The sequence below is a fragment of the Mytilus galloprovincialis genome, chromosome 2, assembly GCF_965363235.1.
Source record: "Mytilus galloprovincialis chromosome 2, xbMytGall1.hap1.1, whole genome shotgun sequence".
NCBI lineage: Eukaryota > Metazoa > Mollusca > Bivalvia > Mytilida > Mytilidae > Mytilus > Mytilus galloprovincialis.
In genome coordinates, this window is record NC_134839.1 from 86,042,863 (window position 1) to 86,110,733 (window position 67,871).

General features: G+C 32.1%; 2 protein-coding genes and 1 long non-coding RNA gene across 6 annotated transcripts in view; 2 read left to right on the forward strand and 1 right to left on the reverse strand.

Annotated features, from left to right (window-relative positions):
- Window positions 1–3,433, forward strand: part of LOC143062446 (uncharacterized) — a 19,542-nt gene extending 16,109 nt beyond the window's left edge. Inside the window, exon 3 of the long non-coding RNA XR_012974756.1 lies at window positions 3,358–3,433. This is a non-coding gene — a long non-coding RNA (uncharacterized LOC143062446). The remainder of the gene's footprint in view (window positions 1–3,357) is intronic.
- A 26,836-nt stretch (window positions 3,434–30,269) lies between these two features.
- On the forward strand, window positions 30,270–39,762 carry LOC143064692 (uncharacterized). Of its 3 annotated transcripts, XM_076237718.1 has the most exons (10): window positions 30,275–30,445; window positions 31,777–32,096; window positions 33,905–34,076; window positions 34,565–34,696; window positions 35,430–35,702; window positions 36,014–36,157; window positions 36,629–36,763; window positions 37,686–37,733; window positions 38,403–38,475; window positions 39,327–39,762. In XM_076237718.1, exons 1-10 carry the CDS (start codon window positions 30,358–30,360, stop codon window positions 39,646–39,648), a joined length of 1,707 nt encoding a protein of 568 aa, XP_076093833.1. In that variant the 5' UTR covers window positions 30,275–30,357; the 3' UTR covers window positions 39,649–39,762. The 3 variants fall into 3 exon arrangements, with proteins under 3 accessions (XP_076093834.1, XP_076093835.1, XP_076093833.1); XM_076237719.1 differs by lacking the exon at window positions 36,629–36,763 and having other exon boundaries at window positions 30,270–30,445; XM_076237720.1 differs by lacking the exons at window positions 31,777–32,096; window positions 33,905–34,076 and having other exon boundaries at window positions 30,274–30,445.
- Window positions 39,763–41,309: 1,547 nt separating this feature from the next.
- Window positions 41,310–56,506, reverse strand: LOC143064694 (uncharacterized). 2 transcript variants are annotated; one of them, XM_076237722.1, is made up of 10 exons: window positions 56,331–56,506; window positions 54,159–54,353; window positions 53,458–53,567; window positions 52,620–52,767; window positions 51,351–51,494; window positions 50,380–50,532; window positions 46,497–46,616; window positions 46,157–46,228; window positions 44,412–44,484; window positions 41,310–43,410 (listed from the first exon to the last, which is right to left on the reverse strand). In XM_076237722.1, the coding sequence occupies exons 1-10, from the start codon at window positions 56,479–56,481 to the stop codon at window positions 43,020–43,022; spliced, it is 1,557 nt and encodes a 518-aa protein (XP_076093837.1). In that variant the 5' UTR covers window positions 56,482–56,506; the 3' UTR covers window positions 41,310–43,019. The 2 variants fall into 2 exon arrangements, with proteins under 2 accessions (XP_076093837.1, XP_076093838.1); XM_076237723.1 differs by lacking the exon at window positions 56,331–56,506 and adding an exon at window positions 55,538–55,697.
- Window positions 56,507–67,871: the final 11,365 nt, after the last annotated feature.

Sequence of the window (67,871 nt, forward strand, 5' to 3'; positions counted from 1 at the left end):
TTCAACTTGTTTTGACGAGACACCAAATTATATAAAAACCAAACGATCAAATAACAATATTGAAAATATGATATGTTTTATAGGCAAGCATCGATGCTGTGTTTTCAAATATTTCTTTTGAATTTTTTATATGTAGTTTACGACTGATGGTTATGCATTTATCATTTGATTTTCTTCCAAGTTCTACTCTGGGTTTACATTGAATCGAGAAAAAGTTCCCCCCCCCCCCCCCCCATGAATAACACACATATTGTTCATACTTTTCATTCCAATTTATTAAATTAGATTTTGAAACAATATTTTCACACACAAAAATAGCTAACAAGATATGAACTTTTCTGCTTAATAACAGAACACGTCTTGTCTACCTTTGTGCTACGCGGTCAAGCCATTTTTAACAAGAATCGAAACATTCGTCCAATCTCCAAGAATCAGTATCTGCAACCAGTTTAACTTTCACAACCATCTATACATTAACGGTTCATGCTTCTCGGACTTATGTTTTTTTCTGTATTGTGTGATATACACTGTTGCTGGTCTATTGGTCGTTTTTCGTTTTTTTGCGTTGTCAGAGTGTTTTCGACTTATGAGCACTAATTAGCAAAAACCACATTTTATAAAATACTAATAGCGTTTTCCAGAGTTTCCATGAGAGTCGAGATGTTCAATACTTATGCAATTGCATACTCGATACAATTGACTAACTTAAATTGGTCTACCCAAACTGTACTCCTTTCTCCTCACCATACAAGACAACTGGTATATTTTCTTACTAAATAAATTCACAATTAGAAAAAAAGTAAACAAAAATACCAAACTACGAGGAAAATTATAAACGCAAAGTCCATAAGCAAATGGCATCAGAAAAAGCTCAAACACATCAAACGAATAGATAACCACTGTCATATTACTGACTTGGCCAATAACTCTACTCTGATTAAGCCACTAATTCGAGACAGTATTAAATATGAACTAAAAGCAAATGAATGACCTTAATTAATGTAATAAGAAGAAGAGCGAAAAATACAAAAGTGATATTCAAACTCATAAGTCGGGAATAAACTGCGATGCCATGGCAAAAAAGACTGAGCAACAGGAACACTGCAAAAAATAGTGGTGATTACAGGTCCACGGAAAGTTTAAGCAGATCCTGCTCTACATGTGGTATCCGTCGTGTTGCTAATTAGATAACAAATCCCGTTATAAATTTATTTTTCACAATGGATCAACATAAAGCAGAAGCAATCTCGAGATCTCCTCAAATTCTTGTTCTGATATTTTCCATTAATCCTTCAGCTTATCACTTGTCTTTGCTTAGAATGAGTGGGTCAAAAAAATTATACTTTCGTGTGCATTTCACTCTGCCATTTGGCAATCACGATCGTCTAAATCACTACACTGTTCTCTTATAACCAGCAAACAAAATCTTGCCATGGATAAATAGTTTTAGCCCATATGTATTAATAAACTAATAAACACAAATCCATTTAATAAACAAATCCTTTCCACAAAAATGAAATGTTTCTGTCTCATTAAAAACATTGTTTCACTAATATGTTTTAAACGCTCGGTAGCTGGCATACTGGACATAACTGTATACTGATATTAACCAAAGGCACATGGGGTGTTACTTAGCGGAGTCGTGTGGTCCTGATTCTGTGGAATAAAGATTGACGACGTCTGTCTGTAGGGAGGATTTTACTGATTTTGATTAAAAAAAACATCCTGGATATGTAAAAGTTCATATTTCTGGTGGGGTAAATTGATGTTCTCGATTAGTGTTCTGATAATAATTGTTCCTATCGCCACAATTGAAATCCAAAAGATAGACCCATAGGTTGTAATTCCCCCATTTGAATCTCCCATTGCAATTTCAAAAACAAAAAATATCAGACTAAAGGTTCTGTGTACTTTCTTTGATTCCACTGCTGCCACATGTTGTAGTGTACGCTTTGTCAGATAAGACAGAATACGAACAACATATTGATAAGACAAATGGTTTATTGAGAACTCAGTCACAATTTATATCACATGGCTTTACTTCTATAAAGGCAATTATTCCTGCCAAAAATGTATAATGAACTAAAAGAACTGAATATACTTATCTAATGAAGCATGCCTTTTTACTGGAATTTTCACAAAGTGTCCATATGACGGCTGATGGTATTTAGACTGTCGTTTTATGGTACCGTTCTCTTTTAAATATATGTTCTGATAGGATCCATAGACGGATTATTCGGCAGATCACAGGTCTCTGTTTGGACAGAGGTCTACATATTTGGTGAATTTAAAAGCAATTACATTTCCAAAAATTTACAATCGAATCGAAGTGCAATTTTTGTATATAGAAATAAATATTTGAATAGTTTGTTCTAGTTATTAAATATACATAAGGAAATACAAAGTATGGAACATGACAGTTCTTTTTCATTCGTTTGATGCGTTTTGGGCTCTTGATTTAGCCATTTGATAAAGGACTTTCCGTTTTGAATTTTCCTTGGAGTGGTATTTGAGTTCTATTACACTGAACAGTGCACCAAACGTCCATACAATGCAATATCTAAAGCATGTGTAACTGGATAAAAATATTCTGCACATTCCTGCTTCTGAAATGAATTAATCTTCTCTTTAGCACATTAGTTTTTGCTAAACAAAATTGATCGAGGTGGTTTCCAAAATTAAAAACACCTCTTTTTTCATATTATTTCACCGTAATTTGCATTATAGAAGGTTGTCGGTGACAAAATCATTTAGGACAGTTTTTAACGATTCAGCAATATAATAATAAAACCATTTAAATATTGGTGCTTGAATCTTGCAAATAACTATAAAATAGAACGTACAATTTTTAAAATACTTCAGAGAGAGGAACTATTGATTTACACCTTTATAATTTTTTTAAAACAATAAAAAAGATAATAATTGCGTTGCATGGACGGATTCCACATCTCCTTTGTTTTTCTATTTAAAAATGCTGAGTACACCAACAGTTCGTATAAATATCATGTGAAAGGTTTTTAATTATTGTCAGGTATGAACCTTCCGTTAGTAATGTATTAGAAATGTTAAGCTAACCCTGACTGACATCTTTATATATCCACATCAAAGTCTGTAAATTATTTCAATTCCTTATGTTTTTTTCAGTATAAAATGAATGTACTAATGTATATATGAAGATGTGGTATGAATGCCAATGAGACAACTCTCCATCCAAGTAACAATTTATAAAAGTCTTCAACACGGAGCTTTGGCTCACACCGAACAGCAAGCTATAAAGGGCCCAAAAAATTACTAGTGTAAAACCATTCAAACGGGAAAACAAACGGTCTAATCTAATGATACATTTGTTTTTCACAGGTATAATCATAACATCAGTACTTACGGTGATCATCAGTGCAGTCATTATTGTATACATCTGTGTTACAAGACGAAGGTAAGAATATAGAGAACACATTCACAACAGAAACAGGCGAGTCTTTTTTGTCCTGACAAACATGCTATTTTCGATTCAAAGGAAACCTCACCATTAGTAATCGTAAATGTCAAACCATCAAAAGATATCGTGGAAACAGTTAAACATCAGAAGCATTTAGGTTTCACATTTTCGTTAAATGGAAACTGGACATTTAGGTAAAGTCTGTATTAAAATAGGTAAACGTATTGAGGAAACTTAAATTTACTTTTAGAAAACAAAACACTTGGAATATGGATGCTAAGTATGGGATACGTGTTCTGATATGATTTTTATCAATCAGAGAACAAAGTAATAGCTTGCAATGATAGTAACATCGATAATAACAAATTCAAGCGTAGAATCCTTGTATTTCGAAATTGGCGGGGAAACTTAAGCAGACATCAAAAATTAATTATTTTAAATCGATAAATTTAAAAAATGCATAATAAGTCTTGTTTCCAATATTTAAAAGACTGTCGACCTTCAGATATATCTGATGACAGTTGATATAAAATGAGAAATAATTATTATTATGTAACCCCAAAATGTGAACTACTAATAAACGAAAAGCATTCGTACCATCTTCTGTCAGAACATGGAATAATTTAAATCTTACTAGATGAAACTTTGAAACTAACCAACAAAACATTAAGGTTAAGGGTTTTATTAAATGTGAAATACTGCACACAAGCCTAAGACACCAATACAGTTCCATTAATGCTGCTCTAAATAAAAAAGATACATGTATTGAATGATACTAAATGTTCGTGTGGTTCTTCTGTTGAAGATATTGAAGTTATTATTTGGAAAAGATGCATTGCCTGTGTACGTCATTTTATTTGGCGAAATGTTTACCAAGGTTATGGTTATTTTCCTGGTATTGTTTTAAATTTAACCCCTTGTTTTATTAACTTTGTATTTACATTGTGTCATAGATCAAATTCATTTTATCAATGTATGTTCACTGATTTGTGTTCATATGTCTTTAGATTGACATTTTAATTGATAATTTATAGCGTGTCTTTCTATATTATCATGTTACACTATTGTTTAAGGTAGGGTGAAGGTTGGCTCTTATTAAAATGTGTTAACCCGCTGCATTTGTTAGTACCCATCCTTAGTCAAGAATCTGAAGTTTAGTGGGTGTCGTTCGTTGGTGTGCTTCGTGAATGTTTTTCGTTTCTTTTTTATATATAGATTAGACCGTTGGTTTCCCTGTTTGAATGGTTTTACACTAGATATTTAGTAGGCCATTTATAGCTTTCATTTGTACTTGAGCCAAAGCTCTGTACTTTGACCTATAATGGTTTACTTTTACAAATTAATTGTGACTTGGATGGAGAGTTGACTCATACCACATCTTCGTATAGTTCGTATATGTCTTTTTTGTCTTTTCTATCTCATTTATGTTTGGTTGTTTTCTTCTGCTATTCTAATTTGTGACTGCTTGCTTTGCTTTCTATAACTAAAGCGTTATTATTTATGTGTTTGCTGTCATAATCGTTATTTTATATATAAAAAGAGGAGACAATATAAGTTTTAATAACATAATGTAATAACATGAGCAACACAGGAAAAAATAACTTTTTGTTTTGATGATTTTATTTTTCACATTTTTCATGCTGGGGGCTTTTTAAGATGACGATACGATTATGGTTTTGCTCACATTGAAGAAAAAATTACCAATATAACCAATTGTTTTATTCATGTCAATAAGGCTGTGGTGGATAATTGTCTCAATGGCAATCATGTCACTTTTGTCTTATATAATGATCGAGTTTCCCAATTTTTGTGTCGTAGAATTTGTTACATTTTATCTCTCAAATGTTACAATATGATTATCATAATTGCAACTTGATAGGGCTGATATGGTGTCATTTTGGTTTAACGTAAAGTTTGGAAATTTCGATGGAAATTGGCATGTTTAAGACATTTCACTTATTTTTTTGGGAATTAAATGACCGAATACACACACAAAAATACGTTTTCTCGTATACATTGCAAAGTGATACAGACCCTAATGACAGATTTACCACCAAAAAATATCAACTTCATTATCAGTTATGAAAGAAATAGATCGTTAAACAATCCATACCACAAAAGACCTAGTGACAAGGAATAAAGCACGCAAAGGTTGTAGGAAACTGGGAAACGTCTCTTATTCATAGATGCTAAAACAGATTAAAAAAAATAAATCCTTTACGTGAACTTTGAATCCAACAAAATATGTAAAATATAATCTTTTGAATTTCACAGCTTTTTTCTGTAAAATGCCCTTTCGTGTCCTTGCATCCTGTCATCTATTTTTAAAAGTAGTATTTTTTTTATCAGACTTATCACTGATGTACAGTTTTTAGCATGTAATACTTTGCTGCGCTTAGTACATACCATCATATTTCAATCTTAAGGTTAAATTATGATATATTGCTGACAAAAAAAAAATCAAATCTCTGTTTGATTTAGTCAAAAATGGACCCAATAATAAATATATGAAAACTTCACGTTATAGGTTGCTTGTGTACTATCATTTGTCGGATCTGCTAATCCTTCCGGAGCACCTGAGATCACCCTAAGTGTTTGATGGGGTTCGTGTTGCTCAGTCTTTTGTTTTCTATGTTGTTTCTTTTATACTATTATTTGCTTGTTTTGTCATTTTTAGACATGACGTTGTCAGTTTATGAGTTTGACTGTTCCTCTGGTATCTTCACCTCTCTTCTTTTGCATTCGTTCGAAGCGCTTTTCTGAATAAACCTTCATCAGAAACGCTCAATGCCAAATATTTTAAAGCCAGGGATGTATGAGAACTAAAACAGGTGAAGAGCTAAACGACCAAAAAGTACATAAAAATAGCCTCACCCATCTAAGGTGAACTTTGCCTGATGGATTTGAAATCTTAGTTTCTAAATAATTTAGTAGGGGCATTATAAAGAAAATCACGATTTTTTTTAAAATATGTAAATTTAGTCATGATTTGTTGCCATGGTAACTTGTTCAATGTCAATTTTTTTTCTAAATACCTTGTACCTTAGTCAAGTTTTCATTAATTCAAGAATATGTATGATGACTTTTAAATTTGCAGTGGCCAAAAAAGGGCCTTAATGCCTCTACTTCTTTCAAATATCATTAGTCACTAGTCAAAACTCATTATATTAGCAAACTGTTTTATTCACTAAAGGAGAATTGTGAAAGATTTTTCTTTTAAAAGCTTTCACTCATGTTAACACATACTACTTAAGAGAAAAGGAGGAATGTTCTGATCTGTTCTCTACTTCAGCATTAATATTTGTTGAAATCGTTTTGTATATTTTTTTGTTCACAATATGTCTTATTAGGTTATTGTATTACTAAATCAAATATAACCATAATTAGATAAGCTATTTTTCACGAGACGCATCGATCAATTTCAAACATCAAATTATAATATTGAAGGCGACGTTTATAGTTCTCAAATGACAATTGTTTTGCTATTTTTTAGTTTTAAGTCTATTCTTATGAGTATCTAGCATCCAAAACCTGAACGTTGTCACGATGAAATTTAAAGCATCACTTTTTAGTTTTGTCATTGATCAGTAAATCCTGATGAATATAACATACACTTACTGTACAAGCAGATAATGAATTACTGGTAAGAAAGAAGAAATTACAAACGCACTGTCCTTGCATAGAACTCCTCTTAGAAATCGAGAAATTCAGAACATTAAATCAAAATGCCATTGTAAAAACTTATGCAAACGAGAAGAAATTCTTTATTTTTCTGACAACGACATGTAATTTTATAGGAATGCTATATGCGTCTTTATGAGTATAACCATTTAATATATTTCAAATTGTGTACTGATAACCAACTTCTAAATGACTGTAAAATTAGCATTATAAATTTATTCTAACGAAAAATTAAAGAAAAACTATTGGCTGAATTCGATATAGATTTACATGTATTGTCCTTCAGATACTAAACAATATTCATCCTTATCTAGCTTCATTAACAAAATGTTGCAATTGTGTATTGCAAGAAATCTTTTATTTTTAATCGTCAATTGAATATCACATACACATGATTTGTTCATTCGATTAATACTATAATGAAGACAATTATACTTTAAATAGTTATCCAATGTAAAAGGGTTATAATTAAGTACGCCAAACGCACCTTTCGTCTACATAAGCTCATCAGTGACGCTCATATCAACATAATTATAAAGCCAAACAATTAAAAATTGAAGAGCATTGAGGATTCAAAATTCCAAAAGGTTGTGCCAAATACGGATAAGGTAATCTATGTCTGGGATAAGAAAATCCTTGGTTTTTCGAAAGTTTTTTAAACACATTTTCCAAAATGAAAACGGTTTTAAGTCTCAGTAAAGATGATATTCAACAAACCAGTCTCAAATGGGCGTGTTTACAATAACCAAGGACAAAATAAAAATTACAAACTTGACACACACAATCTGAAAAACGACAAGAGAACGTACACGACAGTTAACATGGTCTTAATGAAAATAAATAAAATTAAAAAAAAATTATGCACCTGCGTTTTTTGTGATTTCACAATTATATTTTAACAGATATGTAGTGTTCTGGGATTCACTAGGTTGATGCCTCTGCTTGTAAGCTATCAGTTCCCGATGATATCCTCAGTTTAGTAGTTAGTATTGACATGATTTATAAAGATCTTTCTATTATGTCCGTTTTGAAAATTTGAAATTATAATTAGACTAATCAAACTAATGTTTAATTAAACTAATTAAACTAATGTCCCTCAGGCAGAGTTGACATTGAATGGGTGTAACATAGTGTTTTAAGATCCTTTCGGGTCATACATCTCTTCAGCGGTTTTTGTTCTTTTAAAACCGTAGCTTTCAAATATTCGGTTTGGCATCTTCCTGATGAATGCATGTCGAATGCATAAGATTTCTAAACCGTTGTATTCATTTTCTTCTATTCGGAAAAATTATATTAAAATCATATAATAATATACGAACTCTAACTCAATCTTGTGAACACTTATCTTAAGTTGAGGAGGTCTTTCGTTCAGCTTAACAGTTTTATTAGTAATGATTTGTTTTACCTTTTACAAAACGAATCACGACCTTGTTCAAATTTGGTCTCACAACAGTTAAATTTTTTCTCCTTACTTACATCAATTCAACTATGCAAACATTGAACATTAAGCAATAAATTGCAACAATATTAAAAATCTCAGAGGAAGAAATACGCTGTCGCTACGAAGGACTGCATTTGTTCAGTACAAGAAACGATTGCTGATAAGGTTTTCATCACTCGACGCAATCACCTGTTTGTGTTATATCTAAATGGTTTACTCCATGAATTTAAACCACAATTTCAGTGAAAATGATCTCTCATTGTAGTTATGTCTACTTGGAAGGAAGAGTTGTAATTTGTGTCATTTATTTTGAGATTTATATGACATAAATTGAAAGGTTGCTGTTCATTGATTACGTTTATCCTGCTTATATTAAAATTAGCAACACATAACTGTTTCAAATGCCACTGCAACACTTAATAGTGTTTTTATTGTTTGCTTGAATTTCTCTTTCATCGCAGACATCCGCTATATAATGGTCCGAAGGAACAAGAAGCTTTATCCGACCAGGAGATGTACTTGGTCACTTAACGAAGCTTAAAGTCAATGAACTTTTTGACACATTGAAAGGTGCGTCAAGTCATGTTCAACTCATGGAAGATATTTACTCACGTGAATCTGCCCATAATAGGAAATACATATAGGCAAATATTGATTTTCATAACATGTCAGGATATACAATGTATTTTCGTATTTTATATTTGCTTTCAATCATCATGCTATGTGCATATTCTTTCGAAAATTTTACAACAAAAAATAAAAGGAAACAATTTATGTATTCATTAAGAAATTATGAAGTTAGCCCCACGTCAAATCTCATAAGGTTTGGGTTATTATTGAGAATTCATTGCTCGTGTTCTTCCTAACAGGAAGTGCCTTACCGTGACAAAAGCCCTTCAATACCATGGGAATATTCCCAATCACTACTATTGTGTACGGTTAATGTCCTTTGTTAAAAGCTTTTATTTTATTTAACGAAGATCAAATTTTAAACAATCTGGTACTATAGACAAATAAATCATAACACAGACCACGTGGAAATTCTAAGGATACAGACATCAAAGGGTCTGATCGCTCTCTTGACTTTCCTTAAATGGATTACAAAAGTAAACCTCGACGCATCTGATTGATGATAAACCTCTTGTTTTACTATCAATATTTTCTATCCGATATTCTATCGTGATCTTCATCGGGATTTAAACAAATCGTATCTCATAAAGGTTAATTAGCGTTAATTGCTTGTCAATAAAAACAGATATTACGCCCTCCTCGCAATATTTGTTGTTGGCGTATAGATTTTTTGGCATTTATAAGCAACAGCTGGCATTTGCTGCAACCACTTTGTATAGTTACAGAACAGAGCCGAAAAGGTAGGGTTTACTATTTTGTATTTTAAAGTTTAATTATTTTTAAAATGAAAGAGTTGTTTTATAATATTGACATCTATAATTATAAATGTTTCGTCTAAATTGTTTAGTATCGATACCAAAAAATCTAAAAGGGCATGACAAATACGTAAAAAAAAAATGCAGTTGGATTCCCTTGCACAGAAGAATTACATTCGCTTAATGTTCATTATATGACAACATTTCTAATTTTCTGAATAACCAAATTATATAAAATTAAAAATTCTTCTCTTTCATACTTATACTAATAGATATATGAAGCTACATTTATTCATATTGTTCGGAAAGGTCTCTTGGTGTATTGAAAAAAACTGTCAATTAGTTTTTACCCATGTCGATTTGTTTTCCAAGCTTGTTTTCTTTTATAAAGAATCAACTACTTTAGCTGAACGCAATGTATGCGCATTTTCCCCAATTGTGAAAAACTCTTTCCGTATTGGATATTACAATTAACAATTATAAATTCTGTCTTTGTTATAGCTTTCTTTTATCAATGTAAAACAACTAACTAACTTAATTTGTTGAAAACAAATGTCGTATGCAATAAAATCTGAATCTTATACATTTGATCAGCACATTATTTAGAATATAAAAAGACGGTAACTACAAAAGATTTTTTTTTTTTGCATTTTCAGACGGCACAAAAATATAAGCACTTTTAACAAATCCAGGATTTCATTTCTGAAAATGAACATTTTTTTGGTATGTCGTTTTACTTACATGTTTACTAGCGGAAAACTGTTTAATCATATTTTAAATAATTGTTCTCAACGCAGGAGCAATTTAAATCATTATGTTTTTTTCAGGGTAACTATGGTATCTTGTGCGTAAGGGACTTTTGTTTGGGGAATGCAATGTTTCTCTGTTAAGACAGAAATTGTTGGACATTCTGTATGATTATCTCTTTTTTTACTTGCTTTTATACCTGTACCAAGTCAGGAGTATGACAGTTTTTATCTATCCGTTTGGTGTGTTTGAGCTTTTGATTTTACAATTTGATGAGGTACTTTTCGTTAAGAATTTTCCTATGAATTCGGTATTTTTGTCATTTTATTTATTATGAGCTTTTTTCGAATACCAACAGACTCATTTAATTTTTTTATCTGGTTTTTATGTATACGCAGTCCTCTTGAATATACATGTATAAGCATTATTTATCATTGGTTTTAAAAAGCAGTTAATTTACCACTGACTTAAAAAAAAACAATAAAATTCAAAGGATTAAATTGTATTTTTAGATTAAAATAGTTCTGGCATTGTTTTCTTGTCACTCAATAAAGGCAACAGTAGTATATCGCTGTTCAATAGTCACAAATCGAGTTATCTGATATAAATCAGGGTCATAAACCAAAACAGAGGGAAACACATCATCTATAGAAGGAAAACAAACGGAGCAACAGAAACACTTTATAGAGACAATATATGCAATGCACAATAGTATAAAGAGTTTCTGTTGTGTTACCGTTTGTAGTTTTTCATTATATTTGAACATATAAATTTTTAAGACGAGCGATCGTTGTGCAGAAATAAACGAAAAGCGAAAATAATAATTATTGCGTTTTTGTTAGATAATTATACAAAATGAAAATGATATTATTTAAGGTCATTCAACTACTATATACTATATGCTTTTCTACCTCAAGCATAGATTACCTTAGCTGTATTTGGCAAAACTCTTAGGAACTTTGGTCCTCAATGTTCTTCAACTTCGTACTGTATTTGGCCTTTTAAACTTTTTTGGATTCGAGCGTCACTGATGAGTCTTTTGTAGACGAAACGCGCGTCTTGCGTAAATATAAAATTTAGTCCTGGTATCTATGATGAGTTTACTTAAAGGAGATTGTATCAGGACATGTTTCCTCTTTTAAAACATTAAGGATAGAAAATTAACTGTGAACAGACATTTAGCTGAATTAATAGTCATTCCAACTAGCAAACACAAGATATAAATCCAGATTCACTTGTCTTTGATAAATTGTTTTTGATAACATGTGATGTGAACTACAGACAAAACTACTTTTACCTATAACCGATTGCTGTCTTATTGTTTCCTATGCAGTATTTGCTTTTTTAATGAACAATGAACTTTCTATAGATTGAAAAAGTTAAAACGGTCTTAAATGTTAACTGGTCATAATTTAGATCCAATAAAGGAAACAGTTGTATACTGCTTTTCAATAGTCATAAACCGATTAAGCGACAACTAATCCGGGTCAAACCAAAACCGACGGAACACATCAACTATAAGTGGAAAAAAACGGAACAACATAAACACAGAACTACTAATGAATAAACGTCTAAGTACATAGAAAATGATAACAACCGCCATATTCCTGACTTGGTTCATGACATTTAAGATAAAAGGTGGGTTAAATTTGGTTTTATGGCATTCAAAACCTTCCGCTCAAATATCTCACTGTCTGTGTCTTTGATCTTCGTTTTTTTAGGTGGTTGGTATCCATAAATAAACTCATCATAGATACCAGGATTAAATTTTGTGTTTACGCCAGACACGCGTTTCGTCTATTAAAGACTCATCAGTGACGCTCGAATCCCATTTTTAAGTCCAAATAAAGTACAAAGTTGAAGAGCATTGAGGACCATAAAGGTTTTGCAAAATACAGCTAAGGTAATCTATTTCGGAGGTAGAAAAACCTTTTGTAAACAGTTGAATTATAAATATGACCATATCAATGCTAATTCATATCAGCACAGAAGTGCTGACTACTGAGCTGTTGATACTCTCGGGGAATTAAAACTCCACCAGCAGTATACCATATCTATTTTATTTTTATTTTGGAAGTTTCAAGTTTCCTTTTAGAAAATATGCAAAAAAAACTAAGTTTTCATTTTAGGGCAATTTGAAAAAAGCGAAAAAAAAAAGAAGGATATCAGAAGAACAGAAGACATTACAAACACATGTCTTTCTAATTTAAACTTTTTTTTTTAAACTGAATAACTGTCAAATAAAAAACTTGAATAAAAATTGATGAAACCTTTCAACTATTCTTCTATCATCTTTCCTCTATCAACATGACCAGTTTTTCGTTCGTATACGTGGTTATGTCCTTTAAACGACATGAAATGATCGTTATGTGTAAGGTTTCTCAGTTAAGTTTAACTCTTATATAACATCAATTCAAGTTGAGCGCAACCAAGTTCTTAAAGCTCAAACGAAGATTTTAATTAAATTCACAATAAAACTGTTTCTATTTTCAAATTTTGAAAAAATATCAAGAGCTTTCAAGCACTTCAAAATCTAAAGCCAATTAAAATATCCAATTATCGTACATTCTTCAATTAAAGCTATAGTATTTTAAAAGTTAAATTTAAATATGCAGATGTAGATGTAAGGTAACCCCTCATCAAACATTTAAAGAATGCAGTTTAAGAATAGCGTAGTAGTTTTTTGTTTGTATAAATATATGAACATACTGTCTTTTGAGTAAAACAAAACTACAAACCTAGAAATCTTATTAATGTCACTTTGATTAGGGACTTTCTATTTTGAATTTTCATCGGAGTTCAGTATTTTGTGATTTTCTTTTGGGTGTTACTTTTTTATATATATTGGCAGTACATAAGCTGTTATTTTACTCCTTTAGGTACAGTGTATGTTAGTTATGAATACTAAAAACAAACCAATAGATTGGTTAAAATCTACCTCCTCAACTTGTGTTATATAGTAAAAAGATTAGACTTTTTGTTCAAACTCATTTAATTTTTTAAATTAACCAGAATAATCTTACTTTCAAAAACAACTTTGATTCTAATAACAGTTCTTTCACAATTTATTAGTAACAATTTACTTTTTTTCAAAATATTTTTTTTTTGTGTTGTTTATTGACAAAATTTGTGTAACAATTTGTGGCATGTGTTAGCAGATTGTTGAATACATATGGGAATCAACTTTGGCATACTTCTGACCCATATTGTATAGAAAGAACTTTAAAGCAAAAATAGAGGTTATCTTGTATACTCCTATTTCATTGTAGTTCAGTTCATGTTGTTTAATCTATATTTTTCTGGATAGTTTTTTTGTACACTAATTTTTGGTTTTTTTTTTTGGTAATGATATCATCTGGCCTTCCGTGATTGATTTTGATTTTGGTATATTTTTACTTTTTATTAGAAACATTTCTAAGCTATAGTCCGTTTTAGTTATGTGAATCTAAAAACATGAATTATAAAAAAATTCAATGCACGTGCTAAACTTATCTTCCAACTATATTTTTTCTCTTTTCAGTATTCGAACTCCACCAATAATATTAACGGTACCGATTTTTCGGCACCAGATGGGTATTTCGACAACAAATGTCTCTTTAGTGATGTATTTAATCTTCCAAAACTTATTAAAATAAATTATATTTTATCGAAAGCAGGGCAAGGAATCAGAGCTTTGTCTGAGGCAGATTATTCCTTTAATTATGATTTTCAAAATCTAATAAAACAAAATCCGTATTTCATGTCAGCACCGAAGTTCTACCTAATGAGCTGGTGAAACCCTCAAATGTCAGATTTCTGGTCAATTTACTAAAAAGTTGATTGATAGCGTTTGATTTTAGTTATGTCATTTTTTATGGACTTCCATTTTAATTTGCCTTGAATTTCGGTGTTTTTGTTTTACTGTTTGAGTAAAGATGCAATTCATGACCCAATCTAAACAATAGGACCACAACAGTCATTCAATGGTCACTTAAGTAAACAGTATGTATTTAAATTGTTATATGCGAAGTGTTATTGCATTTATTAACTCATTTAATAATGACTTTGACTTGTATCCCGTATTGTCTTAAAAAAGTATTCATTGAAACGAAACGGAAACAAAATACGTTTGAATAGCAATTGAATAGTGTCCCGCTAGCACTAATCAAAAGGTAAAATTATATGAAAAGAAAGAAAAATTAATAAGGAAACGTCACCCATTGATCTTGGAATTCAAACTACTAAGCAATATAATACAAATCTATACTATTAAACGAGAAGACCTCATTTTGTGTGTCGCTTCTCTTCCTTCCACAATAAATTAATCATCATGCCTCTGTGTCCTATAGGTAACATGCATAGTCGCATTTGTCATCCATTCTTATGATTATTCAGATTGAGTTATTTTTGGAGAAAAACGACAAAAAAGATGTTCGGATATTGTTTCCGTTATCAGACTGACTTTTAGTCATAGACAAGACTTCCGGTTTTAAACGCCTGCACAAGTACATTGAGAACCCTCGTATGATAGATAACAAAAATGAAAAATAAATAAGCCATTCAGAGCGTTCTCCATATCATGGTTTTTAGATTGAAAGAACCACCTTAGAGAGGACAATTATTTTTCGCGTTTATCTATAGGTAAACTACGATTATACTACTATAATATATAGAGACTCTCTGTATTCTTTTCTACTGGTTTTTTTTTAAATGTTTACTATTTAAGGAGTCATATCAGTTGCAAATATATATTGAAATAAGTATAAAAACATGTGGAAACAAGAATGTGTCCATAGTAGATGGATGCCACATCGGCACTATCATTTTCTGTGTTGACCGTGAAAATGCGATAAAATCTCTAATTTGGCATTAAGATTACTAATAGAAAGATCACATCATAAACATATCTACTTAGTTTCGAGTTGATTGGACTTCAACTTCTTCAAAAACTACCTCGACCAAAAACTTTAACCTGAAGCGGGATAGACGGACGGACGAACGAACGGACGCACAGACTAGAAAATATAATGCCCATAAATGGGGCATAAACATTTATTGTTGAAAGTGAAAGTAGTGATTTGGCCAAAATGAAAGTAGGATAGAAATTAGAGGGGCAGGACCTTTTTCGGGACGTCGGGATCAGGTGGTTTTAAGCTTTGGATTTTGGGATTGATCCTTACGGGATCCGGGATTTCTTTTTTTCGTATTTCGGGATGTCGGGATATAAATTTCTTTAAACTCGGGACCTCGGGATTTCATATTTTTAAGCCCGGGATTCCGGGATTAGGACCCTTCCGACCACCCCTCAAAATAGCCTTAGTCATTTATACAAGATTCAAATCCTACCATTGGCACTTTTATTGGGCTCTCAAAAGAAAAAGCACTGATGGATTGTCCTAGAAGCATATTTTATTAGAATAATAATGGTCTATAAGCAGTAACATTTGTTTCATGTTTGAAGCGGTGCAATTTTTTTAATTTAATTTTACTTTTACCAAAAAACGCATTGTAGCAAAGGGGAAGAATAATTGTAGCCTGAGGCCAGAAACACGAAAATAATTGAATTAAACAGAGAAGAAATTAAAAACGGACTTTGAAAAAAGGAAGAGGGCTTTTGATACCTTTTATGAAATTCTCCAGACAGAAAATCTTTTACAAAAAATCATCCTACAACAGTTTACAAGCTGTAAATGCCCGCGATTTCGCGGGTGTGTTCTAGTATTTATTCTTTTACTGTGTGAACACCTTGTAATATATATCCTGCATCAGACAACACAAGGCTGTCGTCGTGACTTGACTAAATACTCTAATGACATATTTGGATTTTCCTGTACTACTTCGTCTTGAATCCAGCCCAACAAAATATACGCAAATTTGAGGCAGTAAACATTTGTTCTCCCCTGTGCTGGATCCGAATCAATGTGTTTGTGCCAGTGTGGTAACAACGCCTTCACTGTGCTTATTGACCTTGTTGTTGCCATATTGTCAATGAAGGGTTCAAATGACGCTGTAATAATGCACGAAATATTAAGTATCGTTTATTTACAAATATAAAATTGTTGGATTGTATCTGACAGAAAACTTATGGTAAAATAATTAATGAGTTTTTGTGAAGAACCTGGAAAATAAAGCAAACTTGATAATTAGGCCGTTAGTTTTCTCGTTTGAATTGTTTTACATTATCATTTCGGGGTCTTTTATAGCTGACTATGCGGTATGGGCTTCGTTCATTGCTGAAGGCCATACGGTAACCTATAGTTAATTTCTGTGTTATTTTGGTCTCTTGTTGAGAGTTGTTTCATTGACAATCATACCACATCTTCTTTTTTTACATTGAAAATACTATGAATTACTAACGTAAAAACAATATCTAAATTTAACTTTGAAATATCATTTTATGAACATATTATAATGCAAACGTATCTCAACACCATATAAAAAGCAAATATAGTGTTAGAATTTTTCGTTTAAGATAATTTTTTGTTTGTCGAATGTTACCGATCTTTTCTTCAAACGCTTATGCAAGAACATACTGCAACAAATCGTTCTTTCGTCAACTTATAGAATGGTGATATATTATGAAGTCATAGCAATGTCTACCTTTTGAACTATAATATGAACAATTTATTCATTTTAGCTACAGGTATTCTTTGCATCAATTTGCAGAAACTTCAATCACTTAAACGCTTAGTTGATCAGGATGTATGACATTGTGTTTGTCTTAATTTTAACCGTAACATCTCAAATGTCAAAGAAATTATCAATTTTATTTGAAAATTACAATTTGAAACGTGTGCTGTTTGAAAGTTTTTATACTTTCTTGAAGACATAGCTATATGTTATTTCACATACACAACAAACTTGATCGACTGTAACTATGAGCAAGTCGTCTTTCAAGATTTAACGGCTGTAAACTGAAAGGGGGGAATTCTGGAAAAACCAAAAATCTTAATGAACTCCCATAAGAATGTCGTAAAAGAAAAATTAGCAATTCTCGTGTCTAATGCTTTATAGAGAATATAAGCTTCTGTTGCATTCTAATAACTATTTTGCATATATGTATTTTTGTATTCCTTTTTTTTTTTACGTCTGTTCTAGTTTGTCTTTAGTTTTTGTAGGTTTTTTTTCGAACTAGTATATCGTTTCGTAGTCTTCTGGATATATACCTTGCCAGAGGTTGTCTTTTTTCATATTTTTTCTTTGCTGTCATATCATTATTTCTTTCAATTATAGAATTTGGTGTAGATGATAGGTTTGACTTTTTAAAACTAGGTGACCACCTGTCGATAAATGGTTTCAAAATATTTTAATAGCTTCAAATGTGTAAAGCAAAATAATGCAAACGTGTTACTGACCATCTGAAAAAGTAAAGTATATTATGAAATATAAATTATTTTGTAAGTTACAATAAACTGCATTATCTAAATATTTAAGATTATACCGATAGGAAAATCAAATATTTCTCACTACGATAAAGACAAAAGTACTGATAAAAAGTCGCCCAGCACAGCTATAAACGTTGAACACTTTTTAAATTTCTTTCCGGAAATACACATTACCAAATGCTGACGAAAATAACGTGTTCTCGTTCTCTCGTCCATTAGATTCACTTCATCAGAAAAATATAATTAAGAAGACAACAATATAGTCAAATGAATGTAATATGTTTTCAAACTTGAGTTGAAAGCAGTGTTTAGTTTCTTAATTTTTGTTTTCTGTTTATTCCATAATGATGTTAATATAACTGCATATTTTTATGTTCAAACTGAAATTGCTGTCATCTTAAAGTAACAAGTATTGAATTTATTTGAATTGTTGATGATTTGAATTTAAGGCATTGTTCTGTTTGGGTAATATAATTGAAAATCAAAAGTTTTCACTACCGCTTTATTTTCCTCTTCAAAATAAAAGTTTGACAGCCGTTAAAAGTCAAAGTAATTATTAAATGTTATATTAAATGTTATATTGATGCAATGTACGATCAAATGTTGGAATGCTGGACAAATGTGTTCCTCTCTGTTTTGTGTATGATTATTCATATGAGAAAAAAAAACATATAATGAACACGACTTTGGTCTTAAATGCATGAGTGAGGTTTAATTTTATATGCGTCAGTTGTCGACTTTTCTTAATCTCCTACCTTTAATAACACCAGAAGAATAACGACAACATTTTGCTACGATTAAAGGTATGTTATTTTTTTTTAAGGACGAGCTAGGCTAAGGTATTGTATGGATGAAAAATAAAAATGACTATCATTTTATATAAACGAACTAATGTTCTTTATTAGTTAAATGTAACTTTGGAAGTAATGGATTCATGTAGGCTACAACATAGATACTTATTAGTAAATACACGTAAAATGTAAGTGTGATAAACTGAATAAGGCAAGCAATCTGTATCAGCCATTCGTATTGGTATCGATATCCGCCACGGTTGCAACTGCTATATTAAACTCTAATTTGTACCACGTCATGTCACGTATATTTGTTTTTACAAAATCACACATTCAAATCATTGGATGCTTTAAAAGTTGAAAATAAAATAAAAACAAAATTTCTTTATTTGGTGCCTATAATCTTAATTATTTAAGATATTAAGGAACAGTTATTTTGCGTTGTAGACAACAATTGTTTTCTGTATTTTGGGGTCTTTATTTACTTTTGATAATACTTTTCACTGATTAATTGTGTTTGTCCGTGATACATCTTTGATATGATTGAGCATTGTTAAGGTGCAGACAGTTAGACAATCAACCAGTATTGTTTATAATGTAGTTACGTCGTTGGCATTTATTTCATTTCAAAACTTCCATATCTTATTTAATGGTACGTCAACCAACATTTGAACGTGAACTTCTCGGTCTGTTGGTAATAGTGGCTGAAACAACATATATATATTGACTGATATTAGAAGGAATTTAAAGATTCAGATACTTCTCATCTCCAGTAAGTAAGAAAAGGGTTCATTTTTATAATACGATCGTGTAGGTCGATAGAAAGCAAACCTAACATCTCATCGGTGTGGTATTTTATCTAGATAACAAATAGGACAATCGATTACGGGAATAAATTGTGGAAAATTCATTCTTTTTATTTCCATAATTTTATCTTTATGTCACAACATCATCTAAATCTGATGGCTTGAAAATGTTATATCCTGTATTGATAATTATTTACGAGCGATGTATCTGTTAGTTTATATCATGGTTTTGTGAATTATTCAGATTTGTTATTTAATATGGATACCAGACAACAAAATATGCATTTTTGTACATCATTTATATTTTATTTCGTTCATTTCCATACAAACGATATGCTACATTGAGTCTGGATATACTTAGGAATAAAGTCATTCTCGAATAAAAAAATGTCAAAACGTTCGTAGTTTATTATAAGAAAAAAAAATTGAAAGAATATTTTCTAATTGAATTGAAGATTGCAAGTCTTTTCGAGGTAGTTAATCATGTTTCAGATATTCATAGATGCAGTATATAATTAAGCTTTATCCTTGACAGCACAAAAACATGATTCCATATGAAAAACGGAAGAGTATGTCAAAAGGCTACCAAAAACTATAAGTTGAAGAAAAATCTAGTACTGCTTAATAAATATTTTGATATGAGCTTCACTTGTGAGTCTTATGTAGACGAAACCCGCGTCTGGCGTACTCTATTACAATCCTGGTACCTTTGATAACTATTTACACCACTGGGTCGATGCAACTGCTGGTGGACGTTTCGTCCAAGAGGGTATCACCAGCCCAGTAGTCAACACTCCGTTGTTGACATGAATATCAATAAGGTGGTCATTTTTTCAAATTTCCTGTTTACAAAACTTAGAATTTTTCGAAAGACTAAGGATTTTCTTATCCCAGGCATATGTTACCTTAGCCGTATTTGGCACAACTTTTTGGAATTTTGGATCATCAATGCTCCTCAACTTTTAATTGTTTGGCTTCATAAATATTTTGATATGAGCGTCACTGATGAGTCTTATGTAGACGAAACGTGCGTCTGGCGTACTAAATTATGATCCTGGTACCTTTGATAACTAGTACACCATAGCCAATAAACAAAAAAGATAAATGTCCACAACAAACTATCAGGTTTGCCATTTTATAAAGGACTTTTCGTTTTTAATTTCCCTTGGAGTTAGTTCTGTATTTTTATTATATTACTTTTTGAAGAAATATTTTCGGCAGCGCATTTCGGCATTGATGAAGACTATTGTGAAATCTTCATAGATTTTTCCTTTTGTGTATATTATTACGAAGGTTTTATATGTTTATAATACAGGGGATATATTAGCATCTGATTCGGTGGCAATATCTTTAAGCATTGTTGTGATTGCCTTGAACAGTGAAATGTTTCAGTTCATAGCCATGCAAAAAATAGCAAACACTACACCATAGGAGAAAACAATTGAATATAAACCCTATAATTAATTAGAATAACTGTCATGTTAAGGAGGTTTATTGGAACTGTTCAAAAACTCATTAATAACGATTACTTAATCAAAGAAGACGATTAATTCTGTGTATATACACAAGTGAACAACACTTGACAAATCACTGGATTACCTTCATTGGTGCTGCATTTACATACTAAAGGGGATCGATTGCTGTTTACGAAATGTCCTACGACAAATACTTTATGTACATTACGGCGGTTTCAAATCAATTTTCATACACGGGCAGCCGGGTTCCCTGGTATTCGGATGAGTTTGTATTTCTCTTTCTATAGTTTTCTAAGTATTGTTTGTGAACTTGCTCTTCTTTCGTCGTTTTGCATTGTGTTTTGTCATTGTTTTTATTGTTTTTTCTTTTACTTCGACTAATGAGTTTTGCACCTGTTTTTTTCAATCTTTTTTTCTTCAAATCAGATTTCTCATAATAATCTTCATACCAAAACTTATAAATGGCTAGTACTTTTCTACGTTTACTGTTGACTTTTTTTTCTCTCATGATGGTGATGTTGTGGTAACTCTTTCCTATTGGATATGCATTTCGCAGTTAGTTAGATATGTACGTGCTTGGAATAAAGTAGCAGGTTTTAAAGACCATAATATTTTCATTTCTTAGTCAATAATTTTTAGAACAAGGATTAAGATATTATAAATTGGGAAGACTTTTCATAATGTTATCACAAATGTAGAGAGTACTTCGAGCTTGTTTTCCGTGAATGTGAAACTCCTTGATGCGGTTTCATTATTTTCCTTGTTCCTGTGGTTTTGTTGTCTATAATACCAATATAATAGAATCAAGGAATAGTATGATGTGTAGTGTACGTTCTTCTAAGTACAATTTAACATTCTACTCTTCGATATTAAAAAGGGTATGGATTGGTACTTGAAAATGATCTCAACCTACCACATGTTTATCTGCCTGTATCATGTCAGGAACCTTATCTTAATTTATAACTAAGAGATAGACGAATCTTAGATAGTTTCCAATAAGTTTAATCTTGACTCAGTGCCAATATTTTTTTACATCTTACTGGTCTTACCTGGTGCCATATGTGTCCTCAGCATATGGTATAACACCATGTCTATTGTTGAATACAATAAATTGAGGGTTATTTTGTTCTATTGCTGTCTTCTGTGTATATGTCAAACTTCTTATAGTTAAATTGAAATTGAAAATGGAAATGGGGAATGTGTCAGAGACAATAAAACTACCAAAGAGCCGAAAACAGCCGAAGGCCACCAATAGATCTTCGACACAGCGAGAAAATCCCGCACTCGGAGGCGGGCTTCAGCTGGTCCCTTAACAAAAATATGTACTAGTTCGATGAAAATGGACGTCATTATAGCATAAGCATGATAACAATAATTTATTCATTTGTATTCTTAATTTTCAGATGAACGCTAAAGTATCATGCCTTGTATTGGTAGCAGTGGTCATATTATGCTGTATATATAATGTAGAATGTATGACGAGATCAACCAGTCGATTAATAGGTCAACAACCTCTTTTGTTTGGAAGAAGAGGAATGAATCCAAATATGAACAGTTTATTTTTCGGAAAGAGGTCTTATGAAGCACCATCATTCGAAGATGTGAAAGATACATGCGTTTCTATTTACAACAGCTGCCAAAAATATATTCAATCCAGAATTATGGAAATGAGTGATAGTGGAGAAAAGTAAACATCGGTAAGTTAACAAAAATAGGATAGGAAATGAAAGGTGGTGATAAGGATTTACACCAGACATACAAAAGCGACAACACTGTAACGTAAATAAGAATAATACCACGATATAGATAACAGCTAAAAAAATACTTTAAAGAAAACCTAAGAAAAAAAGTTACACATACCGCTAAAACTGAAGAAACAACACCCGGTCTTCCAGAAGACCAATTTTGATACTCATGACAAGCGAAATGTCAGTGATAAGTCATAAATTGAGAATGGATGATGGGAATGTGGTTACAAAATTTGAATTCTATTTGTTTCCCCAAATCATGGTGGTGTCCGTAATTTTGTTCTATGCGAATCCTTCATCTGTTGCTTTTCTATCATCAATAACATTCTATCAAGGTCATCTCTTTACAAAAGTCCAGATCTGTAACATCCTATCATACTGCATGTACAGGTGCGTCTTGAATGGTGCTTAACGTATATGAAAAGCTCTCAATGGAAACGGTATCCCTATTAATAAGCTAACTGTTTTTTTTTTTACATTTCATCTATGTTCGTCTTCCTGAATGAAATTGCAATTTTCAAAATACATTCTATATAAGCTTCGGTTAATAGGTCATTTGCATTATAAAGCAAAATCAGTTGTAACAGTCACAGACGGTGTATGTTATTCAGTGTATCCAAAGCTAAAAAAGAATTTTTAAGTAGCTGATGTAACCGTGTATAACACAAGCTGGTACTACAAGCGGTAGCGGAAATAGGCACTTCCCAACATATCCCCTAACGCAATATTCCTTACGGTAATCGTGACTAGCTGCGTGTGAACATATCTTCAGTTTTATCGAAATATAGCGTGTACATCAGCATTTCTTAACTGGTTCTATTTTAAAAAGGAAAACATGATCTATTTATCATTTGGACTTAAGAGTTTGAACTAGCTTTTAGTCACTGTAAGTGTTTTAGGTTGGTACTTCATGTCTCTTGTTCTTATATTAGATTATGTCTATGTCTTTCGAGTCTATCGTCAATAACTCTACAGTCTGACATCAATTGGTCACGTTGATAAGAGAAGTTTTGTGCTTTCGGTCATGTTAATCCTAGCCACATACTTATATATAAGAAGATGTGGTAAGAGTGCCAATGACACAATTGTCTAATCCAAGTCATAATTTGGAAAAGTAACCCAGTATACATGGAACCTTGGCTCACACCCAACAACTAGCTATAAAGGGCCCAAAAATTTACAATTTGTTTGTCGCTAGAGGTCTGTTATTAAGGGTTTTGAAATACTTTATTTTATTTTCGTTCATTGTAACTGCCTGAATAAGCCTTAGTTCTCTAGTTTTATATTGAGCTTGTGGAATTCTGATTTGTACGCACTTTTGATAAGCATTTATCAAAATCCAAACAAGTAGATATTTGAATTCCGATTTTTACCAGGAGGATTCTAGATCCATTGAATTCCAATTTGAACTGTAACATACACAAACGAAATAAATTGCTCAAAAGATTTCAAACCATAAAATGAAAAGAGAAACTTGTGGCATTTGGTTATAAAGAACAAAAAACTTTCACAGTTTCATGAAGTACGCAACAAAATGTAATCAATATCTTACCAAAACTTTGTCAACTTGTATTTAACTGCAGCAAATATAATAAGACATTTTAATTTTATTTTACAGGTTGCAGCATTAATATATTACAAAGATCTGCTGGATAGAACTTTATAGTATTGTAATATATTTTGTAAATAAAAGTAGACTGTTTAAATACTATGTATTTGGTAAGAATGATCAAGTCAATAAAACACGCACACAACACACATGCATTCGGAAACTTACCATCATATTATTAAAATGGAAATTGGTTAGTCTTGCTTGGTAAAATTCAACAAAAAGAAAATTTGAAATTGGTTTTCTACCTTTGTGGATAACATAATGAAAATAGAAACCATATTGATACTTCCACGGAAATACATCGATGTTGAAGTCTTGATTAATGTAAATTTATATAAACAAATATTTAAAGCTAGCTAAACCTCTCACTTGTATGAAAGTCGCATTAATTCCATTATATTGACAATGAGATGTGAACAAAACAAACAGACACTATAGGTAAAAATGTCAAAAATTGGGGTACACCAGTCAACATTGTGTTATATTCTTAATCAATATTAAAACGAACAATTAATAGAGAGACAAAGCACATTAGTAAAAATAAAAGACAAGAATACAAGGATTTACCATAGCATACTAACACAATAACGGGATGTACAAGTACAGAGCCACGTCATATGTAACAAAGAAACTCAAAAAAGCATATACATTATGTACATTAGTAAAAAAGGAAAAACAAGAATACAAAAATTTACCATATCAGGTGGTGGTCAATTTCTTTTCATTAAGAATTTTTTTTTAACAATATAAAAATCAACAAAAAACGTAAATACAATTATCGCAATTATACTAAATCCAATTACGTAGATAAATGTAATCAAGGAACAGAAACATAACCAGAGAATACATCGAAACACAACCGAAGGGTCTTCAATGAAAGTTGGGGGAATCCAGTAGCTCAGCAAAATTGGTGCAATATAAAACCCAAAAACTATAAAAGAGCCAGTCTGACTGACAGATACCAGAGATTGGGATTTTGTAAAGTAAAACACCATCTACTTTATTCTCGATTTTGTAGACGAAACACGTGTCTGGCGTGCAAAATTAGTTTAAGTCTGATATCATTGTTTCGTTAAATTGACAGAAGTTTATATGACAAAATTGAGACTTTAAAGCAGCTTTCATTTACATAAGTGGATTATTAAGTTTTAATCTTCTTAAATTGTTGTTGATCTTAGTTTGGTTTTGACCTGTTTGATGGTTGAATAGCTTCTTTCTACTGTTGCAGCGGAAACTGGGAGCATCAACAGCAATCCCAATATAATTGAATATTTGGATAGAACTTTTTATAACTTTCAATGTCTCCTCTATCGGTCCAGGTTTGCTTTCGTTCACACTTTCTGCCCACTCCCTCTTCCACAATCCTAATTCTATTTTAAGGGCAGACGATACTTGGTGAGTCGTCTTCGAAGAATTTTTCTACGATACTTATGTTTTCATCGGTCAAAAGACCTAATTTGAAGGCTGAGGACACAACACAAGTGCGGAGTTTTCGTATGAATGCGAAAAGCGTCTTTCCATCTCGATTATCGAAATTTTGAATAAAAAGACAATGAAGCAACTATTCCTTATGAGTACTGGTCGACGTATTGTTTCTTAGTGGTTGTCTACATCTACGGGTATTATTAACTCTGTTCCGGTAATCATACCCCTTGCATTTGCCTAAGTCTATATAATTGAATTCTTTCTTAAACTTTTGTCGAATATCTTTTAATTCAGCTTTCACCACAGTTGTCTTTTAGAAAGCAAAAAGAATGTCTTTTGTTGATCCTTGTAACAGTTTGCTTAAATTTCTCAGATAACCTGGGAAATGGAGGCTTGTACATAGAGCTAGCAACAATGATGCAGATGATATTTGTGTAAGGAAAACATTTTCCTCAGTAATCGATTTTACATCCATGAACCTCTTCTTCGTGTTGAAAGCGTTGTAAAACAAAGTACAACTGCTTCGTAAATATGATGCAAAAGTTGTATGGCACTCTACCAATCGAGTTTTGCAACGAGTTGTTGATTTGTATCTGTTTAGCAGTTCCTCCTCATTTCCACGTCTTCTTTGTTCATTACGTCAAAGGATTCTTCCAAAAAGCATGGCCTTTTCGGTGAATATTAGAAAAATATACCAAACTGTTTAATGTTTTCTAACCTAATCATCATTTCTGAAAGTTGACATGATTTGAAGATTGCCAAGTTTAAATCGTGATTCGTGCAATAGTAAAATTTTGCATTCGGAAACGATATTTGTTTTTGTTTCTTATTTTGTTTCACAGCCTTTATAAGTTTCTGTCATGTTAACTGTCATGTTCACGTTGTCAAAGGACAGCGAACTTCAATTTATCATGTTTAGACTAAGTTCATTTATCGTTTCAATGATGTGTTCGTAATGGCAGCACCTGTTGTCTCTGGGCACTCAACAAATTCTATCAACTTCTCAGCTGGTGTGATTACATTTATCAAATACCCTGCAATACAATCCCAATTGTTCTATATTACTAACATCTGAGCACTCGTCAGCAGCTTGGATTCCAAAAAGTGGTCTTTGGCTTGATTCTGTATTTGGTGTATAATCTCTATCTCGAGTCTGTTACTGTATATACTCCTTGATACAAAGCAATAGTTCATTTTGTGATATTTACGATATATTTACGATATATAAAAGAAATTTACTTTGCTAAGTATTCTGTCAACGTTCTATCGCCGAGATCGCTACAAAGTTTCAACAATCCTTTAAAACGTCTAGTATGTTCAATCTTTTGGTCTAGGTAAATGCTGTCTTTACTATTTTCAATGTCAACATCATCTCAGTGGCACTTTAGTGATTTCCCGTGACGACTGCAGAACTCAATGCATCGAAGAATCGATTCTAATACCTTTCTATTCTTAAATACTCAATTTATCAACTAAAAGAAAATCTATTTTCAATTCTTCTTTTTCCATCAACTCAATAAAATTGACCATTCGTTCAGATGGCGCTTTGTGATAGGCACTAACAAAAATGGTTTTTCATTTCAGCAACTGTATCTTTTAAGTTTTGGTTAGGAAACGTGATTAAAAGTTTTGCACGACCATCAGGTGTTTTGTGTTTTCTTTGGAAAACAGAATGCATGGCCAACGTAAAAATGGGAATGAACTATGCGCCTCTCCTTGTCGACCTTTTCTTGTTTTCGTATGAATTAGAGTTATTTCAGATGCTTGTAAAAAACAAGAAGATCAAAGAAGCTAGGTCATATAATTTCACATTCAGATATATTGATGATGTACTTTCCATTAACAATTCAAACTTTTCTGATTTGGTTCCATTTATATATCCCCAGAACTAGAAATTAAAGAAACAACACACATTGCTTCCTCCACCTCATTTTTTGACAAAAACATCGAATACCTGTGTGTGTTGCATTTTAGTGTTTCTGTTGTGTCGTTGTTCTCCTCTTATATTTGATGTGTTTCCCTCAGTTTTAGTTTGTGGCCCGGATTTTTTTTTTTTTTTTTCTCAATCGATTTATGAATTTCGAAATATTGTTGCCTTTATTTGACATACACGGTCAGTCAGTACCAGAATCTATGACAAATGAGACGATTTTAATATTGAGATTATCAACTTCACCCACCTTAGTAGCAATATACCAACCTCACCTGCACATGGAATATACATTTCTAAACTTATTTTGTAGTCGAGAGCTTGCAACTCCTACTAGACTTTGTAAAACGCCACCAGTGTCTGAGCAAAAAGTTGATCAACTAGGGATACTAGTATGTCAAATGATACACGATGGTCTTGAATTATAAATTCTGGGTACTGACGTTGTTTATCATATTAATAACGTGTTATAGTATTCTTTTAAATATAAATTAGTCTGCTTTTAATGCATATGACGTGGCTCTGTACTTATACATCTCGTCATTGTTCTATGATATTTTCTGCATTCTTGTCTTTGATTTTTGCTTACTGGTGTTTTGTCTATAAGCCTGTTTGTGTTTCTTATGACGTGGCTCTGTACTTATACCTCCCGTCATTGTTATTTTGCTATTGTAAAATAATTTATACTCTTGTCTTTCATTTTTGCTAATGTGCTTTGTCTATGTGCCTTTTTGAGTTTCTTTGATACATATGACGGGGCTGTATACTTATGCATCCCTTCATTGTCTTACTGTGCTTTGGAACATTTTTGTGGTCTTATATTTCATTTTGGCTAATGTGTTTTCTCTATATGCCTTTTAGTGCTTCTCTGTTACATATTAGTTTTTTTTTTACAGTGATTAGAGTTGTGGCACAGTGTTGACTGCTGTGTCCCTGTTTTTTGAAATTTTAACCTATTGTGTCTGTTTGTTTTGTTCCCACATCGTTGTCAATATAATGAAATTCGATGCGACTGTCATACAAGAAAGAGGTTTAGCTAGCTAGATAAGAAAATGCATATACCAAGTCAGGAATATGACAGTTGTAATCCATTCGTTTGATGTGTTTGAGCTTTTGATATTGCCATGACTTTCCTTTTTGAATTATTCTCGGGGTTCAGTATTTTTGTGATTTTACTTTTTGAAAAGATTTTTACTCATCAGATCTATACACAGCACTAAAAATCTAACCAAAAACACAAACAGCACAAATTTCAGATCTGGAAGTTACTGAAAATTCATAGTTCAAATAAAAACTGATAAAAAACATATGTCTAAGGCTAAAATATCTATACATATCGAACATCCAATGGATTTAGTGTAAAGACGCGAGAGAAAAATAGTACCTTGTCCAATGCCAAAATATAAGTATCTTTTAGTGAGTGTATCCAGTAGGTATGTTCCATTTTATCCTATAGTGTGTATGGATCATAAATAACTTGGAGAAAATACAATATTGCTTTCCCTCTTTTTTTCTTTTTTCTTCTGTCAGATATGGATCGACGTTCTATATTGGCGGGCTCCTACAAAGTAAGATCGCTAAAGCGTTATAATACAAATGTAAACCGACACACACTATCAACTAATAGCCACTATAAACCTGACATTAATCCTCAAATTTAATCGATGATTTATAAAAATTAGATATTATTTCTTGTGTAGACACAATTAGTTAAAAGGGGCTAAAATCATCAGATCGATACAAAGCACATAGAAAGAACCCTTACAAAAACACAAAAGGCACAAAGTACAAATCTGAGAATATTAGCAGTTACTGAAAGCTATAGATCAAGACCAATAACCACTAATAAAAAAAGCATGAATAAAGGCATGTGTATATGACTAAACAATCAGTACCCATCCAATATCCGATGAATTGTTTGCCACTGGACATTAAGCATCTACGAATCAATCAATCCAACGGATAAGGTGTAAAGACGTCAGTAACAGTGAGAGAAAAATATGACCTTCCCAATGTCAAAATAAAGGTATCTGTCGGTTAACGTATTCAGATTACATATGATCACATATGGTGAATCCGGTTATAAGAAACGTTGACGAAAACATCAAACAGCTAATGGAAAATGAATTTTACTACATTTGAAATTAGAGACAATGTTACAACATAAACATGAATTGTCATCGTGTTGAAATTTTATATTTAAACGGATAAACTGTACACTTAGGTAATAAATAATTTAACTAAAAATTTAAGTGGATCAGAAAAAATGTATAAATAAGATACAACAAAAAAACTGACATTTATGAGAATTCGTCGGTTAACTTTTCATCAAGTTTTTTGTTTGGTCGAATACGCCATGTAAATAACAGTTCATACAGTTACTATAACTCTCCCATAATAAATACAATGATCGCGAGTATTCCCAATTAATACAGTTCATACAATGATCGCGAGTATTCCCAATTAATACAGTTTATACACATTGTTCAGTTTATGTTTTTGGAGGTGAAAACAAAATGATGTTAAATCATCGCAATCCAGTGACATTCGGATTTATTTTCTTGATTCTTCACATCATATTGTTCTGCTTTTGTGACAGATCAGGTATGCTTGTTATTTATTTATTTTTTTTCATTATTGTGTCACATACTATATGTAGTTTTTAAGTGTATGTACTTTGAAGTTATATCAATGTAACCAACAGAAGTAGAGATATAAGAAATTTCGACAGGGTTTATTGTCGAGCCTTCGTCTGTCGAAAAAGCGAGACATAACGTTCCTACATTACGTCGGTGTCGATGTCGGCGTCGTCGTCGGCGGCGTCCGCAAATATTCACTCTGTGGTTAAAGTTTTTGAAATTTTAATAACTTTCTCAAACTACTCTGGATTTCTACCAAACTTGAGCAGAAGCAAATTTTGTAAAAATAAAAATCCATTTATTCTGTACTTTACTTATAAATGGACTTAGTTTTTCTGTCGGAAACATTACATTCACTCTGTGGTTAAAGTTTTTAAAAAATTAATAACTTTCTTCAACTATCCTGGGTTTGTATCAAACTTTCACAGAAGCTTATTTATGATTATAAGATAAAATCCAGAAGTAAATTTTGTAAAAATATAATTCCATTTTTTACTTTTAAATGGACTTATATTTTCTGCCAGGAAACAACACATTTACTCTGTAATAACTTTCTTACACTATTTTGGATTTGTACCAAACTTGGACAGAAGCTTGTTTATGATCAAAAGCTAATATCAAGAGGGAAATTTTGTTAAAATTTTGTACTTGTGTATCCGTATTTTACTTATAATTACACCTTATCTAAGAATGCTGGATTTTAATTGGTTGACAGCCAGTGTATCTTTCACCAATAACTGCGAGTACTCTCAGATCTGTTAATTGAGCCTGTTGGTGTCGGGATGTATAAGTACTGGGCCACGTCCACTTGTATTTTTGTCCATCTGATGAGTTAAGCGTTTTTCAACTGATTTTTATAGTTCGTTCTTATGTTGTACTGTTATACCACTGTCCCAGGTTAGGGGGAGTGTTGGGATCACGCTAATATGTTTAACTCCGCCCCATTATTTATGTATGTGCCTGTCCCAAGTCAGGAGCCTGTAATTCAGTGGTTGTCGTTTGTTTATGTGTTACATATTTGTTTTTCGTTCATTTTTTTTACATAAATAAGGCCGTTAGTTTTCTCGTTTGAATTGTTTTACATTGTCTTATCGGGGCCTTTTATAGCTGACTATGCGGTATGGGGTTTACTCATTATTGAAGGCCGTACGGTGACCTATAGTTGTTAATGTCTGTGTCATTTTGGTCTTTTGTGGATAGTTGTCTCATTGGCAATCATACCACATCTTCTTTTTTATATTCCTTTTTATTGATGCATCAACGCAATGTCCACATGACACAATATTTATATTACAGAGAGTTTAATCCAATATTATTCACAGAAGAAAACTTGGTGGGATGCTGCTAATTTCTGTTATATGAAAGATGGGTCATTAATGGCTAATGACGGGTTAAATACCAGTATTAAAGATATGCAAATTGATCCTTCTGTAGAGCTAGAATTCTGGACACGAAATAAAGTGTACTCCGAGTGGATCACAATTTTCGGATGTCTTCGACTGGATAAGCTTTTTCCGAGCAAATACAAATTGATAACGCCTGATGAGGATTACGTCATGACATGCTATATACATTGTTACAAGGGCTTTGACATGAATACATTTTTCACAGTGAAGGTATTTTTTTTATGTTGATATTATTAAATCTGAACTGAAAAAATATACCTGACATGGCAAGACTATAGCTTTTGAACCTTCATCCCCTATGTACGTCTATGCTTATTCCGTCATTAAAAGATGACTGCAAAAGAAGTTTTCCCTACGGAATAACTGAAAGATGAGTACACCATTTACAGCTCCATTCACACTATGAATAAAGCTTCAAACAACATTTTACAATTTAACCGTCAGTTTTCAAATTTTGGTAGGAAAAGATTAGATTAAGATTGGATAGCATCGAATTTTGCAAGCATCTCAAAAACAGGTCAGTCCCGGCATAACTAAACGTGATCTAAAGGAAATCAATCTTATTTTGTTTTTAAAACAGAGCTTATCTCTGAAAAACTTAATGATTGTAACTTGTAGTTTATTGTTTGTGTATAATGTCCATCGGCAAATATTTTATTCATATTCAGGAGTCGGTTTCAGGACTGGATCAAATTTAATGAAAATATTACAATGAACTTTATATTATAAAGCAAAAGTTCTGTTCAAGTACAAAGCAGGGTTCATGTTCATTTCAAGTTTCGACACGAAAATAATTGCAACATTTACCAGCGGACTATTTCACACATTGTTGTCAATATAATGGAAATTTTATGTGACTGTCATAAAAGTGAGAGGTTTAGCTAGTTATATAACCAGGTTTAATCCACCATTTTTTGCATAAGGATATGCATCTACCAAGTCAGGAATATGACAGTTGTTAAAGTTTCTGTTTGTTTTGAGTGTTTGAGATTTTGATTTTGATTTGATAAGGGATTATCGGATTTGAATTTTCCTGGAGATAGGTATTTTTATTATTTTACTTTTTTTCAAACAAGAAAGCAATCCCTATTTTTACATAGTAACTTCACAGTTTAGACATTCAAAGGTCATTAGCTACGAGATATAAACATCTCACTATATTGTTTTTTTTTTCAATCATTAATAAAAGTGAAATAGTGAAATAAAAATTCGCTTTTAGTAGCCAATTTGGTTCAAATTTGTCAAAATAAGCAAAGAAATTAAACATCGCTTCTTCAAAGTGAATAAAGCGACCTTATTGAATGCTTATTCATATAACCTTCAATTTAATCTCTTAGCTAGAGATCGGTTACAAAAATTTATGCATAAACTGGGCGTGTTCAGCTATGAAAGGGAACACAATGTCAACATTGAAAGTGAAACAAGGGTAAATTATTTGGTTTGCGGATTTTATCCACAAAACCCATTCTTATACAAGTAAAGCGTTGAATAACATAGCTTTAAACCTAACATATATAATCGGACAGACGCAGAAAAATCCAATTATAAGTATTTGTATCTAGATATTATGTCTATATCGGGTTATATGATCGTCGATAGTCTTCAGAGGTCACCTCGATGGTCAATAAGATTGGGTCTTGACTAAAACACACGAGATGCTGATACATATTATTGAGTACATGCAACCTGATAATTTATTTTAGACTTTTATAATTTGAATTTACATTTTAGTATGTTATAACACCCAGAACACTAAGAAAAGATGCATTTGATATTGGTAACTGGGATGAATATTCAAAACATTTGATTCATTAAATGTAACAACACATTCTATTCGGGATTTTTTTCCCACATAAAATAATTAGAGTAGTCATTTATATATTGTGATATAAAGTTGAAAAGGTGACACGAATATTAAAAACAAAAGTTTGAAACGAAAATTTTACATGTGAATGAGAACGTGTATCTTATGAGACATATACTTTAATAAATAATATATGCAATTTAAAATATTTTAGGGATCCTATTGCGCATGTATAGATACTAAGTATTTATCAGAAAAGTTTGACCTAATCGATTATCGCCAAAATTGTGATAAACTATGCAAGGATGGTTTTGGAATTTGTGGTGATTTCATTGAAAATGCAGAGTTTGTAACTGTGTATAGAACAATCAATTCCAGATTTGATAGTAAGTTTGTTTTATTTATAAACTTTTCACAGTCGGGAAGAGACTACTACGGATTTCAAACTAAAACTTGATAACGCTTTGAAAAATAGCGTGTGAATCTCATTGCTGGATTGACCTTTACCGGGAATACTCAAACCCTAAACTTTAAAGCCTAGAACGTATAATATTTGAATATTGATAAAAAAAAAAAAAAAAAAAGCAACAAAAAAGCAACAAAAAAAAAAAAAAAAAACGAATAACCAACATACCTGAAAGCAACGACGTATAGTCTGTAGGGTTTGGAACTTCTAAATAATTTTCTAAACTTATCAAAGGAATATTAAAGAAATGTATTTTATAAATCATAACATATGCAAATGTGGAAGACAATGTGTAATTCATTTAAAATATTCTGACTTATCTAATACCCTTTATCAAATTTCACACATAACTTAAAATTTGGATACATGTGTTGGGTAACAAAACATATATTGTTTTTCTAATTTCAGACTACACTCAACTGAACAATTACTACCTTTCTCTTGATGGACTTGAGAGGGAATGTCTCGCATTGGATTGTGCAAGTGGCAGAGCACAAATAAGACCATGTGACGAAGAAAATGATGCTGTGTGTTCAGACGGTAAGAAATTTTATTGAGTGTTGGTGGGTTTCCGTATATTGACAAATATATGTTTATAAGTATTGTAAACATATTTTTCATTAAATAAATAATGACTCATATTAAATAGATATTTCAACATTTAATTTTCCTTTAAAAATAAGCAAAACACATTTCTGTACAAAATGTATGCACTTCAGCTTTGATTTTTTACTTTGTTTAAAGAAAAAAACCACCACTAAAATAAGTGTGTTATGATATTTCTCCACTCGAAACATTTAAAGATGTTAATACTAAAAGCGCGAGGCTTGCAGATATTTTTTTAAAGTATCTAAATTTGAACACCAATCAACCAATCAATCAATCAATCAATCAATCAATCAATCAATCAATCTAATATGTATACTCAATAACAACACTTAAACTTAAGTAGCTGGAAGCGGTTTTTATTTTTTTGCTAAATCTTGATTTTGACAACAAGTCTGACTGGTCACAATTGAATTTGATTGCCTTTGTGTGACTTTGTCTTATAAGTCTATTTTTCTTTTACTGTGTTATTTATAATCAAACTTGAGACTAGATGCATCTGTTTTGACTAAAAGAAGGTTGGGTCGCCCTAAATCGACCGATTTATGGTGCGCTACTAGTTATAACTGTAATATAATGATTTCACAGTTTAATCATTAGTATAAACTATAAACTTCAAACCGTTTTCATGATACGAATGTTAAATGATTTGTTACATTCATTTCAGGAATATCAGAATTGATAGTGTGCGACGATGTTACTATACATTGTGTTGGTGACGAGACAATCAAGATAGATCATGCTACATTTGGTCGGGATCAGAAATCCGAATGTTTTGAAGATGAGTATACATCTACATGTAGCACCGATTCTCCAACTGATATACTAAGCGTCAATTGTGATGACCAGACCGATTGTAGCGTTAAATCCTCAGTTGAACTGTATGGAGATCCATGTAATGGATTGGACAAAGACCTAAGAATAAAATACCACTGTGAAGGTAATATTGATAATAGTCTCCATTGGGTGAACTGATTTTTTTTATAATTAAGAAAAATAACCATTGAAAGTTGGCGTGCTGCATGAAAGCTTCTGAAATTCTTTGATGTATTCACAACAGCATAACTATGCCATATATTTGAAATAACATTTTTACTGACAAGTTCTTCTATTCTTCAAGGTCTTTCTATATTTGTTTGTCCTTGAAGTTACTACTAAAATTGTTGTCACAGACTGATTGCTTGTCAAGACGGATTGTTATTGAAAAAATAAATAAAAGAATCATACATATTTATTTACTATATTATACAGGAACATCATTTTTTAGTAAATCGTGGACAGATAGTGTGCTCAAATGTCACAGAAATGGACATAGTCTCAGATTAAACTGTAGACATGGATCTGACGACAGCTTATACTGGGTTGAAGCCTTCAGAGGAATAGTTCCAACTTCTGGTAAAATCTTTGCATTTCAAATTGCAAATAATATTTTATTTACATTTGTTGTCTTGAATCTACATCATTGGTAAGACCAGTATAAACGTTAGATGCGTTTGTGAAATACGGGAATTAGTGTAGTGTTTTCTTTAAATCATTAAATTTGTCAGAATGTGCAAAACATTGTCATTAAAATTTAAATTAAAACTATTACTTTTGAAAGTTTTGACAGGAATAACAAAACTTTGTTGCTATACACTTAGCAGGTAATTTTCAATTGTTTGTAAATTAAACTATTGTCTTGTACTAATCAAAATAAGTCACATGGTGAATATTCTATATAATTAAATTTTTACATTTCCAAAATGTGAACTGCGCTGATCATGAACATTTAACAATGTAATGCTGTTTTTTCCTTACTTGTTTATTATTAGCATGTAGGTCTCATACCTATTACATGTAGACATGTATATACAATTTTATTTAAAGATTTCAAAAATTTACCTGGACTAGAAATTGCGAAAGCAGCCAAATGTAAAATGAATAAACCGAACGATGCCACACCATATTCTTGTGAAGTGACCAATGAGTATACTGAACTGCCATTTACTTGTTTCTTTGAAGGTATGAAACATCTAGTTCAGATAATTTTAAATGTATAAAGAATTCTTAAACTATTAATTTTATTATTAAACTATCCTCCACTATGCCATGTAGTAGCTATTATATGCCACCTTCAGTTTTATTTCATTTATTTATGAAGTGTTTCACGTCAGAGCTCAGTTTTAATGTCTCACTTGCGATAAATATCGCAGAAAACAAGACTTATAGAATAAGGATGTCTATCCGGCGGTAGCGTGTACACTGTGTGTATTATATTTAAGAGGGTTGACTTCAAATCTTTCATACAGATGCCCTATGTTACAAAGTTTCCGTCTGTCATATATCCATTATCCTTGACCTCATTTGAGTGGTCAACGACTGCTTGAAATAAAAGTTTTAGTTTTTTTGTCATGTGAATTTCTCCCTCACGTTTGGTAAGAGGATAACTATATTTGGTAGATGTGCTCTTTTCATCTAACTTGTGACATACTATAGTATAATAGTACTAGATCCGACATTTTATGGATCTGTGATCAAGGCAACAGCTACTTTGTGATTAGGTCCGTTTCTCATATGCTGTATACAGGAGGTTTACACTATTTGGTGTATGGAATAGTTGTTAAGAGTACATGTCAGTCTGGCAGGTTTCATCTGACCCTGATCTCATTTTCACGGTTTATTGGCTAATGTAAGGTTTAGTAGTTTGGTCCTCTTTTGAGATACTGTATGTTATAGGTCAACTATTTTTGGGTCATTGGTCAATGGTAAGTTTTCCTAGTTAGGTCTGTTTCTTAGATACTATACGCAATAGGTCGTCCATGTTTGGTGTATGAAATAATTGTAAGGTGCATGTACATGTATTTCCGCCTGGATTATATGACTTTGATCATTTCGACATGAAAGTCAGTGTCTTTATATATTATTATATTCATTTGTTTTCAAGGGAAAGGCATTAAACATGTGGGATCCGACGAGAGTTCTTCTACTACAGGTACTACTAACTATTGTTAAAAGATCACAAACGAGAAACAAGGCATACGTATCTTTTTTATCTGCATTTGAGAAATTTATTTTAATGTAATGTAAATATTTTACTCTATTTTTAAAACAGATATTTTGTGTTGTATGTATGATTATTTCAGGATTCAACCAACTTATGCATGTTCAGTGAGGTGATATACATGTTATAATTTTTGTTTAGACTGGTCTCGATGAAACTTAGTAAATAACTGTCAATTCAAGTTAAACAAGATTATTAATAAGAGAAGTGAGGAAATACGTTGAAAAAGCAGCAACTCAATAACACAGGGAACCATACGTAATTAAAGGGCCAACATACAATCAGTTACAAACGGCTATGCGTGGTATGAATTATAGTGGCATGAGGTTATTACCACCCTGCTTTTTTCTCAGGAACTACAATACGGGGATTTCTTAAAATTTGGTTTCAGGGTTTATATAAGTCAGCTATACCGTGTGATGAGTTTTCAGATTCATCACTCAACAACTTTCTATTTACCGAAATATTTGGGCGGGGTATCATCAGTGAGAAGTAGCTTGCAGTTTTACTTGTTATATATGTGAATTTTATCTTTGTTTTCTATTATAAATGATACATGTTTATCAATAAGTGTAAATTGTTTATCTGTAATTCTTACAGGGATAGTTGTTGCAGTAGTAAGTGTAGTTGTAATCATCGCTATCCTTGTTGCCGTGTTTTTTTACTGTAAAAGGTATGTTTGTATCGCTTAAAATCTTTTCTAACTATCTAACTGCCCATCCGTCTGTTTGTCCATAAACTGCGTATTCTTAATGTTGATGGCGTGTGATGAAATTTTACATAAGAACTAAAACTCCTGGAACATGATCATTTTGATTTGAAAATGTTTTATTTTCCTATAGAAACAAATTGACTGAGGGTATACCAACTGCATTAGGTTCCTTACAATGTTTTACCCCTAACTTATTATTTAAGTCTTTTCTGGTAAAATATGTTCTAACTTATTCTAGTATTTAGACAAAATTGTATTCAAGGATTTTATTGACGTTTCTTGCATGGTCTTTCAGAAGATATAAAAAGGCATTATTCATGAAACAAATGTTTCGTTAAAACCTTGCATCTTATTTTGATGCGTAAGCATCGGAAATTAAAGCGAATGTATTTCTTTCAACAGGCGAATTGCATGAATACAGACGAGCGAATTAAGCTTATTTTAGTTCCACTTCAACTAAGTTAGGTTTTCGTTTGAATTGTTTTACATTTGTCATTTCGGGGCCTTTTATAGCTGACTATGTGGTATAGGCTTTGCTCATTGTTTAAGGCCGTACACCACATCATTTTGTTTTGCCAACGTCATGCCAAAAAACGATCAAAAGACAAACTGTGAAACAGTAGTTTACAAAACAAAACATAGAAAACTAAAGACTGATCAACACAAAGGGTGGACTTTAGAAAGTATAATAACCTCTCATGTAAAATCAGGTCACTTTAACTTATATTATACACTCCATTTACTAATCTAGCTTATCGTCCAGGTTCAGTTCTCAAATACTACGTGACCTAAATTTAGTTTTTTTTAAACAGGAAGAAGTCCCTTTCTTCAGATAATGTAAACAACAATTCTGTATACATGGTGCCTCAACATATCCAAAAAGAAGACAATGTGTATTCAAGTCCAGAAAATATCTATCATCAGTACGACGATATAATTGATTCCAGGAAAGCATTAACTGAAGCAAATCGGCCACATGATTCTAACGCATCACCTAATATATATCTGTCTCTTTGTGGTTCCCGAGATGATGTGCACGAACAACCGTCCATATCGTATGAGGATTCTACGAATGACACGAATAAAAACTACGACAGAGCACTCCCACAATTACCCGACGAAAACCAAAATTGATGAAATAGTCGACATAATTTCCCCCAAGCTGAACTTTTCTTCAAGCATGACAGTCATTGATCGCTGTGTCAAAATAAAGATATAGCAGATAAAAAAATACATTATATATTTAAATTTCGTATTGTCTTTATTTTGTTGCTATATTCATAAAAACACATTGTCTCCAAAAGTTTTACGTTGAACTATTGCGTAGTGAATGGTCATTAATCAGGAAAGTACATAGTCACATGTTTGTATGGTTTGCATTTTTTATTTTTAAAATCATTTCTATTTATTTTTATTTTGAGGGAAGTTTTTTGGTTTGACGGGTGCCTCGTGTTTGTTTGTGATTTTCCCTCTATGTCTATCTCTGTCTATGTTCTTTTAATAATTGGTTGTTCCTGATACTTCAGTAAAAAAAATCCTGTAAATGTCATGTGCTCAGCTGTGTATGTGAAATGTATAGTCCAATTTTCTAAATATATCAAAACATTTAGCCCTTACACATACACATCTTCATGAGATGTTTCGACAAACTAAAAATATTTTTTTTTACTCTGGAACTAATGAATTATTCAGCAGTTAAAATTAAAAAAAAATGTTTTAACTATCTACTTTCATTTCCATCTCATAAAAAATTGGTAATTAATGAGTAAGGAAAGAATATAAAGTAAAGAAATATTCACTAACTACATGTAAATATATTTCAGAGATAGAAGACCCAAAACCTCATACCTTGAATACATATTCTTTGTATGAAGATGTTTCTATCTGACATGTATATCCATCTTAATTGACCTCATTTTCATGTTTCAACAACTGCTTAAAAATGTAACGGTTTTTATTGTCGTGTTAAATTCTCGCTCCCTTTTATGAGTAACAAGTTACAATATTTGGTTCTAATGTCTACAAGTGTTCCCCTAACCTCGACGTCATTTCATGCACCATGGATCAAGGTTGAAATTTCCTATGATCGATACTGACCTTGACCAACATTTTCAAGGTGCATTGGTCAATATTAAGTATTTGATAGGGTCTGTTTCTCAAGTACTACATGTATAAACATTTATAAGGTCAACAGTATTTTGTGTATGAAATGAGTTTATGCTGTACATGTCTGTCTGGCAAGTTCGTCTGACTTTGACCTCATTTGTTTGGTTCAAAGGTCAACGTTATGATATGCGATTTATGGAATGCATGCAAGGTGAAGATGTCCATCTTACCTCGACCTTATTTCACTTTTTCCAAGTTTAGTTTTTGTCAAGCCTGCGACGAAAGTTGCAGAAAGCAATACATAGCAGTGGTGGATCCGAAAGGGGGGTTCCAGGGGTTGTTACAGGCCGACTCGGATTTTTACCTTATATTTAGCATCGGAATTATTTGGTTCTCACAGCGTAAGAAAAAATCTAGAATTTGCTTGAATTTTTGGGAATGACCTTTTTAAGAGCTATTGAAGTCTTCTATGAACAGAAAAGTCAGTGATATTGGGCAAAATATGCTATGATGTATCGTAGTTAAAAAAATAATAAGTCCGAATATCCGACAAAAATTCATCAACCTGATCTGTAAAGAAGTTTATTTAATGAATCGATAAGTTTACTAGAATCGTATCTCGGTTAACAACATCACTGTAAAAAACAGGATGTACTATCCCGTAAGTAAAGAATCATGAGAATAGAATAGAAAACTTTATTTTTATTCAGCAGTAGATGAAATATACAAACATAAGCTCTAGCGAGCTTTTAACCGAATATAAAAGAACATAATACAAACACTTAAAACATAGCATCATGCACATATAAAACATTCAACAAAATAAAGCTGAGCAACAATCAAACGTGTTAGCAATCTTATATAAAAAATCTATAAATTTATTTAAATGTTTTAAATAGAAATAGTACAGTTTGACCAAAAAATCAGCAACTGTAAAAGAAAAAAATCAGCATCAGTAAAAGAAATTTTAACTTTAGAAAAAAGAGCGCTAGATAAACAAAAACCAATTTATTTACAAGGCTAAAAGTTTAAGTTCACAAATAAATATGGAAAGCAATATAATAATAAATTATTTAAACAAAATGAGTTGCAGAGCTGAAAGTTTAACAGTGAAGACTACAACATTAAATGATTGAAGAACATCGATATTTCGAACCATTCAGGAACTGAATCATGTTCCTAAATAGGGAAAAACTGTTTTCCGTCCTGAAATGGTCTAAAATAAATAGATATAGGAAGATGTGGTATGAGTGCCAATGAGACAAGTCCAAGTCACAATTTATAAAAGGAAACCATTATAGGTCAAGTTATGGTCGTCTTCACAGAGCCTTGGCTCACACCGAACAGCAAGCTATAAAGGGCCCACAGAATACTAGTGTAAGACTTTTCCAAAGTGTAGCTGCATCATATTTCAACGATTTTCCACCCGGCGCACATCTAATATATTACCATATCTAAAAGAGTACGTTGTAAATATGTGTATTTGAAGTCATCATACACAAATCGGAGTGCTCTTTCTTCCGCTTTTTTCTAATTTTGTTAGTGGTTTTTTTTCAGGGCAGAAAAATGCCAAGTCAAAGGACAAAAATTAAAATTACTCATAAAAAAGTATGAAATATAGCGAGTTTATTAAATTTGGAAAGAAAATTGAGTTTTCTATAGTTATACAGCCACTTTCAAACAAAATCTTTATATATATGAAAAAAATTAGTGAGGGTTTAAAAAAATTGTTGTCAAATCCTTAATTTACCAGTTTACATAGCATACGTTCATTATAAGTAAAATATTTCGCTACTGACCCCCCCCCCCCCCTACGGATCCATAGAGGGTTGGTAAAATCCATAGGGGGTTGAGGCCGGTCATTATACAGACCTTTTGGCGAACGTCTTAGTGTATTTAAACACTGTTAGATGGGGCCAAAGGAATATCAACGCCCAAAATAAAATTAACAGTAGGGAACGACAAATTGACTCTTTTGTCGTAAATTTTGAAAAGAGTTCATTATTAAAAATAGAGCAGTAATATTGAATGCACAAATCATAATCACTTTTTCAAATTCAATGAGCCGTCATCATAACCTTTCTAACAGAATGCTACAATCCTTATTCTATTGCCACACATTCAGTTGGCGATCCATATTTACCAAGTTGTGAACACATATAAAAGGAACAGCGAGGATCAAATTTTGAGTGAAAAAATAAAAAATTAACTGCAACGCTTGACAGTAAAGCAATAAAAATCATCGATAAAAAATCTTGATGAACATTGAAGAGTTAAACCCATATTGGCGCATGTACAACAAACTCATGTTGATTTACTGGTAATTAAACCACATATTGTTAATATTTGTGACCAAACTGTTATTGTTAACGCTGGTCCAACGGAATGTCCGGCAATTGTTAACGCTGGCCTAACGGAATGTCCGGCAATTTCCTACCAAAGTTAGGAGTTCTAGCTGGTTCTATATATTCGTTTGTTCCTAAATTTACAGTTGAGATATTTATATCATTCGTATCAACAGTTTGTTTAATATCGTTGGGTAAACTGACTGGCCGAATATTTGATTCCTGCGTGGAAGTTAATTGTCCATTCTGACCATTATATCCATTATATCCAGTAACTGAACTGTCCCTTATGTCAAGATATGGATGGTAAACATCTGTTGACTGTGCATAAATGTGATCATATACTCTGCTGTCCCTTCTTGGTATTTCATACTCGTTCGGTGCGTTCGTATTTATCACCTCTAAATTGTCTATTTCTAATCTATCTTTACTAGATTTTTGTTTTCTAAAAAAAGAAATATATTTTTACATGTAGCTTTATAAATTAATGCATTATTACAACGGTCACATAAACTTAACATTAACAAAGAAAACTGATTAAAACATTGACCAACCAACCATGAAAATGAAGTCAAGGTCAGATAAACCATGCCAGGCAGGCATATACAGCTAACAATTCTTCCATACAACAAATAAAGTTGACCTATTGCCGATATAGTATTAGAAAAAAAAAAGACCAAAACTCAGACTAAAATTTGACCTCTGAACCATTTGAAAATGAGGTCAATGTCAGATGACACCTGCCAGCTAGACATGTAAACCTTACAATCATTCCATACACCGAATATACTAGACCTATTGCTTATAGTATCTGAGATATGGACTTGACCACCAAAACTTAACCTTGTTCAATGATTCATGAAATGAGGTTGAGGTCAAGTGAAAACTTTTGACGGGCATGAGGACCTTGCAAGCTACGCACATACCAAACATAGTTATCCTATAACTTATAATAACAGAGAATTTAACATCACAAAAAATGTTAATTTTTTTATCAAGAAGTCACTGAACCATGAAAATGAGATCAAGGACAATGGTCATGTGAAAGACGGAAACTACGTAACATAAGGCATTAATAAACAAAGTAGGAGCATCCAGGTCTTCTACATTCTAAAATATAAAGCTTTTTAGAAGTAAACTAGCGCGACTCCGGATAATTTTCACTATGTCGAATTTTTTGTCCAAACTCGACAAAAAATTAAAAGGCACACAATAATCAGGAAATTAAAAGAAGAGGAGAAACCAGAGGAGTATACGTTTAAAGTGGATAGAATTTTTCTTCTATTGATGCTTTTTCTTACTCTGTTCTCTAAAACGAAGCGCCAACAAATGGCAAACTAATACATGATCCATCTCTCTTAAGAAAGCAACAAGAACACATAACCTCTTAAAATTTCATTGTTCCCTGTTATATATACAAAAATTTATGTTGATTAAAATACTTACTTTCTCCAAATAACAACTATAATAACAGTTGCAAACACAACAGTAACTCCCACAACACACCCAACTATAATTCCTGAAAGTATATATAAAAGCTAGACATAATTTAATCTTCTAATGCAAACTATTATAATTATGGTTGATCCAATATCATGATGTGAGATGATCATGTGACAATAACAAGGTTGATTTCAAGCAGTTTTCAGCTAAGTTAAAAGGGGGTCCTAGACCAGGATGAAAAAGGAGGGGGGCAAACTATATGTCTCCATCCCAATTCATTGATCGTCAAAAAAGAGGGTTCCAACCCTTGGACCCGCATGATCTGCCACTTCAGACTACATTTCTAGTTGTCCTATGCTGATATGACAAATTAAGAGTATGTTATTTCATTGTCAACCTGCATTTTAAATTCCCTTCTCAGAATTCAATTTCAACCAAAGCTGACAAGCATGATTATTTTGGTTTTAATCATAAATATAATATCTTCCCCGAGCGCAGCTGGATACGACCCCAACTGGTAACGACCCTGAACAGTGTGGGCAAAAAGGGACACATTATCACTGAACTATAAAAAAAAGAAGATGTGGTATGATTGCCAATGAGACAACTATCCACAAAAGACCAAAATGACACAGACATTAACAACTATAGGTCACCGTACGGCCTTCAACAATGCGCAAAGCCAATACCGCATAGTCAGCTATAATAGGCCCCGATAAGACAATGTAAAACAATTCAAACGAGAAAACTAACGGTCTTATTGTGTAAAAAAATGAACGAAAAACAAATATGTAACACATAAACAAACGACAACCACTGAATTACAGGCTCCTGACTTGGGACAGGCACATACATAAATAATGTGGCGGGGTTAAACATGTTAGCGGGATCCCAACCCTTCCCCTAACCTGGGACAGTGGTATAACAGTAGTATATGTTTGTTTAGGGGCCAGCTGAAGGACGCCTCCGGGTGCGGGAATTTCTCGCTACATTGAAGACCTGTTGGTGACTTTCTGCTGTTGTAATTTCTATGGTCGGATGTTGTCTCTTTGACACATTCCCCATTTCCATTCTCAATTTTACAATATTCACGCTTGATATAGGTCTGAATTAGAATTGTAATAAAATATTTGACACCTAATTTAGTTTTCTGACACAGAATGACTCTAGTCAAAGAACTCAGAATTTAGAATATGAATTTATATTCATTTTTTTTTTTTGCATTTGTGCAATACACTATGCTGTTGATAATTGACCTCCGAATTAACCCCCTTCCGTTTAGCGTTTTGTTGACAGTTTGTATATTTGGATTTTTAACTAATTTACGCTGAAAAAAAAAATATTCAGATTGTCATTCTTCTACTAATAGTTTTTGATTGCCTGTTGTTATCTTCCGAAATTTACATTTATAATATATCAAAACTAGTTTAAATCAAGTGATACATCTTATGCTTAACCATAACTAAACCCATACGTAGGTTGGGTAATAAAGTTCCTGACTAACTTTATTTATAAAAATCATAATGTGGCGAGATTGCCAATGAGACAACTCTCAACAATAGCACGGAAATAAACAGCTATAGGTCACCCTGTTTCTTGTCTTGTTGAAAATGAAATTGTGTAGTTCAAAACATAGCCTTCTCAATATAGTTCTAGGGTCATCATTTCAAACAGAGACATGAATAAATGATAAAAGCGGGAATACACTTTTTTTAAATTAACTAATAAAAGATATCAAATGACGAAACCTGTGATTGAATCTCCATCATTGTTCGTATTTATAGGTTGAGGAGTTGTTGTTGGCTGTTGTTGATTTGTTCCTACAATTAAATGTAAATATTAGCAAGTTACTAACACAACTTATGCTGAAGACAGGTTCAAGGCTTCATTTTTTCTTTCAGAATATAAAAGATAACGTGTACCTTATTATAATTGAGAGTTAGAAGAAAATCTTTTGAAAAAAGTTTGGTTTAGAAAATTACTTCTTTATAATTAAAACGATTTATCATAAAATACCAAGGCTGATTATGAATAGCACATACTAGACCGGTACCATATAAATCAATACAAAGTATACATTCTATATACCTATTGAACAAATAAAGGGCAGGTCTGTTAGTTCTGTCGTCTGTATGCAGTTGACACTTCCCGTGTTTGTTTTTACACATTTTGCACCTCTAGCAATACGTAATCCTGGTATCATGCCATCTGAAACATAATCGATAAACAAATAAAACATTAAAACATTAAAAAATTTAACTGATCAGTTCAATTGGTGAATATACAGTTGGCATGAAAACTACATGTTATACTGTGTTCATCGAATCTTGTATTTAAGTTCGAATAAATATTCATTAACTTTTTTTGGTGTTAACTAATACTGATTAATAAACGAATCATTTCCTCCGCAAAGATAAGATGTCTTTTCTATGGCGAACATTTCAAAGCAGTCTTTTAAAATTTTGTTTTTAAAAATTAAAAGAACAGGGTTTCAATGCCTCCGAGTTGCACACATTTTACCTATTCAAGCGCAATAACTAAATATTTGATGGTTTTTTTTTTAATCTTTTTATAATTATCTTAGAGAATTAAAGTCTCGAGAGCAAATACAATTGCAATTTCCAATACAATTAATTTTTCCAAAGGGCATATCTCTTTTAAAAGTATTTGATCGGCACCGATTTCTAACTTTTCCGAGATGTTGTTTATATATAAACCCTTGATACAAGTTTTTAAAAAATCTCAGGCAAGAATTGTACACATGGGGGCGCTTACAAATCAATTTCTATATAGTGAATATTTCGGGAGAGATCCGTTTGCGCCAAAAATGCGTCCTTTTGCGCCACAACTTTTTTCTCCAATGCTACGTTTGCGCCACCTGTTTTAAAATTATATGGTATCATTTGCGCCAAAAATAAAACATACGATTGCGCCAATTAGAAGAAAAATGACTTCCCTCCACCTTTATTTGGACTTGGAACCGGTAGTTTACACGACAAATGTTTCCTTTTCTGAAACATACTTTCTTCCTACTGCTGCTGCATGTGTATTTCCCCATTTAATGTATGTTGTAGTTTGTAACTTCACTTTATTGTCCAAAAAGACAAACATTGAAGAATGAACTGCATAAAACAGTTTATAATAATTCCTGTTGAATGCTTGTTCTCCATTACAGGTACTTCTTGCGGTAGATATAGTTTCAGCACTGTGTCATCAATAAATGTGGCTAAAACATAATAAGCAAAAGCTTCTATATTCTTCTCTTTTGGCATATCTTGTATTAAATATTCAGCAAAGCAATAAGTTTTCTTCTCTCTCTGTACATGGACTGTAGATTAATGCATCTTAAGTCATTTCTCTCCAGATGCTCATCTTCATGATGAAATATCTCCAAACATAATAATAATACTTTTTAAGCCAAAAATTAGAAAGAATATTTATCATTAATATTTTTGATCATAGATATCTGTACAGGTAAATTGGCGCAAATGGGTTCCGAATATTGGCGCAAATTAGTTCCGAATATTGGCGCAATTGATACATTTGGAAAACAAAATTTGGCGCAAATGATACCCATGAAAAACAGTAATAGGCGCAAAAGGACTGCTGCCAATATTTCAAAGGGGTATAACTCTTCAGTCAAAAATAAAAGATATGCACTGATTTTCAAATTCGTCTGAAAATGTTGATCTCAAACTATGACATAGGTTCAATAAAAATCTGGCAAGAATGGTACACATGAGAGCGCTTACAATGAAATTCGACATTATAATTAATATTTAAAAATTAAAAATTTGCTCGGCACTGATGATCACTGATATTCGAACTAACTGAAAAACAGATATTAATTAACATATGATACAAGTTTTAAAAAAATCTCACGAATATTGTTACATGAGGCCTGCTAACAAGTTCGGACGGACGGGTGGACGGACACATTCCTGGTTTTTCTGGGTACATACATGATAATAAAATTGTTCTAAATTACAGTATAAAGAAAACAATATGCGTATTGAAATAATAACGATATAAGGATATGACAAGAAAAGGGCAAATGCTCGACTTAAGCCGTAAATTATTATTATGTCAGATCAATATACTTGTATTATTGTTTATATATTAAATATTGCAATGGACACTAAAATCTTCCATATGTGATAGGGATAATTTGTGTAAATTATGCATCTTCATTTGGAACTATTTGAAAAGGGTGTTCTTCATAAATATGATACTTTTGAACTTTCATTGACAAACTGTTCGGTCATAAATTGTCATTATATTGTTAAACTATTCATTATTTTATCGAAATAATTTTATTTGCAATATTTGTCCGTCAAAGTAATTTCATTATGATGTAACGATTTTTCTTTGTACAGCTTTTTGTATTATAAGTAATAATTAAGTGTCAAGTATATTTTCATAAAGTCAGAAATTTGTTTCAAGATAATTCTTTTTGTAAATGATAGATAAAGTCACAGCTTTACATAGTTCTTAAGTTTTCTTACGTAAAGAATAATTAATCCTTTATTCATTTCAATTACGGCGCTATTTAGCCTAAAGCTCAAACGACAGGTTTTTGTTATAATCTTTTGTTAATTCTTATCGTATTATTTCATTGTCATTCAGTTATCTCCTTTCTATTATGAAATTGTCACCATGTAAATTCCTGATTTAAATATGTTTTCTGAAGTTTGTAACTTCAGTGAGAGTCGGGCATTCGTACTGGCAACATCCGCTCGATTTGTCAATTTGTATCAATTTGTACAATGTGTAAAAGTACATCAATTTGTAACATTTTGTAAAACTACATGTATTCCATCCTGAATTATTAAACTGTTAACTACTGCATAGGACTTGTGTCTAATTCTACAAGTGGAGTTAAAGCGAGTATTCTCAGTCAAGTGACTAGATCCTAGTAATTATCGTCTATGTTGGCATCGCCAACATCTGCAACCGGTCGTGGGTTGCAGCTCGTTATCAACTTCAAATCAGTAGCCAGTCTCCTGGTTACACATACCACAACATTACGTGCAGCAAATGCCGTGACAACTAGTCAAAATTGATTTTTTTCTACACATATACTTTATTGGGGAATATAATAAAAATCAGTATTATCTTTTTAAACTAGAACAAACCAGAGACATATAAAAACATTGAATATATGTTACATCTAACATTTAACCACAGATGATATAGAAAGAAGGGGTGTGCTGGTAAAGTTAGTTGTTGAAAATGTATCATGGCTGCCTAGGCTTTTTCAGTTTTATAACATTAATTGCTGTTTTTGTTTTTGTTTTATTTTCATTTTCAAATCATTAATATACAAAATAACAAACATTTAGAACAGACCTCCAGAAATTTTTGTCCTGGCTTAGATAGTGCAGAATCACAAGGGTTGACCGGGTATAAAAATATTGTCATAGAAATAAGAAGATGTGACATGAGTGTCAATGAGACAACTCTCCATCCAAGTCACAATGTATTTAAAGATAAAAAAAAAAAAAAAAAGTCCAAGTACGGCCTTCAACGCGGAGCCTTGGCGCACCCCGAACAGCAAACGATATTAATAGCCATCTCTGGACTTTTCTCATGTGGCATAAACTCTGGATTAAAAGGGATCTGTTTGACTGTGCAGGATTCTAAAAAAAAAATAAGTCAGGTCCTTTCGTAATGGGGACACTTAATCTTGGGAGATCCAAAGGTGACAGACTTCAACGCAAAATGTCTGCCTCCTTTCAACATACCCTCATTTTTCCAGTTCAAAACAACTTTCTTATCCTTCATCTTGTTCAACATACCTTACATAACCTAATGGAGCAACCATCTGCTTGACCAGAAAATTGTTTTATTCATCAAATTGGGGATCAGAATATTTTATTAGAAAAAAAAACATATCCCCCCCTTTCTTACAACGGATATAACACAACAAAAAGCATGGTTTCTAAAGTTTGACCGTTATTGTAATGCTCACCAGACGGATTAAAAGTAAATCTGAAAGGCCCAATCCATGCTAACCGAGTGGTTGAGTTATGACACTGATAAACAGATAAATAGGATCCAACCTTTTGTGAACAGGTAAGTAAGCCATTGTTGTATGTCCCTACTTCTGTAACATCACCAGTTTCTGAAAAAGATTTAGAGCATAAAACCTGAGAATAAATAAAATTGAACACAATATATAATAGGAAACATTTGTCACAAGTCTGTTTCGACCGAAATACTGACTTCTCTCAGACTCTCCTGGTATTTGCTGAAAGTATTTGTTTTGTAAACGTAGCCACCTTACAAAGAGTTTTTGCTTCAATTTTAAAACTTTATAATTTTGTTTTGTGCGAGGCCAATGTATTTTTTAATCCAATATTTAAGTATAAAATAAAGGACTGTGTCGAGTACTATATGATACGACACCAGCATAACAAGAGATAGTTACATGAATATATGTTAACAGTAGGTGTGAGTATAGTAAATAGAGAATAATACATGGCAAAATCCGTATCATATGTCGTATCATCCCGAGACCTCAATATCAACCCAAGGGCCTTTAACAAACAATGACGTCATTCAAAAAATTGACCTATATTAAAAGCAAAAAAAACAACCAAAACTGACTTTATGTAAAAAAAAAAAAATAAGTAGGTGTGATAAAGGGTATGCGATAAAGGGTAGGGGTGTGATAAAGGGTATGCGATAAAGGGTGCGCATCAAAGTTGCGCGATATGGATTAAACAGCAGGCTATTTATCAAATATGCAAAACTACTGTATTTACTACTAAACATATGATAAGGCCCAATAATAAGAACTCGCATTCTGATATCAAATACATATATCTGTATCCAGATCTTCCTGATATTGCATTAATTAATCTCATAATAATGCAAGCCATTCTTTCTGAACTTTGCAGTAGTTCTTTACGTATGGGAGTAAAGTATTATGTTACTTACCACATAGTGCTACTTTTGTAGGTCCAGCATAACAATACATAGCTTTGTATTCGTTCAAATGGCACCTAGCAGTCAAACATTCCACATACGACGATGATCCTAAGGAAGTGTCATAAACAACATGGATGTTTTGATTGGTTACATCTATAAAAAAAAAAAAAAAAAAAAAAAAAAGGCATAACAAGTAATAGCAGAAAGTAGTTTGATACTTGACATTCTTTTGTAATGTGACGTTAGAAATTTTTTTCTTTGGGCGATGCATTTGCACTGGGACATTATTTCATGGATTAATATGCTAAAATTCTTAGTGAAAAAGCAAATAATATGCATGATTAATTTAAAAACACTTTGAACAGTACATTTGTAAAAAGCAAAAATATTCTTTTTTTTAAATCCTAAAAGATCTATTTGAAAAAAAAAGATGTGGTATGATTGCCAATAAGACAACTCTCCGAAAAGAGACCAAAATGACACAGAAATAAACAACTATAGGTCACCGTACGGCCTTCAACAATGAGCAAAGCCAATACCGCATAGTCAGCTATAAAAGGCCTCGAAATGGCAATGTAAAACAACTCAAACGAGAAAACTAACGGCCTAATTTATGTACAAAATATGAACGAAAAACAAATATGTAACATATAAACAAACGACAACCACTAAATTACAGGCTCCTGACTTGGGTCAGGCATATACATAGAGAATGTGGCGGGGTTAAACATGTTAGTGCGATCCCAGCCAACCCCATTACCTGGGACAGTGATGTAACAGTACAACATAAGAACGAACTATATAAATCAGTTGAAAAAGGCTTAACTCACCAGATGGATAAAAATACAAATACTACCAATACAAGTGGACGTGGACAGGTATACTTGTACATCCCAACAACAAAATGACAACGAGTACAGATCTGAGAGAACTCGCAGTTAATGACAGCTAGTTATAAGCCACTAACAACTAACAAAAAAATCATGCATTTAAGACTAAATAGTAACTCATGTTGTTTTCAAAAGCACCAAAATGACTTTCATGCACATTGCCATTTGTTAAACTAGAGCCCACAAAATGAAAACATGACAGTTTTGACAGAAAAATTCCTCGTGTGAATATACGTACATATGTTATGTTATTAATGTGATAAATGATCAGTTATGTAATAAATGTGATAAATCATTTTTTTAAGGTATATTTACAAAAAGAATGAGGAATCTAGTCTCTTACATTTCCTTTTTTTCTATGACTTGATAAAATAAAAGCTTATTTTACCTGCTGCAGTTCTATACACTGAAACATAACTTTGGCTGTTTGAACCAGCTCTACCACAAAGACCAATATCGTCACATTCGTCTGTACATTCACTTTGAACCTGAACTGAAATCGTCTGGTATGATTCTAAGCACACACAATAACCTCGCTGTAAAATGTATAAAAAAATATTAACGAACATTCCTATATACAACAAAACTTATTCAAACATATCGCAAAAAATATTTCTGTCATAGTTTTTTTCTCGATTTGAAATGCATTTCTCAACAATAAAATCAATTGTATTCGATATATGTTCTAATACTTTACTGTTCGCTGTTTATGCCAGATTTATCCAGTATCAATCTGTACTTATTTTTCTATTTTACTTTTGTTATCATAGAAGTTGAAATTAAAATAGAATGGTGTAATGTTAAAAAGTTAAGACTTATGTTCTCACGTATCTGTTCCAAATCAAATCAAATTCAAATTATTTTTTATCTTTTGCGGTTCTTTTTATTTTTTAGGAAAGAAATGATCTTTATCAATAAGACAAAGTAAATGGAAGATCTCTGATATTGTTTCTGAATTTTTTTTACTACTTTTCCAGAAAAAGGGGGAGTTCGATCATAGTTCTGTCTAAAGGAGTGTGTGAGACCTCTTGTTTTTGTCTAGTTGGGTTACTGTCTCATTGACGTATACCACAAATATCACAATGAACAATAACTAATTCCCCTAAAATGACGAAATACATTATGATATGCAAAAGATACTAACAACCGAACACCAGTAACACTTGAAAAAAAAGAGAAAGATAATTTATGTTTTAATTTGTTTCCTATTGTTGCGATTTACATACCTGCATTGCAAAGACTGGATAATCAAAACAATGCTCATAACAATCCGATATTCTATTTGTGGTTCTCGGTGTTTGGCTGTTTTCGTAAATTGAAGACTTGCGTACACAATCTAAAATGTAATATTATAATTACAAATGTTTCACATGTATATTCTGAACAATGACATAAACCTAGCAATGTTGTTTCATAATCGGCCTCTGAAGTCAATAGAAAGGCAAAGAGTTATATCCTAATGTGAAGCCCTTCTCTGACCCTTTTAAGGATAACAATATACAAAATAGTTCTACACGTAACTTAAACAGTATGGCCTTGCATCGAAAGTAATCAGTTCCGAAAATTGTGATATATTTTATTGTTTTTAAAATTGAAGGTAACAAATTTCCTTCAACAAAAAGTCTCTGTGAACAAAATGAAAATGATGGGTTTTTTTCAAACTGTGTCACTTTTGGGGAAACTTGAGCATTTGGGGTTCAAATTTCTTGTTGATATATTGAATTTGTGAACGTTGCAGGATTCTTAGGACCACATAAGACCGAACTAACCGCCGACACAAAGCACCAAGAAAAGGTTAAATATGCAAGTATACTGTTAACATTTCCAAAAAATATATTTATCAAGAAATACATTATATTTGTGCTCTTTTTTTTTTCTTTTTTTTAATACTGCATACTTTCAAAATTGATATATCATTTTAACATACCTAAAGGATAGATCCAGTCAGTATACAAAATATCGCCAACCCAGAACTCCCGACCCACTGGAATGGCACTGGTATCAGAAATAAGGTCAAATGTTGAATCTTGTTTGAACACTGGCAGACCACCTTCATTCTGGCATTCCTGTGCTATCTCTTGAAATGTTATCTCATATGAAAAGTATTCTAAGGTTGAGGTTGCTGTAGGTAAATATTATCTCATTTATTATACACATGTAGGTCCAAAAACTAGAATAATTAATGTAACGACCATTCTTATGATGGTATGATTCGTTATAAAATATGACATTACAATCAATGCTCTCATTGAGCAGGGACTTTCTATACTTATAACAGTATAGAAAGTGTAAGTATAGAAAGACCCTATATTGAGAGTCAACATTATGAAACGAGTGTCTAAAAACTAGAATACCAAAAGTAAAAAAGAAGAAATTATCAATACGATGTTCGGATATACCCTCAAGTGCAGGAGGTTGTAAGTTCAAATTCCGGCGGCGTAAAAAACAAACACTTATAGGTCTTTGTTGCTTTCTCTGCTGTGTTGTGCCTTTTAGGAGTAAAAGCAATGACGTACTGGTCGACTTGGAGTCAGAATAATGTTCTTTGGCAGTGTACATTGTGCATGGTTTGTGCATTTTGTTGACATGGTTAAGAAAGAAGATGATGTCTTATGAGTAGAACTATTCAAAATTCGTCAAAGAATAGAAAAGGTATAATCTACGATTATTCTTTTTTAGTAAAATGACAATCTAAGCATACTGTTTACACTAGCAAAAGTCAAATGAGAAGTAAAGTCCTTTAAAGCTTGAAATGCGGTCATTCCTTATATCTGTTTATTATAGGGTCAGTTTTCAGACAGTGGAAATAAATTTACTTTTTTTCTTTTGTCCCTTTTCGATCATCTATGTCATCAAAACTACCTAATTGATCAAATGGTTAAATTGTTTTACATTGTCTTATGGGGGCCTATTATAACTGACTATGCGATATGGGTTTTGCTAATTGTTGAAGGCCGTACGGTGACCTATAGTTGTTATTGTCTGTGTCATTTAGGTCTTTTGTGGATAGTTGTCTCATTGGCAATCATACCACATCTTTTTTTTATAACACTACAATGTAAGTTGGTAAATTCTTTAAAAATATGACTAATATATTTATAAAACAAACAACAAATATATTTGACAATGACAGTCTAGATGTTTTCAATGGTGAGAAGAGTGAGAGATCGTTTTTGTCTTCTTTAATCGATTGTACCATAATTGTATGACCCCACATCTATGGGTTTACCTATGATTACCCATGATTGTACTTAGTTTTTTACCTTTATAAAACATACTTCATCTTAAATATTACTATTTACTTACAATTTGTGTAAAATATCATAATTGTGATGCATAATAATCTAATTAAATGCATGTTTCAATATAATCCGTAACTGTTATCGACCAAAATTGTTAAAATCCTGTTTTGAAATGTAATGTCCACTATTTTGACCTTTGTAATTCTATTAACGTATCAATAAAAGAAAAATAGTCATGGTTCGCTGATCTTCGTACTATATTTAAATTGAAGGAAAATATTATTAAAAGAAACACACCCGGTTCAATTATCAAGTTCATATTTCAACACTGAACTTTCAAATCGATGGAGCATATATAGGTTTTCTTTTATCCCAAATATCATGAAATTGCAGTGCATGGTATTGTTCTCTGATATTGGTAACACTCATCCGGGAAAGCGATATTCTATCCATAACATTACCGTATTTATTTTATACAGATTTTAAATGTATTTGTTAATAAAAGATGAGACACCTGTAAATGAAAGTTGTAAAGTTTTTTCCATAATATAACACTTGTTACAGAGTGTGGAATTTTGTTTAAATGGTCAGTCATTTGTCAAAGAACTGCTATTTTTAGTCAATTTATATAATGTCTCACACGCCGTTGCGAATTTTATAAACTGCCAGTATTTTATTCAGACATTTTATGAAGTATTACTGTAGCATACAATCGTATGAACGGCTATAGTAGCTACTATTGTAAGCCTCAAATGTCCGGCCTCAAATCTATGTCCTTTCCCCAAATCTATGTCCTTTTTTAATTCGTACGGGTCTAGGGGATAAGTGCTATGGGCCATTTTAGAGGCAATACCCACCTCTATACCTCTGGTATAATGGCTGATGTGGAGAATCTCTTAGTTTGGCCAACCGGTAGTAGTTCGGTTCGATATCGTTGTAAACCAGGAGACTATATCCCCCTTTTAACCCTTTGCTAACAAACTCGTACGGGTCTAAGGTATAAGGCATATACAAACAATACACTACAATATACACAATGGAAAAATTAACATATTAAACATCATATACAGTCAGGAGTCTACTTCGTCAAAATTATCTCCCAATTACGCCAGTTCATTTTCACAATCGTAGAAATGGAAGCCATTGTAGGGATGACGCGCTACCAATATTGCTCTTGGAAACCGATAAATTTATCCACATTGCACCATTACGATCCTTATATGTCAGTTGTATTTTAAAAGACAAATGTATCAACTAGCTAATGAGCATCAGTTAATAATCTTGTCTGCATTGATTCAACTTAAAACTATTGTCTGATCGGTTGTCAGGTGGAATTTTCGAAAATTCATAAACATTTAAAAAAATTCTAATTAAATATTTCGTGGAAGGGCAGACTATATTTTTTTTAGTGTATGAAGACTATAAACCCTAGTAATCACACACAAAAAAATAGAATTTTTCGAAGATATGCATTTTCATCATCCAACTTGAAAGACTGTCGTCAAGTACTTTCAGTAAAAAAATAGCTATTCGAACACACCTTCTCTGTTTTTGTGACTCATTAGATAGGTATTTCACTTGACCCATATATTTCATCTTTTAGTACTGTGATTTTTTTGTGTTATAAAGTCAACCTGTAGCTTTAATATATAAAAATGATAGAATCTGATGCGAGACGATGTATGAAATATTCTTACTTTGTACGATATCAAGACAAAATACTCAACTCAAACCCGCCCTAACATAAAAAGGTGCACTCGATTTTCTCTTTTCGATACAATTGTTACCCATTTTTTGGAATTTTTTCTTCAGTCACATAATGGAAGGGCAGACACGAAAATTACTGAACTAATATATTGATATGTTTTCCGTCCGTGGTAATTTTTTCATAAAAATCGGTGGTTATGCATTTTCTTCATCCAACTTGAAAGATAACCATGTCGTCGACTTGATATCTAATTGTTCTGCTTAACTATGTACTAGATAAATTGAAAACGTTAGCAAATGGTGTTTTTAAAATAAAACACCTCGTAATTGAGAAGAAAATTGCAATTTTGTTTGTTTCTATTAACTTTTAAAAATGTTGTCACTATAGTAAACAATACAGTAAACATTTATCGCCTTCTCTAACAAAGAGCTTCGATTCTTTTGTTCTATTTCAACCTGATATATAAAGTGGTAAAACATTAATATTTATGTAGGCGTTGTGTCCACTCCCCTCAGTGCAATTGACTTTTTAATGAACGGAACAGTAAGCTGCATAATATCAAATGAAGATAGAATTAATTGTAATCTATCTGTTTCAGACAATTTAAAGTATTCTGGACATATATTATTTATATCTTTTTCAAGCTGATTACGTAAAGATTTATTAATTTTAAGAAAAAGTAGGTTTCATCTTCAACCGAATTTATATTACAATGTTTACATATTCTATTTTCTCTTTGAATTCTTTTATATCTACCCCTCTCTATTTCCAAGAAATGGTCACTCACTCGCATTTTACATAATCCTAGGGGTATGAATGTGCATTTCATAAATAAATAAATTAAAAATACATGCACATATATGTTAATTGGTCTTTAAGTCACAGACATGAAACTGTATCTAAATAACACTTGTATATGTTAGATATGAATATTTTGTGACACACTATATACAGTTTACAGTATGATATAGCCAGAATTTACTAAAAATAAAATTATAATAAAAAACTATGACTATTTTTATATCCTTTGTTTAAGGTTCTATTACTATTTACTGAATTTTGATACATACAAACATTTTTAATGACTAGGAAAGTGTATTTTCATTTTATAATAAAAAAAAATCAACAAAAAGATGTCTCATTTTTTAAGTGACTTGTGTAACCACCTGAGATCACCCCTAGTTTTTGTTGGGGTTCGTGCTGCTCAGTCTTTAGTTTTCTATGTTGTGTATTATTATTTGTCTGTTTGTCTATTTCATTTTTAGCCATGGCGTTGAGTCAGTTTATTTTCGATTTATGAGTTTTACTGTTTCCCTGGTATCTTTCGCCCCTCTGTTAGACAATTGATTGGTTAGGTCAGAGTTATCTTTCTTAAGATTTCAGCATTTACAATAGTTTCTCTCCTTCCCCTAGCAATGTTACCTGTAAGCATGTTATTCATATGCTGAAATTAAGTGAAAAAATCTTGAACTGAGAGAGTAAAAGTTAAATTGTAAATAAAATTAGCTTTGTAAAAATCATGTTCAGAAGATTTCCTTAAGGACCGAGATGATGATATTTTTTTTTTATTTCAATTGAAATATTTCAATGCATGGACATTTTGTATTTGAATAAATTGTCTGTCTGTCAACTATCAAAGAAGGGAGTCTAACGAACTAAGAAATGGATTTTGATGTATGAAAATATAATGATTGTAGAAATATGCATCAGGAACAATATATAAAATAAGGGAATGGAATACTTATTTTGCACCTAAATATAATAATACTCTTGTAAACAGGTTGTTTTGGTCGTATATTAAAATAAACACATCATGATATTGTGTAATATAAGAAATGAACCTGCAATACAAATACAAATAATCAGTACAAAGAAAGATAACTCTATTCCTTCTAGGTGACAATACCTAAAATACATCACTAAAATATTTCCAACTGGACAACTATGGACTCTTCGTTCTTGTTATTATAAAACAAAAATACTTTCCTAGTCATTAAAAAGTGCAATAAATAGTGATAAATCTAAAAAAAAAATATATATATATATATATATAAATAGTAGTCCTTTTTCAGGTCTAAAAAACAAACAAATAAGGTAGATATTTAAATATACTTACTTTGGATCAGTATTTTAATGTTTGATCTTGTAGTGAAAGGTAATGTTTTGATCAACTGCAGCTATTCGTTTGTGTATGATTTTTTATTTGAGAGGAGAGGTGTGTAAGGGAACGGTCAATATTTATTGGGGGGGGGGGGGGGGGGGGGGCGGTGCAATGCATATTCATCCCTTAAAAAAATCCATGTCCTACCCTCTGAATATACCAAAAAAATGTTTCTGTCCTATATGAAATATCTACTAAATAAGTATATTACCTATCTTATCTATGAATAAATCAAACAGACTTTAACTTCATTTTTATCAGATTAACATAGATCACACATAGTAGTCTTTGAATTTGTTTGGAAATTTAAAATGATCTCCTCCTTGAAGAAGGCAAATAAGATTACTTTTCAATTTCACTTTTACTTTCACTTTCTTTCACGAAGAGTAATACACTACAATAGTTCATAAATGAACAATTTGTATTATCTTTTTTTTTTAAATATATGTTTTTTTCTGTCTCTTAAATAGTTTTCCTTATTTTTAAAGATGTATATATTTTATTTATTCCTACCTTTATATAATGATTTACATTTGGTTAATTTCAATAATTTGTACCACACTGATGTTGGTTTGTTATTATTTATTTTTTATACATGTATATTTTTTCAACCTTTTCAAAATCATTTTATGATTGTTCTATAAACATAATATTAATGCCTAGACTTGAAATTGTATTTCCATTGTTGTTAATTGCTTGTTCCTTAATTAATCTTGTTTATTTCGTTGTAATTAAATTTGTATAGCCTATTTTCTACATTCATACATATGCCATAAAAATATTGCTGTCCTATCAGTGCTGAAGTCCAAATAAGTAGAAGTCCTATAAAAAAAATAAGTAAAAATAAATGTTTGTCCTACTACGTTTTGCACCGGTCTCAACCCCCCAATAAATATTGACCGGTCCCTAAGTAGACCAAACTGAAGAGCAGTAATCTAGGTTTGATCGTACCATAAATTTATAAGCAAACTTTTTATTTCTTCCTGTATTATTTTCTTTTAGTTTCTTTTGCAGTGATGTTGTTAATATGGGTATCTCATGCTATGTTGTTGGATAAGGTGATACCAATATATTTTGTTGTGTTGACGGATTCTAAAATGTGACCATTTAGTACATAGTCATATTTGTATGGTGACTGTGAATCACTAGATCGGCGTTTTGCATTTGCGCCGATCTGCATTTCATTTGCGCCGATTTTTTCTTTCATTTGCGCCGATTTTTTTTTTTTTCATTTGCGCCGATTTTTTTACAGGTAAATAACAGGTAAATTACAGGTATAAGAAGATGTGGTATGAGAGCCAATGAGACACCTCTCCATCCCAGTAATGTTATTTTCATTTATCATTAAAGACCTCTTCCGTTAGCCAGTTGTACATGTGTTATGAATTGTCAATCATAACATGTATATATGTTGTCTCCTGCTTAAAATCAAGAAGTAAAAAACCTAAGATAAAAGAACTTTGTTTATACTAAAATGACGAATTAAAAATATATGTAGCAGCATTTAAATCCATAAAAACGGAATACATTCAAATCATAAATCTGTTCTTGCCGAGTATGTATAGGCAACACATCTAATGTATTCCTTTCTTATGATTTCGTCTCTATTTCTTCTATATTTGACAAAATTGTCGATAACGAAGGTCTCTTTTCTTTGTCTGGCATACGTACTTGTGGGGACATTTCTAGAGTTTGCATTTTCTCACAAGGAAGCTATTAAACCAAGAGTTCCAAATGGTGAAGTTGAAATAATCCCTTCTTTAATTTATGGACGCCATCACGAATTGGTTGACCGTTATGGAATGTGTACTTGTACGTTGTCCAAGAATGTATGACATTTGCCATCAGAAGGAGCGTCAGACAATGTCAAACGTGAAGCAGTCATCGATTTCATTTAGGGAAAGGAACCGTAACCCGAAACATTGGGATAGCCATTTACCAATTGCAATGTCACTTGATTTGTCTGTATACTCTGTGCTCAGCCAATGTAAAAGTATGAACTTACCTGTAACTTACCTGTAAATCCAATTAAGAAAAAATATAAAATCGGAGCAAATGAAAAAATGAAATCGGCGCAAATGAAAGAATGAAAATTTTCAAAATCGGCGCAAATGTCATACGCCCCACTAGATTTATAAAAGTTAAATGCATTTTGTGTTTCAGAAAGATAAAATCTTTTTGGAATTTGATGGGCATTTTTGAACGATCCCGCAGGTCCGTTTTATACATATCTAGTGGATGTCAGAACTTTTCAAACTGCACAGGTTAATCTGTACTCAGAGTAGTTTTAGAGGTGAAAATACAACCAGTTTCCCATTTGTTTAATATGGTGAATCTCAACAAATCGAGATGACCTTCAGAAGACTGACAACGTTAAAATAATCAGTTATAGCTATGAAAGTCCGTTTGATTCCATATTATAGGTTAAAACAATATTTTTATAATCGTTTTTACCTGAATTAGAATGAGATTCAGTCAATGGCTTATCTTTGTTTCACTTTCAATGTTGACAGGCTTTTCCTTTAACTAGCTGAACACGCCTAGTTCATGCGCAACCCATTCATAGCGAAGGATTTCAAATTTTTTTTTTTGCCTATGAGCAATTCACTATGCTGTTGAATATTAATCCTCTCAAAAAAATGTTTTGAAGAAATTTTCTTTTTATTTATGAAATCTGAAATGAGAAAAATTGAACACCCTCCACCCCCCCCCCTTTTTTTTCACATCCCCCTTTTCCCTTATTCCAAAGCTGTGATCTCAATTCAAATTTCTAATGGAGTTTGCAACAATAACTACTCATTTAAATACATCATAAAATATTAAAATGTAAAAAGAGTGCTTGTTATCACTGAATGGTAAAGATTGTTTTAATGTGTCAATTGGTAGTAAAAGTGAATATACATTGTATATTGTATAAAACAATGATTTAAGTTGATTCAACTATTATTCTGGACAAAGAAAGATAACTCCAATTGAAAATTCCTTGCTATTGTGCAATATTGTGCAAAACTCCCAAAATCGATCCCAACCTTCCTTTTATGGTCATAAACCTTGTGTTTAAATTTCATAAATTTATATTTACTTATACTACAGTTATGGTGCGAAAAAACAAGTAGAATGCTTATTTTGGCCCCTAATTCCTAGACTGTTACATGGATCTCAACTACCAAAATCGATCCCAACCTTCCTTTTGTGTTGATAAACCTTGTGTTTAAATTTCAATGATTTCTATTAACTTGTACTAAAGTTATTGTGCAAAAACTAAGAATAATGCTTATTTTGGCCCCTAATTCCTAAACAGTTGGAACCAAAACACCAAAAATCAATCCCAACCTTCCTTTTGTGGTCATAAACTTTGTGTCGAAATATCATTGATTTCTATTTACTTAAACTAAAGTTATAGTGCGAAAACCTAGAAAATGCTTATTTGGGCCCTTTCTGGCCCCTAATTCCTAAACTGTTGGGACCAAAACTTCCAAAATCAATCCCAACCTTCCTTTTGTGTTGATAAACCTTGTGTTTAAATTTCAATGATTTCTATTAACTTGTACTAAAGTTATTGTGCGAAAACCAAGAATAATGCTTATTTTGGCCCTTTTTTGGCCCCTAATTCCTAAACAGTTGGAACCAAAACACCCAAAATCAATCCCAACCTTCCTTTTGTGGTCATAAACTTTGTGTCAAAATATCATTGATTTCTATTTACTTAAACTAAAGTTATAGTGCGAAAACCTAGAAAATGCTTATTTGGGCCCTTTCTGGCCCCTAATTCCTAAACTGTTGGGACCAAAACTTCCCAACCTTCCTTTTATGGTCATAAACCTTGTGTTGAAATTTCATACATTTCTATTTACTTAAACTAAAGTTATAGTGCGAAAACCAAAAGTATTCGGACGACGACGACGCTGACGCCAACGAGATACGTCGTCCAAAGACGACGACGACGACGACGACGACGCCAACGTGATACCAATATACGACCAAAAAAGTTTGAATTTTTGCGGTCGTATAAAAAGGTCATCAACACAAATGTATATGCTTCTTTCGGAGGCAGATTGTGAGCTTAAATGAACGGTGACCCCATATTTTTATTTTATATTTCTATTTGATATAAGATAAAGTTTAATCATAGAAAAAAATAGCAAAATCCTATATTAGAAAAAAAGTCGATTTAGACCCGCGAGCGAGCTCCCTTAGATTTTTTTTTATCTTTAGCTCCCTTAGATTAGGTCTAATAATTGCAAGTGAATAATTCATTAGCGATGTTTCTTTGCTTATTATGACAAAACTTGACCAATGTGGCTGCTTAAAGTGAAATTTCATTTTCATTTCACTGTTCCACTTTCATTACTTATTGAAAAAAAAAAAAACATATTTTATCTTTTCTATATCTCGTAGCTACCCAACAAAACACGATATTATGAGTGGTAATTAATCTGGGTTGCACAAAGAAATAGATTCTACTGATGTGTCAAATAGAAGTATGGAGAAATACTGTGTAATTGAACAAAAGTTATGAACCCCCCAAAAAATGCCCCGCACTCCCTTTGGAGTATTTACCAGTGCCGGAACTACACCAAGGCAAATGTTTCATGTTGGAAATAAAAGCTTGCCTTTATATCAATTTTTTTTTCACAGCAAGCGTCTTGAATAAAACAAGTTCTGTTGACACTCCTACGTATCCTCTGGGTGTTTTTCGGGATCCATGTTACTCATATATTTTTAGTTTTCAGTGCGGATTGTCTATTGTTTGTTGTTATGTGTCCGATCTGTTCTCTGGTTTGTCTTTTGTTCATCTACTGCCTTCTTTACTGTCTTAGTGTTGAATTAAGTAATTTGGTTCAAATAATTTTAGTAGTTATATGAGATATGTGCATTAAGCAAAATTCATAGAAAAAAATACATATATCAATTAAAAACCAATTGTTCAGAGAACCATTGATGGTCTTTCCACCAGTAATGATTTTTTTTATATGAAAATATTAAAATTTGGTTTTAAATGTCAACTTCAGCGTCAAATGACAACTTATTGTACGCTGATTCCAAAAATATAAGGTTTCTATACAATAAGATATAAATAAGGGAGATAATTTTTTACTTCCGGTTCAAAATATGTTACTTCCGGTACTGTATTAGAGTTTATTTGACGCTGATTCCAAAAATATATGGCTTTACATACTTTTACAATAATTTATTACAAGAATTAGCTACTTCCGGTTGACAAAAGGTCACTTCCGGTTAGCTTTTCAACGTCATACTGCTTGCAACCTAATGCAAAAAGTCTAATAGCTTTAACATGAATACATACGAGGTAAAAGCAAAGGTCAAAATCTAGAACGTTAGATTACATATGACCTTGAGCTCAATTTCAAGGTCATGAACCAAGAACCTCAAATCAAAAGACTCTAGGTCTTTACTTTATATTGTTAATGAGTTATATTACCATACGACTGATATTAGATATAAAAGGGGGAAAAACTCGCAGCAAATGTTTACGTACCCTTTCGACTAAAATTTATGTGTAACTACATGTCGCGACTAACAATTATGTGAAAATATTTTGTCGATATCTTATAAGATTTCTGAAAATAAGAGATAACAAGCCAAAATCAAAAATTTAACCATGACCTTGACCTCATTTTCATTTTTTTGGACCAAGGACCTCAAATCAAAAGACCCTAGGCCTCTAACACTTATGGTTTTCCAGTTAAAAATGCATATCACTTATATCAAATATAAAAGGGGAAATAACTCTCATATGGAGTCTTCGGTCAAAATAAATCAAATCATCCGGAGGATATAACGAGCAATTTGGTAAAATAAATTTGTCGGTTTCTTATACGGTTGCGAATATTAAGCGATCACAAGAAAAACAGTGTTTGGGGAGATAACTCTTACATTGAAAAGATTTTGGTTACGCGGTGTCAGTTACAAAAGCGTAATAACTGTTCGATATCATATACCATATGTCTAAGCGACATCTTGCAAAACAAAAAAATTGCGAAGGAACAAAAAGTTGGCGGAAGAAAAAAAATAATAATAATAATCAGAAGAAAACCAATAGGTCTTTCCACGGAAAAGTGGAAAGACCTAATTAGAAGGCCTTTTGTTCCCGTTATTCATCTTGGCAGCTGCTGCTAGAGATTCTTGTACAATGAATAAATTATTCATACACTATAAAAAAATACATATAAATTGTCGCCACCATGCTTACATGATTTAGTTGTATTAAAAGATTGTAGATATAATTTTAGATATTCTAATATTGTAGATATACCTAGGTCCGAACATCAACCTATGGTAAGAACTCTTTTAAATACACAGCTGCTGTTTTATGGAATGATCTACCGGATGATTTTAGAAAAATTGCTTATTTTAGTCAGTTCAAAAATATTTTAAAGTCATGGAATGGAAATGACTGTAAGTGCACAGTTCCCATTTTTCAAATTGTTGATGCTATGCATTCTGCCAGCTTTTATGCCTAGTTTACACTTATATGCTTTTAGCTTTAATACCTGGCTTACGCTTATATTCTGCTTTCGGTGCTTCATTTTTGTGCTGTGAAATTTATTGCATGTGTATTATATTATGTGTTGTATTGTTAAAAATGTCTCATATGTCGGTTAAAAGCTCATTAAGATCTTATGTTTGTCTATGTTTTTATACCTTGCCGACTCTAAATAAAGCTTATTTATTATTATTATGTCATTCAGCGATTTCAAAAAATATATCAAGTGTTATCCATCTAAAATTAACAGGGTTCGAAAACGGCATCTTTTAATGTCAATCGTAACTACTCGGCCATTCTCGCTACGCAGTACAATAGTTATTTCTTCGTGCAACCAGAAAGGCCGAGTTGTTCCGATTGCTTTTAATGTCAGAGCCAAACGGCATCTTTAATGTCGGAGACTATTACCAGCAGCAGTTCTGCCCAGGTCCTTTGAGCATTATGGTAATGTGATGCTATAACTTTAAATATGATGCTATCAGAAGTGGATTTCTTATAGATTATGTTAATTATGAATGTGATGCTTTAATTTTGAGAAACAAGATGGTATTTTCATTTCCCCCCGTTTACCACTTAAACTTGATCTGTAACTCATCATGGTTAACTCGCATACCAACCAGATGCTCCACAGGGCGCAGCTTTATACGACCGCAGAGGTCGAACCCTGAACAGTTGGGGAAAGTAATGGACACAACAATTTAAGCTTGATACAGCTCTGAATTTGGATTGTGATTAAATAGTTGACACAACATAGGTCTCTGACACAGAATGAATGTGGTCTAAGAACTTAAACTTAAAAACTTTTAAATATTATGGTCCAATATCCAAAATCTAAATACATGGTTAGATTCAGCATATTATATATCATAGAACCCCAAGAATTCATCATAAAATGTTCAATTGTAGACCCTTTAGACCTCAATGTGGACCAATTTGTTAACCGGGCCCAAATATTTAAAATCTAAATACATGGTTAGATTCAGCATATTGAAGAACCCCATGTATTCAATTTTTGTTGAAATCAAACAAAGTTTAATTTTTGACCCTTTGGACCTTTTAAAATGTAGACCAATTTGAAAACGGGACAATACTGTGAAATTGAATATTTCTTGCTATTGCGCAATAGTGTGCAATAAGATATTTCTTGCTATTGTGCAATACTGTGCAATTGAAGATTTCTTGCTATTGCACAATACTGCAATTGAAGATTTCTTGCTATTGCGGAATACTGTGCAATTGAAAATTTCTTACCAAAAATTAAGAATCTGAATACAGTTAGATTTGGCATATCAAAGAACCCCAATAATTAATTTTTTGATGGAATCAAACAAAGTTTAATATTGGACCCTTTTGACCCCTAATTCATTGGGACATAACTCTCAAAATCAATCCAAACCTCCCTTTTGTGGTCATAGACCTTATGTTAAAATTTCATAGATTTCTGTTTACTTATACTAAAGTTATTGTGCGAAAAATGCTTATTTGGGCCCTTTTTGGCCCCTAATTCCTAAAATGTTGGGACCAAAACACCCAAAATCAATCCCAACCTTCCTTTAATGGTCATAAACCTTGTGTTTAAATTTCTATTTACTTTTACTAAAGTTAGAGTGCGAAAACCAAATGTCTTCTGACGATGACAACGACGCCAACGCGATACCAATATACACCCAAAATATTTTCAATTTTTGCGGTCGTATAAAAATGAAGAATACTTTTTTTTTTTCTAAAGAAGTATCTGAACCATGTGAATGAGATCAAGAACAAAGCACATAAAACAGAGGGAAACTTCATAAAGTAAAGCATCTATATACAAAGTATGAATGATCCAGGTCTTCAACCTTCTGAAATATTAAGCCATCACTATTCCTGTCAACCTTCAATGACAAAAGTCACAGGCTTGGACAAATATTACCCTTATATTAAAGACAGACAACCGTATAACATTAAACATAAAATTATGGTCCTCTCTGTATCATTGCTAGTCTTTCTCTCTCAGGTTTATATCCATCAGTTTTCAATGA

Bases quoted from the DNA above. Each gene is read 5' to 3' on its own strand.
- LOC143064692 (XM_076237718.1), top strand. From the start codon at position 30,358: ATGATGTTAAATCATCGCAATCCAGTGACATTCGGATTTATTTTCTTG. The intron at 35,703-36,013 runs GTAATATTGATA...TATATTATACAG, and splicing joins AATAAAATACCACTGTGAAG to GAACATCATTTTTTAGTAAA. The intron at 38,476-39,326 runs GTATGTTTGTAT...TTTTTTAAACAG, and splicing joins GTGTTTTTTTACTGTAAAAG to GAAGAAGTCCCTTTCTTCAG.
- LOC143064694 (XM_076237722.1), bottom strand. From the start codon at position 56,481: ATGCCTTATACCTTAGACCCGTACGAGTTTGTTAGCAAAGGGTTAAAA. The intron at 51,495-52,619 runs GTAAAATAAGCT...TTTTTTTTATAG, and splicing joins AGTGTATAGAACTGCAGCAG to ATGTAACCAATCAAAACATC. The intron at 43,411-44,411 runs GTAAGTATTTTA...TTCTTTTTTTAG, and splicing joins ATAGTTGTTATTTGGAGAAA to AAAACAAAAATCTAGTAAAG.